This window comes from Papaver somniferum, chromosome 2, assembly GCF_003573695.1.
Source record: "Papaver somniferum cultivar HN1 chromosome 2, ASM357369v1, whole genome shotgun sequence".
NCBI lineage: Eukaryota > Viridiplantae > Streptophyta > Magnoliopsida > Ranunculales > Papaveraceae > Papaver > Papaver somniferum.
In genome coordinates, this window is record NC_039359.1 from 202615448 (window position 1) to 202687536 (window position 72089).

Below are 72089 nucleotides of genomic sequence, written 5' to 3' on the forward strand. Positions count from 1 at the left end.
CTTTGAGATCATGTGTGATGCTTCAGATTATGCTATTGGTGTTGTGCTAGGTCAGCGAGAAAACAAATTACTTCATGTGAATTACTATGCTAGCAAAACTCTGAATGATGCCCAGTTGAACTATACCACTACCGAGAAGGAACTGTTAGCCATTGTGTTTGCCTTAGACAAGTTTAGACCCTATCTCTTAGGTTCTAAGATCATCATATATACTGATCATGCTGCTTTGAAATATCTTTTGTCTAAGAAGGATACAAAACCTAGATTGATTAGGTGGATCCTTTTGTTGCAAGAGTTTTCTCCAGACATTAGAGACAAAAAAGGTGCCGAAAATGTTGTAGCAGACCACTTGTCTAGGCTAGTTGCTAGTTCTCCTGATGATTCCCTTCCTATAAGGGATAGCTTTCCTGATGAACAATTGCTCTCTGTTACCCAATTACCTTGGTATGCGAATATAGTGAACTATTTTGTTACTGGTCGAATTCCCCAACATTGGGGTAAACAAGATCGTTCTAGGTTTTTAGCTGAGGTTAAGCACTTCTTTTGGGATGATCCTTATTTGTTTAAGTATTGTCCAGACCAGATTATTAGGAGATGTATACCTGAGGGCGACCAGTCCAGTATTATTTCCTTTTGTCATGATCATGCTTGTGGGGGTCACTTTAGTGCTAAGAAAACTTCTTCTAAGATATTGCAGTGTGGATTCTATTGGCCTTTGTTGTTTAAAGACTCCCACAATTACTGTGTGACTTGTGAACGTTTCCAGAAATTAGGAACCATTTCCCGTAGGAACATGATGCCCTTGAACCCTATTTTAGTTGCGGAGGAATTGACGTGTGGGGTATTGGCTTTATGGTTCTGTTTCCTAATTCTTTTGGTAACTTATACATCCTTGTCGTTGTAGACTATGCCTCTAAGTGGATTGAGGCGGCTGCGTATAAAACCAATGACCATAGGGTTGTGATTGAGTTCTTGAAAATAATATACTTACACATTTTGGTACACCGCGAGCTATAATTAGTGATGGAGGGTCGCACTTATGTAATGGACCTTTTAGGATTTTGATGAAGAAATACGGTATTACACATAAGGTAGCTACCCCGTATCATCCACAGACTAGTGGTCAGGTAGAAGTTTCCAATAAGGAGATAAAACGTATATTAGACAAAATAATTAATCCTAATCGGAAAGACTGGTCGTCTAGGCTTACTGATGCCTTATAGGCTTACCGTACTGCGTTTAAGACCCCCATTGGAATGTCACCTTATCGACTTGTGTATGGAAAGGCATGTCACTTACCTATTGAGTTAGAACATAGAGCTTATTGGGCTGTTAAGCAGCTAAATTTTTCACTTGACAAGGAAGGAGCCATAGGAAACTCCAGCTCAAATGAGTTGGAAGAGATTCGTAGAGATGCATACGATAGTGCTAAGGAGTATAAGAACAAAATGAAACTTGTGCATGATAGAAATATCTTAAGAAAGTCATTTTCTCCAGGTCAAAAAGTTCTTCTGTATGATACTCGCTTGCATCTTTTCCATGGGAAGTTACGTTCTCGGTGGACGAGTCCTTTTTATTGTTCGCACTGTCTTTCCTCATGGAGCTGTTGAGATCGAGACACCATATGGTAGTAGTTCTTCGGAGGTTAACGGTCAGAGATTGAAACCCTTTTTAGAGCCATTTCCTACAGGTGATATTGAGGAGGTCCCTCTGGAGGACCCTGTTTACCCTTGATTGACCATCGAGGCGATTGTATGCTGTATATTAGTTTTTTGATTTCTCTCTTCACCCAGGTACTATCTTTCCGACTTCTCGCTTTACTAATTCCTCATGTTACTTTACTTTTTGGTATTGCTCTTTCATTAGAAACATTGAGGACAATGTTAGATTTAAGTTTGGGGGTGGGGAAGAAACTTTTTGTTAGATTTTAGTTGCAATAAATAAACTCCAGAGCCTAGAAATTTATGTTTATTAAGGTTGGCACTAACCAATCTAAGTGGATGGGAACATCTTGGTTGTAGGAGTTGAGGAACCAATCTGATTAGATGGAAACATCTAAAGAGTCTATTCATAAAAGCACAGAGCTCAGGTGTTAGAATTAAAAAAAAAACATGGTAGTTTCGCCATATCTCGTTGAATCCTAATCCTTTTATTTTTATTTTTATTTTTTAAGTGATTTGGTGGGGCACACGATTCAAGTTGTTACCTTTTCTAGGGTGGAATAGAGTGATTGAGATGCACAAAAAAAAATAAAAAAAGTAAATAATAATAATAAAAAAAAAATGAGACCAGACCATTAGACCAACCGGAATAAATTCAGTAAAGTCGACCACTGGTGCCCTTGTATATGCCAGTTGTGTTGACCTAGAGTTAGGTTTATCGACCACTGGTCTCCTTGTATATGCCAGTTGTGTTGATATTAGTCAGACCGGTATCTCAGTCCATTAGGATAGGTTCACCTTGGAAGAGGCCTTCAGACAGATATGGGAAACACCGTTCACTTTTAACCATCTCTTTATCCATCTTCTTAATCTTTCCATGTGATTGGTTGACTCCGGTTATGATGTCTAGAAACTATCTGACTAGAGCTCTGTCACTTATATATGAATTATAGTATGCTGAGTGCAAACTCGTGTACAACAATTGGAATTTCGCATCAAGGTACTTCCTCCTATAGTCAACGTTTGTATGCCAACCAAGGAGATTCTTTAGTGCCTTCCAAGGTTCTGCGTAGATAGATAGGGTCTGGAGTAATGGCTTTGTGGGTACACCTCTGGTAAATCCTCTGGAGACAACACTCCGCCGCTAGGGACACCTAGCGGTTTAACGGCTTGCTGCACATGCTAAGTGTAGTCATTTTATTTTCTAGATTAGATTTGCTCGAGGACTAGCAAATAATAAGTTTGGGGGTATTTGATAGACACATTTTTGTGTCTGAATTGTCCTCAGTGTCTCTATTGCTAGTGCTTGATTTTGTACTTATTATGGTGTTTTTATGTTTGTGTAGGTGTTTTTGGAGAAATACACTTGTGTGGAAAAATTTGCTCAAAAAGTGCTATTTGCACCCGGAGGACACGTGTTATTCGGACTCTCAATGTTGGTTAAGGAACACCTCAATTACTAAGGGGCATCTCAACGGATAAGGGACACCTTCCTTACTATTTACACCCTATAAGCCAAGTGCTAAAAGGACACCCTTACAGGATTAGGAGGAGGTCATCTTCTCCGTTTGAGTTTGGATTTTGGCGGGAAGAATTTGCAGTGAAGTATCAGATTTTGGGTTTGATTTTAAGGCATGTTCTGGAAAGATTCAATCACTGGATTCACTTTTATTCGACCTGTTAACACTAAACAGACTTGGTATAATCATTTTATTCGAAAGAATTTGGCTGGATAATCAAAATCAAATTGTTGCAGTCACCAGAAAAGTTAGGGTTCAAGTTTCGGAGTTGTTAGAGGGAGACTCAATCGCTCAGATTAATTGGATTTGTTATTAATGTATAATCAGGGTTGGTGATAGCCTTTGATTCGACCAGAATTGGCTAGAATCGCGAATTTGAAGAAAATGTATTCTCGGGTTTACTCTTCTCCGGGAAATTCTATTCGGACCTATGAAGTATTTGGGTGAGATTCAAGCATGGAATTGGAGTAGTACCAGCCTGTTTCGATGAATCAGGGTTGGTAAGTGACTTGGATTCGAGTGTCGAGGAACGTTACGTGGATTGAAACAAAACAGGGAAGTTCTCAGCAAAACAGAGTTTGGAGTATGCTCGGGAAGGATTGGCTTGTGATCTGAGCATGTTTAGAACACTATAAGACCTGTACACGACCATAAGACGTGTGGAAGAGATAAAATGGGAAGCAAATCCCGCAACATGGTAGGAAAAGAAAAAAATATCCTGGGAAATATTCTCTCTTTACTGTGACGATTATCAGCAGTTAATACGAAAGATTTGAGACCTGTCGAGTATATAAAGGGAGCTGAATTATAGTATGGTGAGTGCAAACTCGTGTACAAAAATTGAAAATTCACATCAGGGTACTTCCTCCTATAGTCAATGTTTGTATGCCAACCAAGGAGATTCTTTAGTGCCTTCCAAGGTTCTGCGTAGATAGCTAGGGTCTGGAGTAAAGGTTTTGTGGGTACAGCTCTGGTAAACCCTCCGGAGACAACACTCCGCCACTAGGGCCACCTAGTGGTTTAACGGCTTGCTGCACGTGCTAAGTGTAGTCATTTTTTAGATTAGATTTGCTCGAGGACTAGCAAATAATAAGTTTGGGGGTATTTGATAGACACATTTTTGTGACTGAATTGTCCTCAGTGCCTCTATTGCTAGTGCTTGATTTTGTACTTATTATGGTGTTTTTATGTTTGTGTAGGTGTTTTTGGAGAAATACACTTGTGTGGAAAAAGTTGCTCAAAAAGTGCTATTTGGACTCCTGGAGGACATTTTCTATACGGACCCCAGATTTGGCTAAGGGACATCCAAGGTTATGCGTAGCCCAAATTCATCCTCAGCACCCAAATTTTTCCTCAGCTCCCATCTGCTATTCGCACCCCAGAAAAGGATAGGGGCACTTCATCTTCAACATTTCAAAAATAAAAATGGCAGGAAAACATTTCCATTCACAGGCAGATTTTTCGATCGGATTTTGGAGGAGTTTTTGTGCGATTCAATCGTTGAAACTTCATGGGTAGTTGTGATATGTCCTAACAGAGCTGGTATGGGTGTTTGTTTCGATCAAATTTGGCTGGATAACTTGATTTAATCCAAACAGGGAGTTGGAGGAAAAACATGAGCTTGCACGAGTTGTGAGGAATTTAAACGTGTACTGCACGTGCTTGGAAGAGTTGATCGATATTCTGGAGCGTGAAGAAGGTATAAAAGGAAATACAGCTGCAAACGCGTAGGAGAACGATTTTTGGAAACAATATATTTTCGAGAATAAAAGAAATAATGGGATTAAATAAAGAGATTTTGGGAGATTCAATGTCACAATGATGTATAAATAGGTTCCTAGGATCACATAGAAGGGGGACGGCGAGTTTGGGGTCGAGAGAAGAGCTCAGGAGGCGTGAATCAAGAGTTTTCAGAACTCTGTTTCTGCTGCTGCACCAAGAACACGAAGAACAAAAGACCACCAGAGGCAGTCGTTTATCAATAGTGACAACGACAGCCACACGAGGGTCGCAGAGATACAACAACAACAGTTCATTTTTAGCGTTCTTTGTAACAGTGTTTTGCAACAATTATAAACGTTGCAAACACCCGATTTTCATTATTTTCTCTCCATTTCATCTTTGTAAACAAATTTTGAGCATGAATCAATATTTTGAGCAAGTTTGCACAATGATGAGCTAAACCCATCCTATGGGGCGACGGAGGAAGCTATTTCGCCAATGAAATGTGGTAATCTCTATTTTATTTAATTTATGCAATTATTATATGATTATTTTCCTTGATAAATAAATAGATAAAATGGTTTTTGTTAAACAATTGTCATTTCAATTGATGGAGCATGCTATCCTAGGGTTTTGATGTCCCATACTTTCGATTTACAATTGTTATTTCTAAAAATCAACTTTTGCAATATTAAGAATCAATTTGAATGAAGGATTTGCATAATTATAATTAGAGAATATAAATCACTTTGATATTGGTAATTAGTGGAATCCATAGCCCCAGTCTTCTCCATATTTTTCATATCACTTTTATTTAAGTTTCCTATATTTTTATTTAAAATTAAGTCTAAAATCTGCTTTCACAAGTCTTGAACGAATCTTATTATTACAACAACTTTGAAAACACATCAACAGACGAAGACCAACCGCCAATGGATACTTTTTCAAAAGTAAAAAATGGTCGTATTTTTACCACTATAAATTACCATCATCTTCAAACACTCCACTTACGTCAAAATTCACTCCTCTTGAATTTTTTCTACTAACCTGTTTCAAATTTTTAGTTTAGTATTTAATATTTGTCAAGTGAAATGTCTGAAAACTTTTTTGCGATGCAAAACTTGAAGTTGTTGTTTCTAACATATGTAAAAATTTTAAAAATATTGAAAATAGTAAAAGGGAAGTGCAAGTTTTAGAAGTTAATCCAAGAAAATGTTTTGCTAAAAGACAAAGAAAAGCCCTGGTTTTGGAACTTAACAACAAAAAATTCAAAAACAAAGGGGAAACAGTTCATGAGCGCGTTGAATGGAAGATACGTCAAATGAAGATAAACATGAGGCCAAAGATTGTACTTGATTTTTATCGAAGTTGTTAATTTAGTTCTTATTATTGTCTAAGTTTATATCTTGTAAAAGAAGTGGCAGTAATATTAATCAATAAAAATATTTAAACCTTAAATTAGACTTCTATTTTATATTAAGTGGTACTTGTTAACATTACATATATAGTAATTCAATTCATAACGACAACAATAACATCAAACTACATCAAATCTAGCGACATGAATCTTATAGAGTTCATAGCATTCAAAATGCTCAAACTCTCTTCCATTTTCTTTGATAAACTTTGTTTAAGTCGTGGTCTTTTAAAAAACAGGTAAACAACAAGTTAAGCCAAATACGATTTTGATTAAACTATGATGCAATAGCTCAATAAGGACAAAGGTATTAGGATATACTCACCAGTTCTTTGTTGGACAATCCAGAATTACTATGATGAACCATCCATAAAATTTCTGTATAATATCTGGTCATATTTCTCGTCATAATACGTATCCAACATCGAATAAGAGTAACATCTTCTTCCATAGTAAAGATAGGGAGAGCCCTTGTGATGTAGTGCATATGTGATTGAGATGAACTATTTTTAAGAAAGCTGAAACAAGATTCGTAAAGAAAAGGTATGCCGTGTGTTTCCTCCCAGTTATCCAGAGCTGTTTGGATCACTTCAGCTTCAGTTGCAGCGAAAACTTTTTCTCGATCAATTTCCCTTACACGATCAAAGAATGGCGTGACATCATGATCAATTGAATGAAAACGAAGATACAAACCATGAGCTCTTCGGTTTCTGGGGTTCCCCATTTGTGAGGCGAACATTGAGAAAACATTATGCCAAAAAAACGCGTCCGACATTCTTAATCGCGCATAACATTTTCTGCCTTATGAAAAACTTAGGCTTTACATATAGCTAAATCCTCCTCTTGAGTAAATTGAGGACCACAAATTCTAGCAGACATTTTTTAATAGATTGAAAGATTAAGAGTTTTACAAATAAAGTAAAAGATGAGATCTGAAGATGGGAAGAGTTGAATATATAGGGTAAGAAATCAGATATGTTGAAAATGTAGCCATTGCGGTCAAAGTAAAACTGCGTGTATTTATCCAAAGCGCCACGTATATTACCAATGGATCTTTTTTCCTTATTACCAACGTTGAAAAACAAGTTTACACTGTGAGCACTGCGGAGATGGAGATCAGGAATACATACGAAGGCATGTACGGAAAGCACTTTTGGATTGATTTATACGTTTATTATGATAAAAACATAGTACATTGGATTAAATCAACTATATAAGATTAAATCAAATACATTAGATTAAATCAACTACTACATAGCCGTCAATTAACATCCTCATTTAATAGCCGTCTTATGGAATTCCTTAAGATGCCGAAGGGGTTGAATCTTTTGAGCTCTCTAAGAATGTTGAAACAAGCTTGGAAGGTGAAAGGTTTGCCGTGAGATACTGCCAACATCGTTAGTGTTTTCGGTTCCACATCATCCACAGGTCCACCGTTCAGTTTATTTTTGTGATTGTGCACTAGTAGACCCTGGAATTCCGATACCTCCCGACTAATTACACTAAAATGATGTGACAATCCTTCAGCCTCACAATTAAACAAGTTCTCTGTTTCTGCGACGAACTTTCTAAAAATGTTCTCCCAAAACATCATCTTCAATGCGGCTTCATCCCCATTGATATTATCGTCTGTTTGAAAAACAAAGGCTTTACAAATAGCTAAATCCCCTTCTAGAGTGAATTTAGAACTACAAACTATGGGAAACACTGTTGGAGGCATTATCGAATATGATTTTTGAATGAGTAAGGTATATAGATGCAGAATGTGTGAATTTGGAGTTGAATTGAGAGTATTTATAGGGTTTAAAATTTTTGACCGCTAGATGATGAGAGATAGTATCCGTTCAGATGTAGCCGTCAGCGTTGGGCGATCGCCCACAAGTAAGTTAACATTAACTACGCGGTTTGTTTCACTCGCCAGCGAGTTTTGTACATATGCGAGGTTGTAAATGAGACGTGCATTTCATGTTGGTCCGTAGTAAACAAACCATCAAATTTTTTGATTTGGCCACTTGTTTTTCATGTTTGTTGAGTTCATAGTGGGAGAAAAATTAATAAAATTGAAATTTGTTGAGTCCATAGGAACTGCCCAAAATGTTTCATGTCTGTACTTAGGTCGGTTCCTATGGTAAGTTGTAAAATTGTGATTTTTCCATGCCAGGTGGACTGGAAAACGGTGCACGCCACTATGGGGAAAAGAATAAGCGGTCGAGTTTCCACCTAGCGGTCGAGACTACACCGCTAGAGGTCGAGTAAAGACCGCCAGGTGTAGATTACACCGTTAGCAGCGTAATCTCGACCGTTCACGGTCGGTGATCTACCTCCTATAAATATCCTTGTTTCCTACCCCTTTTCAATCACAAATAAAAATCCTTTTTTCCCTTCTCTAGAGAGCAGACCAGAGCGATTTTTAAAAAAGAGTTCCAAAAAAGAAAACCAAAGGAAAATAAACCGGAAGGAAAAAGGGAAATCTGTTGCAGATAGTGATATCGTATGGATTCAGGATAAAAAGCACGAGTTCGCTAATGTTAGGCAACTAGTTGGATCTGGTGTAACGTCTATGCATTTATCTAACCATCCCGAGCGAGTTTTGTTACCTAAATTAAGAGGTGGGTGGTCTGAGCTAAGTGAAATTTATGAGTTACTCCCATAACCTGTTCAAGAATTCTTGAGAAGTATCCTTGGTAGCGTTTATATTTCATGAAAGGAAAAAACCACAGGACTCAAATTGTGCGAGTTATTTGTGAACGTTGGTGGAACACTGCAAATACTTTATTTTTCAAGGATTTTGAGTGTGGTAAGTTCTATTTCTTCCATTCAATAGTTTATTTTTAGTTAAGAGACAAATTTTAATTTGATACAAATTTTAGTTCCACATACAAACTTTGATTTTATGACCATGTTGTTTTTAGGGTTCACACTGTTAGATTTGTATATGTTGACTGAAATAAAATGTGAGGGTGATGTAGTACAATTTAACCAAATAAAGTGGATATCAGAAGGAACATGGAAACAATTACTCCCCTTGTACTCAAATAATACTGGAGGAAAGCCAAATTCCAGAGACATACACTCATTTGGATTAAGAGGTTCTGGGTTGAAGGATTTTTTGGGTCGTTACAATGCCAGGGGGATGAACAGAGCTGAAGATTATCCTGAGCTTGAACGGATTATTGTATTATGGATGTTAGGCCAAGTTTTTTTCCCCAATGCAAGCTCAGTGTCATTAGTTGGTTTTCTGGAATCTTTACAAGATTTATGATTGGGGTAATGCAATTTTAGCTGCGCTATACATATGTCTCAGTGATTGCTCGATTAAGAAGACTGATAGCTTAAATGCATTTTAGGTCGTATTGGAGGTAAGAACTATTTATTATATCAATGTTATTTTTTAGTGGTGAAATGTACTAACACATCAATTTTTGTCGATGTTCTTTTTCAGTATTGGCGGTATACTTACTCTACGATCAGCGAACCTGATCTTCATGATAAACGATTAATATTTCCAGTCGTGTATAAGTAAAGAGCTGATAACTGGATTGGCCAGATTAACGATGGTCAAAATGTTGCTGCTATGCAAAGGATGCAACAAGTGTGCAGAACTAGTATCAACATTACGACAACGCCGTATACAGTAATAGATGACTTCAATTCTGATTCGGCGCAAGACATGTTTCGGTTAAGCCTTAAGCGACTTGTATTTTACAGTCCACTTAGTGGTCAGGGTATTTGATACTATGGAGAAAGACATCTTTTTCAGTTACAAGGAAGAAAGGTAAAAGCCATCAACCCGTTTCCAACTTCAATTATTTCAGTTGATGATTGGATGAAGTTGATAAGTAATGGACAACCTTGGGAAGAAGCTGATGATTTGATCCAAGAACCATAAAATGATTATGATTACTACAGTTGGTACCAAAAGGTATGCAAGCTAAGTATTGTTGTTCAACCACAAAACTTAGGTAGTGTTGACTTTCCAGCAATTGGAAATTTGCCACTTACTGGTCTTCCATCCCAACCTCCACCACAGACGGTCGAACCATGTACGTACCCTGACACTCAAATGGGGTCACATATTCCTCAGATATCTTGGGAAGTCCAGACTTTATCACCGACTGGAGATGTTATTACAATTCAACTTACTAGTGAAGGTATGCAGCAGAGCTATCCATACGATGGTGTGGATTCAACAAAAGAAGAGTATAAGACCGAGTTGAACAACTTTTCGCATTTTACCAGACGATTCCAAAATTTTCACTTGAGTCAGATGCATGCTTTGAGGGACAGTATGAGTTATGAATTGCCTGAGACTCCGTTAGGGTCAAGTTCTAAAATGCCCGGTGAAAGTAATACAAGAGTTCGTGCAAGTGGAAGTCGTGTAAGTGGAAGTCGTGCAAGTGGAAGTCGCGCAAGTGGAAGTCGTGGAGGTCGTAGAAGTCGTCATGACCCTACGATGGAAGAGACTATGGTGGAAGAAACTCAGCAAGCAAACTTGGAGATGGAGATGGATTTTCATTCTCCTATTGGTTTTATTCTTGAAGGTCCTGTACTTATTCCTAGTAGTGCAAACGTAAATTTGGATGCAATTACGCAATCCGTAATGTATACCCAAACAAGTTCAGCATTTCATCGATTTCAAGCACCTCCAATGGGTCCGATACCATTTCAAGGTTATGACTCACCTGATGCTACTCAACCACCATCTCAGAGTCAGAATAATGAGTTTTCACAAGATCCAACAGGCTTAGGGGAATATGTATTTGGTGGTAATCGTTAGTTTGAGAGTTTTTCTTAGTTGTTATTTCGTGGTTTGTTTAAATCGTTAATGTAATTGCACTTTTGTTTGATAAATAATAATCTTCATTTAAAGTTTTCTACATAAGTTATAATTAAGAACTTAGAATTGATAAGCTAGATTAAATTGGGGCAACACTTTTAAGATTTCATAACAACTTGCATATCAGAACTTCTCTCCGTTGTCACGCAGCCACTTTGCACGACATCTTTGATCAATCTCCACCAGGGTTTCACCACTTCTCATGTTTAGAGCCTCTTCCCTTATCATACCAATATACTTGTTAACATTCCTGGAAATTATGGAGAACCGAGCACCCAACCCCAACGAATTCCGATTGTAGAGGTTCGTTGTTTCTTCTTCAAATTTCATTAAAACGCGTTCCCAAAATGGAATTAGCCGTAATGCGCCATCAACGATTGGATGATTAGTGTAGAAAACATAATTCATGCAGATGCATTCATCTTCGAACGTGCTAAAATTGAGTTGTTGTGCAACTCTCCAACTATTTTCTCTTCTTAATTCATTTTCCACACTAGCTCGAAATGCAACTCTTTGATTTTCGGCCGCATGTTCTTCTTCTATGAACTGAGCCATAGACACGTCTTGAGCCATTGTAAAAACTACGAAAATAAGAAGAAGATGTGAGTTAAAATGTTAGAGGAATATGGTATTTATAGGGGAGAAAATTATGGCCGTTGGATCAGATTATACTCAACGGTGCAAACTAAACCGACGGTCTTATAAAACCCGGTAGGGGTGCAGTAAATGCCTAATGGTGTAAACTTGACCTGGCCTGGCTAAGTGGCAAATTTACCAGTTAGCCAGACCGATTTGCCTGTTTGCCCCCTCCATGGTGGGTGCTTAAATGGCAAACTCTTTGGTTTGCCACACCCATAGGACCCCTTAACTAACTGAACTAGCTGTCCGTTAAATGGAATATTTAACTACCTCGGTACACGTTAGCAAATTTAACAGATTAATAGTACTAAAAACACAAATACCAGAAAGCACACAGATTAAAACACCCAGCAATGGCCTGGGCGCACTGCTCTCTCCCTTCATTTCCACCCACCAGCACCACCGCCGCCGCCGCCGCCAACACCACCAGTAAAACCCTAATTCCTGCTTCATTCAAACTCACAAAGAGGAAAAACTACTTACGAATCAAATTACTAAAAACCATAACAAAACCTAATCATTCTCTTCCCCTACTACCTCAAGAGCAACCAGAAAGAAAAGAAGAAGAATTTAACAAAACCCTAGAAATCCAACATCAAGAAGAAGAGGATGAAACTGAAATCGAGGTTTCTTCCGATAAAAAAATTGAAAAGGGGGTTCCAGTTAATGAGCAAACGGAGCTCAATTCATATGAAATTCAGGTTTCTGAAGCTGGAGGAGGTATTGTTTCGAACAAATCAGTTGGGGAAATGGTTTTTTATTTTGTTGGCATGTTTGTTTTACAAACTCTATGTGCAGTTTGGATTTTTAGAGATAAAAATGTGAAAAAAGAATCTAATTTGGGAAATTCAAAGCCAGAAATTGTGAATGAGACCCAAAATGGAGCAATTGTACCTAATTTAACGGGTGTAAATGATGATTATAAGTTTCAAATGGAAGAGATTAGGGTTTTAGCAAGGGAGGTTAGGGAAAGTGAAGTGAAGAAGAAGTTGAGTGATAGTAATAAGTTGGGTTCTATTGGGACTGGTGGGGATGAAAATGGTAAGAGATTTGTGAAAGGCATTACCAATATTCGGAAAGAGGTTGATGGGAAATTAAGTAAATTAGAGAAGAGTCTTCGTTCTGTACGAGAGAAATCAACAACGGCGGCATTATCTGTTAATTATTTGAGTGAACAATCAAGCAAGGTTGAGGAGGATAAGAAAGAGTTTGAGAATTTGAATGGTAAAGGGGAAGATGAGAGAGTGGCATCTAAGAGGAAAAAGAAGTTCAGAAGCTATTACCCGAAGCTTGCTGATGGTGAAAATCAACCTAAAGGATTTCAGTATGGAAAAGATGCGTCGGAGAGTAATGGTAGTGAATTTTTTGATTCATCGGCTGAGAAAGTGCAAGATGGGGTTGAATCTTTAGATAGTGATTTAGAGCGGCGTAAGGATAGCCAGAAAGAAGATAGTCAGTCTTTAACTGCTGATGGTGCTCTAAAGAAGTCCATGCTGCAGGGAAATGGAGAAGTGGTAACAGAATTGTCTGGTAAGGAAGCAGGTTCTTTGCAATCTGTCGAGAGGAAGCTTGGACAAGGAGAGAGTCCGAAAAGGGGTACGGGGATGAAAAGTGAAAATGGCAAGCCAAGGTCTGGTGAGGTTCTTATAACTTATATATTTGTTCTAAATGCATAGTTGCATTCATTTAAAATTCTCCATAAAATTCTCTAGTGGTCAATTATTCTCCTAAGACATGATCCATGTACATTGTATGCTTTCTTACATGTTTCTATCCTTAAATATGATCATGAAAACCCGAGTTTGACGTATTTGAGCGGGTAATGCATCTTGTATGAATCAGTATAGCTGAGAGAACCATGTTAAAGGCCGATGTTTCTTCTTTATCTTTCTTTTGAACCGCCTATCTTAAGTTAAGAACTTTCTCCTTTAGGTATTATTATTTGGTACTTGAACTGTCTGATCCCTTAGAATCACTGACTAGAATTAGTAATGTTTTCTATTATATTTTAGCGGAGTTCTTACTTTTCAACTATATATATATATTTTATTTTTAGGTTCCGTCAAAGAAGCTACTCATGAAGTAGAAAAATCAAGAGAATTGAAGAAAAGTACTTCTCGAAGCATGACAAAAGAAGTTGAGCACAACCTGAGGATCAATAATCTTAGAGAAAACCCAGGGCTAAAGAAGAATGATTTCTGGTGGATGAAGCTTCCTTATGTCTTTGTATGTGCATCTATCCAGGGCTCTTTATTTGACTTGAATTTTTGGTCATTATTCACTGCACCAGTTTCATGCCTAAATATATCGGTGTTTGACATCTGCATTTCTTAAAATGATGGATTAGCTCTTCCTTATTAACTATGTAAGCATGTAACAATGACATGGGAACAAGTGTTGGTGTACTATACCAATACGAGTTCTTCAGCACGTCCGCTTATAAACAGTACATAGGGGGACACGGTGCACTATAGGTAGTGTCAGTGCATAGGGGGACATGGGCATAGCTGCTGCGTCCAAAGCCTATTTTGTCTTAAAAAGCTCGATACAGGGAAATTTTGACGAACAAAGTATCTCAGCTACAGCCTTTTAATATCTTTATAAATATATCTCAACTCAATTTGGACGGTCAGCTTTTAATGTTTCAAATGTTTGAATCATAATGCCAAATTATAACCATTTGCTCTGGTATTATTCTGTTTCAGGCTATTCTCTTGCGTAGGGGTCCAGATAAAGGAGCAGCAAAAGGTTTATATTCTTTGAAAATGGATGAGAGCTCTCCGTCTTGTACTGTTGGTTTTGAGGATCGCCGCGATGCCACTAACTTTACTTATATACTGGAGTCGTTTTTTGATGATTTGGGCAGTGTCAGTGCCGACGTTGTACCTCTTTCAATGGAGGTAAGTATACAAACTCACTATTGATCTTGTAACGTTTGGACTGCCTGTAGTAACGTTTTTCCTTCCTGTGTAAGTTATTTGTTGCTGATGCGAGCTTTGATATACGAAAAATACTGTTTCAGGAAGTTAAGGAAGCCGTAAAGTCGAGCATGAAGTTAATTGTAGTGAGGAAGGGGCAACTTCATCTTTATGCTGGTCAACCACTCGGAGATGTTGAGACGGCTTTGCGCTCTGGCATGAATTAAAAACAGTGCACCAAATCGAAAAAACTTCAGTAAATAGATTGACAAGATCAACGAACCAAGTTCCGTTGTACCACCGACCCGTATAATCCTTGAAAGCTTAATATGTAAATTTCCGGAAAATTGGAAGATATTTGAGCTCAGCTTTTTGTAGTAACAACTATACTTCCAAGTTCCAACCATTTTTGACAAGAAACCTGACAGAGAAGAAGAAAACCTACTTAAACATTTGTATTTTAGTGGTGTTGCTTTCAGCAAGATTGTGTTGTACATCAAGCTGGTTTTGGTAGTATTAAATTAGTTGTCGTGGATTTAAGATTTTTGTTGTACATCTGAGAATTGTATCAATAAAATTTGTTTTTTAAGTTGTCTGCTCAAACATTTTATACCTAATTTGTATACAATTGCCATGCTAAAAATTCTCAGTAGTTATATCCGGCATGTTTAGATTTCTGTGAAAAAATCTGACGTGGCCGACAAAAATTTAACACAACAACCTCTATTTAGCCGGTAGGTGAACTCGCAAACTGTAATTCCTGCTCCCTAATCGGTGAGAACCGAACCGGGTAAAACTATTTAAAGTACACTCCGAATACAAAAAGTTGCCTATTAAAACCCCCAAAACCCCTTCTTTCTTTTAATTCTTTTTTTACCTTTTTCTTAAATTCCTCAGTTCTCTGCGAGTAAAATCAGATCAAAACGAGCCATGGTAGAAACTAGAAGCAAATCATCATCAAAACGCTCTTTTCCATCTAGTAATACTAGTACCTCTGGAGATGCTTCTCCTTCACTTTCAAAACGACCGAAGGTACTTCTTTTTTCTCATTCTTGACATGGGTTTTGCTTTTTCAATTCTGGGTTTCGTTTTTTTTCTTTTTTTATGAATTCTTGATATTGTAATTTTGATGATAAATCCTAGATGGACGAAGCACTGGAGGAGGCTTCATCACCAAATAAAGTTGATGATTCCGGGTCCCTACCCGCTGTTGCTAAAACCCTTGGTTCATCTCAAGATGACCAAGAAGAAGTGGGTGCGAATCCTTTACAAGAATCTCATACTACACAGAAATGTAACACTGATGTGGTTGATGATGATAGAGACAAGGTCTTGCCTTTATCTACAGAGAAAACCGCGCCAAATAAAGCTTCATCAAAGCTTCCATGGGGAAGGCTTATCTCTCAATACTGTCAAGTGAGTCTTTCTTTCCGTGGATGGTTCTCTAAAATTTTGTTTAGACCTATTTTTCTGTGTATTGCATGTTTCAATACCTCAGGTGAGACGGTGGTGTGAACTCTGAAGTTTTAAGTCTTGATTAAACATTCAATGTATGGATTCATGTAGAACTAAGGGGATTGGGCAGACATGGGTCGCAAGAGATTCAGTATATGAGCAAGTGATCTTCCTTTTATGGTAGTTGGTAGTTTTGCAAAATGCATCATACAACCAATTAGCCGGCAACCAAATAGATAAACTAAAATTATTACTTCGGTGTGCAGCATCTTCTTTTTATACCAGAATTCAGTGGTCATTTCTTTTTATGTCTCTTGTTTGTTGTTCTATTTCGCTATTGAATATTTGAATCACTTGAAGAAAAGAGCATCTCTCAGTGTAGCTCAATTGGGGCATGATGAATGTTTTTCTTCTCCCAGAATCCCAGCCTTCACATTCAAGAGTCTCCATTTAGTGTTGGTCAAAACCGATATTGCGGCTTATGGTTGAAAGATCCATGTGTTGATCCGGTTCTGTGTACGCTGAAACGCATCACAAACGTAGAGGTATGCCAGATATCTTCTATTCGTTTGCTGCCGATTAACTCTCTGAGCTGGAAATAAATTCCACTAACAATGTATGCACCTTCAAATCACTCCAAGGCATTGCTTAAGTTAATGATCCTTTTTGTTAAGCAGAAAAAAGGTTCAGATACTGTTCTGCTAGAAGTATTGGGGGTCCAAGGTACGGTCCAAGTGAATGGAAAGATTTATCGTAAAGATACCAGTGTAGTGCTGCAGGAAGGGGATGAATTGGTTTTTAGTTCATCTGGTAAACATGCTTATGTATCCTTGTGAATAGATATTCCTCAGTTTAGGAGATACTAATGCAGTTTTATTTAAATATTATTATGAACTTGTAGTGCTATACTAAGCAACTGACTATAGTTCTAGAACAGATATTTTCTTGTCAAGATACCTGCATATTCCTTAACATTCAGGCAGATTTTCCAGCAACTGGCAACTAATAAATATTATTATGGCAGATTTATTATGAACTTGTAGTGCTATACTAAGCAACTGACTATGGTTCTAGAACAGATATTTTCTTGTCAAGATACCTGCATATTCCTTAACATTCAGGCAGATTTTCCAGCAACTGGCAACTAATAATTCTGGAAGTCAAAGTGTTCCAGCTAAAGGAAGAAACTTTGGAGCAAGGTCTGTAGACTCCGGAGCTGCTACACAACAAGGATTAGTATTAACATGGTTATCAAATCTAGCCTCGCCACATCTCCCATCACCTCCACAGAGTGATGCAGATGCACAACGAGGTAACGGAAGGCCTAGTTCGGACTCTGAAGTATCGGGCTCACTGACTCCTGATTTTGGTGACAATTGCCGCATTAAGAAATGTAGTTCTTCAGGTGACAAGCGAGCTGGTGTTTCGGCAGGTAGGAAAGCTACTGTAGCCCCATCTGTTGAATTTCCCATCTTTGACACTATGATTTTGATAAGTTTTGCTTGAATGCTTATTTTGATGTAGGTATTGGAAACATTAGCAAGTCTTCTCATGAACTTAAACCAGACATTAGGGTGCTTGATAGACAATCTATTTCTGCAGGAATGGGCAAAAACTTAGTACGAGCTCTTGGTGAGCAAAAGAACAGCACAGAAAACAAAACAGTTCCATCAGCAGCTCTGCGCCAATCATTAAAGGATAGTTTACGACAAGGGATTCTTTGCTCTGATGATATCGAGGTTTCTTTTGACAGTTTTCCTTACTATCTGAGGTAAACCTTTTTCCAATTGGTTGTCCCTGACTTCTGTTTGCAGTATTTAAGTTGTCTGAGCTTGCTAAGTGTTGTGCTTGTTGTCAGCTTTTCACCATCCTTTATTAGCTTATGCTCAGTGGGAGCTCCATTCATTTTTTAAATTTGGCCCTGTTTATGACAATGCTAGTTTTCAATTTCTATTTTTGCTATCTTAAGATGACTTAAGCAATCAAATTGTTGTTGGTTGTTACTGAGTAACACAAGATGCATGATTGTTGTAACATCTTAAGTCCCATGCTCTCCTTTAGATTCTACTAGTAATGGTTACATTATATAATTGTCTTTACGTACTGATAATTTAGTTACAAGTGTTGCATTCCCTGCCCACTTAAAGGTGCTAGGTTCCATGATTGTTGTGAATTTAGGCATGCCAATGCATATTAGAAACTATTATCTAATTCCAATTCCATCGGTTGGCAAGCTCCTACGGGTCCCTCATATAGGCATATGAGTTCTTTCATCCCTTTTCTTTTCTTTGCTGATTGGACCTTCTGCTAACACCCACTTTGTTCTCTTGCTATATAAAGATCACTGTTGTACTTGTATCTAATTATTTTCCTATTGCAGCGAAAACACGAAGAATGTTTTAATTGCAACAGCACATATGCATTTCAAGTGTAGCAACTTTTTAGAGTACTCCTCGGGTCTACCTACTATTAGCTCACGAATATTATTATCCGGTCCAGCAGGTATCATTGTGCTATTTTCTGTTTGCTTAATGGTCTTTTTCTGGTGGTATGCGTCATATGATTACATTAAGTCCTATTTCACAGGTTCTGAGATCTATCAGGAGAACCTCATAAAGGCTTTAGCTAAACACTTCGGCACCAGATTGCTTATTGTTGATTCTCTCCTGTTACCTGGTGTAAGTATACAGACCCATCGGTGTTCAAAATTGGTCGGTGGCAAAATTTTAGTTATTAAATACTTGTTGTACATCATTATTTCAAGTTATCCTTGATTCCCTAGCGATCATTTAAGACAAGGGAGTTCACCCTGGAAGTAGGAACAATATGAAAACCGTATTTATTTATTTTTGGTCATTCGATTGCAGGATACTTTGCCAGAGGACTCGAAATCAAGCAAAAAAGGGCCGCCTACGTTAGAAACATCAGGAGTTCTTAGAAGAGTTGTAAAATCATATGCTTTATATTTAAAGAAACCAGCTTCACCTGCACTTGGATCTCACAATCTTGGGAAACAGGAGTCATCTAACATATTATCTGAGAATAACAAATTCAAAATAGGTATACTTTTTCTCCCTTCACTCAATTATGAATTATATCCAAGTGTATCTTTTCTATTACGAATACAGTATAGTTGTTCTTGAAGTTCGCTTCTTTCAGTTTCTTAGCTGCATGAATGTTTACGGAACTTGCAGGTGATAGAGTAAAGTATCTGGGTTTACCGGGATCTTGTTCGCCCTATCTTCCGTCAAGGTATATCTAATCTTTGCCTCTTACTCACCTATAATCCTCTATGAGATTACACTTAGTCAGTTAAAGCTGTTTATGCTCTAAGTGTTGCACTTGTGATCCAGCAGAATCTGAAGGCATAACTTTGGAAGTTTGTGATGTACAGGACTGTTATATTTGATCACTGTATTTTATTTTATTTTGGACTGTTATGCCATAGCTTTCTGGTGCGGGCATTTGTTTCCGCCAAATATCATATTAATCACAAATTTTGATGCAATTAACATGTATTATTGACAGAGTATTATTCACGATTGTATAATTATACTGTGAACGAGTAACTGCATGTTTTTTTGATGTTCAATGTGAACCTCATATCAATATACTTAATCTCAGGGGGGCAGCTAATGGTTACCGAGGCAAAGTAATCATTCCTTATGCTCAAGAAAGTGGATCCTATAAAGTTGGCGTTAGGTTTGATAGAATAATTCAAGGAGGTAACGATCTTGCGGGACTTTGTGATGCTGACCATGGTTTCTATTGCTGCGGTAACTCCTTTGCCACCTCACGCTTTTCTTCTCTTTTAAAATAGATATCATGTCTCCTTCATTCTGTTTAAATGCTATTTTCTTTCTGAGCATCACTAATTATTGAGGGTAATCTATTCGATATGTGCAGCTAATTTACTTTGTTTGGACAATTCCAGAAGCGATGATCTTGACAAACTTGTCATTGATGAACTGTTTGAGGTGAATATATGTGTTAGCTGCATTGATTACTGGACTAGGGAAACTTTGGCAGGAAATTCTGTCTGTTTTGTTCTATAACTATTTCAATATCGTAGATTGTTTGTAGTGAAAGTAAAAGTGCTGGATTGATTCTGTTTCTCAAAGATATCGAGAAATCTTTGGGCGTCAATTCTGAGGCATATACAGTTTTGAAACACAAGCTCGAAAATCTGCCTGACAAGGTAATCGTGATTGGGTCCCATACCCAGATGAACAATACTGCGCAGAAGGTGAAAAATAACAACCATCTCATAGTTGTTTTTCTTTTTCTTGTAAAGCTGTAATTTGATTTTAATTGTGTAGAATTCTGTTATGATTTGGAATGTGATTGCAGTCACATTCGGGCAGTTCTATGTTCTCCTCCAAACTAGGACAAACGTCTCTACTCGACCTTGCTTTTCCGGTATTTTCCCTTGTTATACCTGTTTTACTCAGGGGTATTGATAAGTTGATTAAGTAATTCCAGTAATAGGCACTTGGTTGAGTCCTAAGGGCTGTTTTTGACATAAGACATTATGTATGCATTTTGTCACATCATTCAGGATAACTTCGGGGTTGGACTTAATGGGAGAAGCAAAGTGATTACAGAGACCGCGATGCAACTCACCAGACTTTTTTCAAATAAAGTGACGATACAACTACCACAGGTTTGCACTATCTGCCTTATACTGGAATATGTTACTTATTTTGATTTTTCTATGCTCTTCGGAATAAGGCTCTGTTCTATCCGGACTCTGGCAGGATGAAGATCTGCTTTTGGATTTGAAACAACAGTTAGACCATGATGTTGAAACTCTCACGGCAAACTCAAATATTGCCACCATACGCTCAGTAAGTTATTTTGATAAATTATTATTGCTGATCTCAAGCTATCCGTGGCACTGAAACTCTCACTATGAACTCTATTATTACCAGCGAACAATCAGTGAGAGAGGTTAATGATTTAAATGTTCAGTGAGAGAGTTTGATGATTTAACTGTTTATTTCCATAGTTCCTGTTGGGCCAAGTTGGACATTCTCTGTTATGCTTTGAAAACAAAATCACCTTTTGCTCTACTAAACTAAACGCTAAGGTCAATCTAAAAAATTGTTTTCAGGTTCTTGGGCGGAGTGGACTGGAATGCCCAGACCTTGAAAAAATATGCATAAAAAATATAACTCATACAACTGAAAGTAAGTATATTGATCCACCTAATAATTCACTGTTCTTCGTAGTCCACTTGGCTGTTTTTGTTTTAATGTGCCAGCTGGTGGATTTGGACAGGTGTTAAGAAGATAGTTGGTTGGACGCTAACTCATAGCCTAATGAATAATTCAAAAGCTTCTGCCAGCGGAGATAAGTTTTTGGTTTCCACTGAAAGGTTGTTCTATATTTTATTATCTCTATAGTACCATGTGGGAAGAAAATTGATGAACCTCTTTTAAAATTCTTGTTGTTGCAAATTGTGCAGTATCAATTACGGGATGAGCCTTCTTGAGAGCACTCAAAATAAATCCAGTAGTACGAAGAAATCACTCAAGGTGAAATTGCTGTCACCTAGAATTTTAGTCTGGTCCTCTTTTTTTTTTTTGTATCTCCTCAGCATTATATTTTTGGTGTAAAATGGTTCTTTGTTCACATTGGAGTTTTCAGGATGTGGTCACCAAAAACGAGTTTGAGAAGAAACTTCTGGCTGATGTGATCCCCCCGGCTGATACCGGAATATCTTTTGACGACATTGGAGCGTTAGAAACTGTAAAGGGCACACTGAAGGAATTAGTAATGCTTCCTTTGCAGAGACCAGAACTATTCAGCAAGGGCCAACTTACAAAGGTGAATCCCTTCCCATAGTGAACAGTCTGATGTGTTGTAGTCTCTATACAGTTCATTTGTCGGGATGTTATATTTTCAAAAAGATGATATGTCAATATATGGTTACTTAATAGAGTCCATTTGTGTTTGCAGCCGTGCAAGGGAATTCTGCTTTTTGGTCCTCCGGGCACTGGGAAAACAATGCTTGCAAAAGCTGTTGCTACTGAGGCAGGTGCAAACTTTATAAACATATCAATGTCGAGCATTGCATCAAAGGTAAATTCTTCATTTCTAGGCTGTGACTTTTCTCCATTCCTTTGTTGTGGGTTTTTTTAATCTTCAACTCAATCTGCTTTGCAGTGGTTTGGTGAGGGAGAAAAGTATGTAAAAGCAGCATTTTCACTTGCAAGTAAAATTGCACCCAGCGTTTTATTTGTGGATGAGGTTAGTTACATCTTTAACATTTGGATCATCTGTGAGGAGCTTTACATTCAGCGTTCCTAATAAATCGATAAACTCTTAGGTTTACAGGGGTGAGAAGTTTATGGCTTTCCAGCTTATCAATATTTGGTAGTTTTTTTTTCTCACAGCTCTCTTATTGCAGGTTGATAGTATGTTAGGAAGACGTGAAAATCCAGGAGAACATCAAGCTATGCGGAAAATGAAGAACGAATTTATGCTAAATTGGGATGGTCTACGTACAAAGGACAAAGAGCGGGTGTTGGTACTTGCTGCCACCAATAGACCATTTGATCTCGATGAAGCTGTCATAAGGAGGCTTCCTCGAAGGTAAGCCTTTGAAGCATTACTTGTATTCTTACCAACTAGTTCATCATTGTAGATGTTTTCTTTCTCATCAACTTTTGTTATGTTACAATATTTCTTGCAGATTAATGGTGAATTTACCAGATTCTCCAAACAGAGAAAAGATTCTCAAAGTTATTTTGGCGAAAGAAGAGATGGCACCTGATGTAAATTTGAAAGTTGTTGCAAATATGACAGATGGATATTCAGGAAGCGACTTAAAGGTTTGCTTTGTAAACAACAGTTGTCTAGCTCCTTTTTTTTGGTATTCGGATTTTTCTAATCAATCTTTTGGTCTCAGAATCTATGTGTAACAGCTGCATATTGTCCTATAAGAGAAATTTTGGAGAAGGAAAAAGAGGTAAAATGTCATATTTCAGAATCTGAATCGAGTATATCAATAGCCTGCCTGAGGATTTAAAGTTTTTATGTATTTTTACTTAAATAATTCCAGGAGAAAGGTTCCGTGCTGCTAGAGAATACATCATTACCTGATATTCGTCCTCTAAACATGGCGGATCTGAAATTTGCTCACGATCAGGTATTCTGTTGAAAGCATTCTAATCCTATCTGAGTCGATTAAAGACTTGTTTGTTTTAAGACAATAGTCTGACCGAGAATTCTTTTTTTTTTTTTTTTTGCTTTCTGCAGGTGGGTGCGAGTGTTTCATCAGAATCGCGGAATATGAATGAACTTCTCCAGTGGAATGATCTTTATGGAGAAGGCGGATCAAGGAAAAAGAGATCGCTGAGCTACTTCGTGTAATTCTGATGAAGATAGGATGGATGATTCTTTTATTTCTTAAAAAAAGAAATGTACAGCTATAGTTACTCTTGGCATCTGCCAGTCATTTTACTTCTCAGTAACCGCACAAGATAGCAAAAAAGGAGTGATGACCGCGGAACCGTATAGTGATTTTGATGGGGTATACTACAGTTGCAGGTTTTTGCCACCCTTGTATAGTCATGTCGGGGTGTGCTTTTGGCATTCTTTTTTGCAATCCAAATATAATAAAGTAAATAGCCAATTCTCCTTCTCCTTTCTTGTCTGTATAAACAATCCCTTGTAATAAGCATAATTATAGTAAAATTTACATCACTGTTTTTTCTTTCTGTTTGCTCTCTCGCCTTCTTCTCTATTTGCACTTACTTTTCAGATTGCCAGAAAATGCACATCAGTGAAAACATTGCCTAAACTGGAAACTAGTGGTCCAAGATACTAGGCAAAATAGTGAATGGCATCCTATCCAGGATAAAGGCCATCCAAATCAAATACCTGGCATCTTACGCAACGCTTACAAAAGATGCATCAAAATAAATGACAAATCCCATTCACAAAGATGAAGAAGCAATTTCATGAAGGTTGTAAGTGCAACCGTCTATCCAGGTTTGATACTGGTACCAAATACTAGTCTAGATAGCATTTGTGTGTCTGCTTTATGGCTAGTAATGTTGACTTCTGGGTTCTGAAGCCTCTTTTGTTTTTCTGAATCAACCATTCATGGAACATGAGCAAGAAATGATAATCTCAATGAAAGAAAGATACCAATACTATCACAAGAAGTCATAACAAAAAAGTGGCATAGTTTGTTGAACTACATTTACATCTCTGTAAAGTGCATTACTGCTTATGTATATACATTATCCCAAATGGAAAAAAAAGTTGACACCGTTACAAAGTCTACGGTATGTACACGTGTCAGTTTTACTAATCTAAGAAGCTCCTTCTCATAAGAAGGAAGCACAATTAGATATCTTCCAACTCTACTCGTCATGAGCTGCACATCGATGCATTCGTGGCAAGTGTCAGAGCAACAGATATGGATGGTGGAACTTGCTCCATCCAATTTATGTATTGATTAATCAACTAGAAAAGGCTCCACACCATAAAGAAAAGAAAAAAAGATGAAGAAAGAACAATAAATTTGACCTTGGAACCTTCAGTTTGAGGAAAGCAAGCAACGTGGCGCGGAATCAGAATCAAGTACCCAAGATCCTCGCAAGCTACCATACTTGTCATCGTTCAATCGAAAAGCAGGAACTTGATGAGAAAATCGAAGCAATTCGCATCGTGGTATAGCCATATGAAAGAGATGTCCTGCTTTTAATTTAGGCATGAAAACTGACTCCATGCAAGAGGAGAACTTTTGTAGAACCAACACGATCATCCAGTGAACTTGCTCTTCTACAACTACAACCATGTCATACTCACATTTCTGCAAATCCAAAGATGACATACTGGGACTAAAGTTTCTGTATAATGCCCACACCTCGTCTTTCCTTGGGAAGATCTCAAACTTGTTTTCCGTAGCATTAGAAACTCCTGTTAAGTGATGAGAGAAATAAGTCGTATCATCAAAAGTGTGAGTTTCACCAGTTTCAAACATGCCACAGCTTAAAGGCATATTCTCATCATTACATCGGATCAAACCTTCTGGTGGAGCACAAGATTGAAGCCAATTTACTTCCACCTTGAAATCAGGGAATACTTCAACAGTTTTCACCCGAACATAATACTTGGGTAAACCATCCAAGTCGCAATACACTGCCCATACCTGACCAGGATGAAACTTTTCATGGGTTTTATCATCCCTAAAGTCATACAGTTGTCCTTCAGGAATTCCTTCAGGGTTCAGTTGAAAAGATGATGGTAATCCAAGCTTCAAGTTAGAATTTTCTGCTTCAGTTACAATGTCTGTATTAGTGACCACACCATCACTACCAATCTCATTCATAACAGTCCGACATAAATTAAGTGGATTGCCGTTGCCAAAAGTGGAACCACTACTTCCAACCCGTTTCAGAACACTTCGCTTCTTCTTATTACACCATCTTTTTGGTGTGATTGGAAGCAAACTCCCATATCTTGAGTTTCCTGCGTCCCGGCTATTCCTGTTAAGAGGATTCGTTTTTCTTTTCTTTCGTGCACAAGGACTATCCTCTTTTGGAGACGCAAAACTATCATTAGTTACAGCCTCAACATTTTTAGTGTTCACTTGCACATCTTCAGACTCAAAAATCACTTCCAGGTTACTAGGCAGAGAAGCAGGGTCGAGTTCGAAATAACCTTCAGGAACGTCTTCTCTTTCTTTACCAGTCGTTCTAAATGAAGGAACTTTATGTGAAAATTTCATCCGTTCATCTGGAGTAATTTGAATGAAATTCATACTGTTGCATAAGGTTCTCATGAACAAGCTTACAAAACCTTTGATCTTAACCAAGTAAGCAACTTTAACGCCTAATTCCTCACTATAATCTGAAAGGATTTCTACATATTCATACCTGATATTTCTAGTATTTATAGGATCAGAACTCCGTTTAATATCATCCACGTTCTTGAAGAGAGCCCAAGTTTCACCTTTTCTCGGATATATCCTGTAAGAATCTGTACCCATGCCTAGTTCCCATTCAACCCTATGAGAAAATGCAGCACGATCATCGACTATTAATGTTATATCGTGTTCGAACTTGCCACAAGTGATAGGCAAATCTTCATGGATCCAATCAACCTCATCTGCTTCTTCTAGATCAGCTTTTAAGGTAGTGATCTCCACCATGAAACCAGGTGAATAAACTTTCTCGATACGAGCGTACCCTCTAGGCATGCCGTCTATACGATCATAAGAGGCCCATACCTGACCTACTGCAAAGCAATCTTCTTTCCTATCCAAATCAAAGTCATTAAAATCCGAATCCACAAATTCAAGGAATTCTTGATCCAAAATGTCTTTTGGGCCAACAATTGATTCAGATTCATTAGCAGCTTCACGCCCCTTACTCTCATCAGCTATGGAGTCTTCAACAGGGAAATTTTCTCGCATATCCAGCTCCCAACACTCCTGCAATCCTGTCATTGTCCGCCGTCGAACAGGAATTTTATGTGAAAATTTATGCAATTCAACCCTTGGTATCTCCGCAAGTATGTCATTTCCTGATCTTTTCTTGGGTTTGTAAACAGTTTTCGTACTCGCAATGACTGTTTTCAAAACTAAGACTTTAATCATTTCCATGTTGTCTTCTAGAACTTCAACAATGTCAACATCACTTATAGTAGACGAGTTAGACCACGGCCATTTGGATGTATCACTTCTACACAATGCCCATACCTCCCCTTTCCTAGGATAGATCTCCAACTTGTTCTCCACCTGCTGTGAAACACTGGAAATCTTCTCCCCATAAGCAGAAGTTTCTTTACAATGCTTCTTCTTAGAGCACCCGTTTGATAACCTTGGAGACCCTTTCACATCATGGTTTTTCCTCTTCTTTCGCTTAAGTAGCCTTCCTCCAGCTGCAGGAGATTTGGAAGAATTATTGATTTCACCAAGTGCTTTCTCATCTGCATGAACACAACTCTCTTCAACATTACTAGAAGGAATAGTATGATCTGGACCCATGGCTTCAGCATCTGACACATCACAGCTTTTGGCGTGACCTGAACCACAAGGAGTTATCCCAAAAGGATGATCTGCATATTCTTCAAGGCATCCGTTTAATAACCTTGGAGACCCATATCTAATTTCTGAATTCCCTTCGTCTAGGAAACTCTTTTCATCAGGGTTGGCTCTCTTCTTGAAGAAAAAGGGATTTTCCTCTTCCAAAGATCCAAGAGAAACAGGACTATCAGGATCAACAATATCAGAATTCAAGTTCAAATTTACAGGATTGGAAGTCTCTTCAAAGTAAGTAGGCAGTGAAGCAGGATCCAGACCGATCTCCTTGATGTTTGAGCTATCTGAACCACTTGAAGTCAGCTCCAAAAGATGGCTAGCATTTTCTTCACTCATCTTCTCCTCATAGCACCCATTTGATAAGCTTGGAGACCCACTTCCACATTTAAAATTCTCTCCTTGCATAGTACAACTTACACCAGAGGTTTTCCTGATGTTCGCCATATGTGATTCGTCCTCAATTAAAGGTATACCATCTTTGGCATCAATACATTCAATGGGCACATTCAGATCAAGATCGCGAATCTCTTCTATGCAAGTAGGCACAGAAGCAGGATCGAGTTCAAAATAACCAGCAGGAACGTCTTCTCTTTCTCTACCAGTTGTTCTATGAGAAGGAGCGCGGTGTGAAAACCTGAGAATCTCATTTGGTGGTATCTGCAAGGATACATTTCCACCATTACATGTTGCTGGCTTGAACAAGCTTACAAATCCTTCGATCTTAACCAAATATGAAACCAAAACACCTGATTCCTCCGAATAATCTGACAACACTTCCACAAATTTATACTGAAAGTCCTTATGCTTCTCCGGTTCGAGGCTCCATTTTATATTCCAGTTGTCGAAGACAGCCCAAGTTTCGCCCTTTCTAGGATATATCCTATAGGGAGCATAATTATAGCCTTTTTCCCACTCAAGTCTATGAGAAAAAATTTCAAGGTCTTCGGATTTGTCACTCCTGTCTCGAATGAACTTACCACAAGCAACAGGCAATTCCGCTTCAGTCCAATCTTTTACGCCTTCGTCAGGATCCGGCTCTAACCAAGTCATCCGAACTTTAAAACCAGGTGAAAAAACTTCCCTGATCCTGGCATATCTTCTAGGCATTCCATCTATCTCATCATAAATAGCCCACATTTGATCAATTTCAAAGCATTCTTTTTTCTTATCCTTGAAGAAATCATAAAATTCTGGGTCCGGAACGTCATACTCGTATATTTGTTCATCCTCCTCCTTAACTTCTTCATTACCCACCATTCTGCTTTCGCTGAGGCGCTATCTCCACACTACTGAATCCCAGAATTCTGTCCCGCAATCCGATAAAGACCACTCTTTTAGACAGCAAAACAACAACCAAAAAAAACTAATCAAAACAAAAACCCTAAATCTTCAAAGAAATTGGAATATGCCAAAACGAAATCAATCACATAAACCCCTAAAACCCTCTTTGCAAAACTCACTAAAATGCAAGAGTATCTTTTTTCAGAAATCTTTTCCTTTTTCGCCCCATTAATCCAATTTCCAAAAAAAGAAAGATTTTAAAAAAAATTTCTTTCGATCAAATTAATGCATTTCCAATAAAAAGTAAAAACAAGGAAAATCTTTCTTTCATAAAAAAAGGGACAGAATCTAAGTCTATTAATGGAAATATAAACTGAGAAATTTCAAAAGCAAATCCTAGAATGATCTACAAGTGAAAAAAAGAATGCAAACAAAAAAAAGGTAAAAACTTACTAAAGATGAATTAGTGGTTTTGGCTACTGTTTATATATAATGAGAAGAAAAGAAAACCTTCTAAACAATAATTCACAAGAAACAAAAAGTACCAACAAAGATTCAGAAATCTTAGAGAGACAGAGATAAACTTACTCGTTTAGATTTGGAAGTGCACTCTAGAGACAGAGAGAGATGAAGAACTGTTTCTGTTTCTGTTTTGCTTTTTCCATTGGGGATGGAAAAAACTGACACCTATTAAAGGTATACCCCACCATAAATCCCGAAAATAGCGCGGCGTTACTAACTGCAGCCAACGTCTCTTCCGGGGGAAAACGTATTCATCTTATTAACTCCTCGCGTAAGAGGAGCTTTATGTTTATACGTAGTACTGGTCCTCGGGTTGCGAGGGTATCGGGTTAGAGATTGTGCGTTCAAGGTAGCTCCGGTTAGGATTGAACCTTCGATTTACATCCAATTTTTTCGGAAACTGTCGATGATAGCTGTGATTGATGAAAATGTAGGGTAGCTGCAAAGATATTCTGATGCTAAAATAAGAGAGAGCTTTAAGCATGTGAATTGTGGAGAAAGGAATTTAAATTGTGTATCTTTTGAGTTTGGTTTCATTTTATAAGCAAAAACCAAATCTAGCTATAGTTATCCAAAATAACAATCTAAATTTGTGGTTATCCCTTAATATTTGCATCTATCCTACAAGATTCATGTTAATTTTCTCCATATGTATGCTTATCTTGAAAGATCTCTGTTTATAATCTCAAGATTTGAATCTATCTTAAAAAATCCATATATATCCCTACATATTTGTGTCTATTTTTGAAGATCCTTATCTATCTTTCTAATATTTATATCTATAGCTACTGGGGAAGGTATTCGCTCGTTCGTCCCAGGTAAAGCTATAGCTACTGCTGTCTCACGAAAACACACTAAATACATGGACAAGTGTGTTTCACATGGATATGGTTTCGGGGTCCTAGCTTTCTCTAATTTAGAGGAACTTGGTGAGGACACTTTATGTTTTTTCAAGCGTCTGAAGAACTGTTTGGTTAGTAATGACGCAAGTAGTGGTTTTGGTAGTTTTATTTTTCATAGATTAGGCATAGCTATTCAAAAAGGTGTTGGAGCCCAGCTTGTTGCTAGGATGCCAACAAAAAGCTTTGTGTAATCTTTATTGCAATACTCTTTATCCAATAATAAAATATTTATATTTATATCTATCTTGGAATTTTTTTTGTTTATCTTTCCAAGATATGTATGTTCTTGGGAGATCTTTGTCTATCTCTCAAGATTTATGTCTATCTTGGCTTCTAAAATAAACCCGATTGCGCTTCTATCAGTGGGATTTTTTTATAAACTGAATGGAATTCCAAAATAAGCCAAATGGGGTTCTATGTTAAGACAGATTGAGCTTTCATATTAAGCCGGGTGAAACAGGATTCCATATTAAGTCACGAGGGTTTCTATAATAAACCAGATTGGGCTTCCATATTAACCCAAGTGGATTTCCATTATAAACCAAACGGGATTTTATATTAAGCCAAATGGGTTTCCATAATAAATCGGATTGGACTTCCATATTAAGCCAAGTGGATTTTCATTATAAACCAAATAAGCTTCCATATTAAGCCATGCGGGTTTCCATACTAAACAGAATGGGCTTCCATATTAATTCGGATGGGCTTCTATATTAAGCCAAGTGAGTTCTTATAATAAACTGAATGAGCTTCCATATTATACCAAGTGGGTTTCCATAATAAACCAGATTTGGATTTCACAATAAGCGAGAGTTGGTTTCCATAAAAAACCATATGAGTTTTTCTTATTTTTGTTTTGATCGTCAATAATATGACTTCCTTAATATATATAAGACATATTGTTGTTGATGGGCTCGAGCGTACGGGCTGAGACTCCTCGAACGAGCAAATTTCCTAAACCTTTTTCAAACAGATGCACTGCACGGGAGTGCTTTGAGTTTGACAAATCAATCTGTAGGATTCGGGCTTAAACCAAGACAATGGTCGTTCCAGAGTCAATTCGGTCACAAAGAGGGATGAGGGTCGATCTGTAGGAGGGAAGTTGAGAAGTGTGTGTGAGATCAATGTTGATCGAGGATTGTGTATGTGTTGAAGGTTTTTGCAAGTTTGTGAACTATTGAGTTCTGATGAGATAAGTTCTGATCGATTGAGTGATAATTTCTTGTGGATCAAAATTGTTGTTCGAAAAGTTGTTCACCCCAATAGTGGATTCGAAAACTTATTTATATTGCAAGAACAGTAGACACATTGATCCCAGTAAGTGTCACAGTAGCTGGAGTGAAAGAGTTGGAAAGTGGGAAATCGTGGTTAAACCAGTTACATGTCGTGCGGAGACCTGGTTGATTTTCCATCCACTACTTTGATAACTCCCTCAACTGCTTGCACGACTACTCACATTTCTCATCGTGGGTGTACACACGTGCCATAGGCCTCCAGACCAAAACCCTAGTTAATATCCCTCCATGTGACGTGATTGATGTCTCATGAATGTGGAGTCCGCAAGGCAGACATGTATTTAATTAGTCAGTTGTTGACTTGACTAGACGATGAATCTTATCCTTGATGATTCGAGCATAATGAATGAATATGGTATGCTCTGAGACTCATGGATTGATCGTAAGGTGTTTGCTGAGACAAAATAATGGAAAGGCGTTGAGTTTTGATGAATTGTAATATATCATTTTACCAGTTGAGGTAATAATTATATTTCGATAATTTGGATCGAGCGTCCATGCGATTTCTAAATTAAGGATTTATTTTGATATATATGTTTGAGTATTCGACGGGAAATCAAAGATATTATTGAATTATGCAGAATGCTCATTTTTGATCTAATATATCATGAATGATCGAATGACAAAGTGGAAATCAGAAATATCGGATGGTCGTCCGTTCGAACCATGTTTCTCAGTCGAGCAAAAATGTTGGTGGCAAGACCAAACATTGAATTAGAATATTGATTATTAGATCAATAGAATTCTCGGATATTGATAGTTGAATCAACATGAGGAATATTGCTCGGTCGAGTAAGTTGGAAGTCAATGAGTTTTGAACCCAGTTGATCGTGTATTTTGCTAGCTTAAGCAATTGAGTGTTGATAGATGAGCAAAATGAATATTGCTCGATTCATGGATTATTAGTAGCGAGACTGAATAAAATAGTAATTAAAAATACTGATAGTTGAACCGAATATTGTGTAATTAATTAGGATGTCTATTGATGGATCAACATAAAATTATTAGTGTTTAAACTTTCTCAGAATTATAATCTGCGGAGCTTTGAAACCCTAATTTTGATCGATTGTTGATCAATTGATGATTATTGAAAATCAACCAATGAGTGAGAGAGGGACCGAATACATGGGATGACGGGCCGACCATGTAGCGCCCAGGTGCTCGAATGAGCGTGCACCAAAGTCGTTTGTAGACCAGCTGATGAAAGGATGATCAAATGCTCGTTTAATCATTATTAGAATAGTGGTCGTATGAGTATTAGGTGGTAAAACCTAATTATTAAGAGTGGAGGGAGCGACCAAGGGGTATGAAGCTGGCCCTTGGTGGTGGTGGGACCAACTGATGGTCGATTGATGGGTGAAATCACCTATGTATTTTGGTATTATTTGCACTAAAAGAACTAGGGTTTGAAGGTTCTATTGAGAGATACTCGCCCAATATTTGAAGAGAGAGAAACAGTATGGTAAAATGCAGTACTTTCCTCATTTATATGGGCCATTGAACGACGACATACGTGCGACAAATTCTTTGGGACACACTTGGAATTCGTTAATTAGATAATGCCCGGCTCCGGTACATGAAAGCTCGTGGTATTTTATATAAGTATTTTGAAGCCGTGGTATTGAGCATAAATATACCCTCGGATGTGCCTTCCAAACATAATTTAACCAATTTTATAACTTTAGCCCTCGTCGGAAATCCACCATTAACAACTAGAAAACATATTTGGGATATTACTAGGGTATTGACTTGACAAAGGACACGTATCTTGATCCATATCTTCATCTTCATCCTCTACTATGTTTCTAATGTATTTAAGCATCTCATATTCTTAATTGCGACTGTTAGAGCATTGCTCGGTCGAACTCACAAGTGTTGCTATCTCAAGCTTGTTGTCAAATTTAGTTGTCAAAACTATATCTTGATTTCTAGTCTACAATTAGTTAAGTATCGTACTAAGATAGAAGTGTAGTTGAGAAGAAAACCATTCATCATTGCGATATACCGTTTGACGGCGAAGATCAACCGAAGCTTTTGGAGAACTTCTTCAACAAAAGGTAAGTGAAGACCGAATCACCTATTTCTCAAGTTATATTCATTTTTCTATCTTTGAGACGTTGTCGCGTAACTAATTAGACATCATGCACATACAAGAATTTTGAGTCAAGTTTATCTTGGTAATTAATTCTCGAAATATAATGACTAATCTTAATGAACATCTGTTCATATTTGATGAATTTCGGTTAAGAACAATTTATTGTTCGCATTCAAAATCATGATTCAAGTTTTATCATTCAAAAATAGCCTGGAACAGTGATATGTGTCATTGATGTTATTTGGGAATGTTTCAAATCGATTTAGAGAGAAATATGGAACTACTATAGATTCAGATATAAGACAGTGTTATCAGTCTTACAAACTGGGAAAATTGTTATAAGTCTGAAGCCGTATTACATGTACTCGTACACATAACAGAGTAGCAGATTTTTGGTACGCATATCCTATGCACATCATGTAAAAATCTGTCAAATCATGAACTGGATCGGTACGAATACCCGTATGAAAACCAAAAAGGAACTGTGGTCACAAAACCGGTTTAGTATCCATACCGGTACATATACCAGAAAAGTTTTGTGTTTCGGAACTCGGTTTGTGTATCCATACCAGTACGCATACCAAAATAGCTCAGTGGACTCCGAAACCAGTTATAGTCTTAAGGTACACATACCTAAATAGTTCTATAAACTCCAGAACTTGGTTGTGCTCAATAGTATATAAACCGATACACGTACTGTGACTGACCTAACTCACGAACAACTATAGTATTTGTACTTGTACATCTACTAACCATGACGATTATTTTCAAATGCAATAAAATTATTTTTACACGATAATTAGCATTTGATCAAACCTCTAAAAACACTATAGACTTATTTGATCACATGATTATCACTCAAGTTTATAGTCTTAAGTGTTCACGAAAATGAATATTAAACTTATGAGTTCAAATCGGCTAGTTTCGGCTAATCACCTTGAACATGGTCTTTATACACAGTTCGGTTACAGCTTCACCTAACCAGAGTGTATATTTTTCTTATATAAATCAGACTCAATGATTCATCTAACAGTGGATATTGATTGCTTGGTTCCAAAGCTATCTTAGCTTAAACCTAAAGCAACTTATGCTTTGAATGTCTATAAAATGGAAACTTCAAGCAACTGGGATCTTTGAATCCCGACACTACTTTGGTGTGTCCTAGTTGTAACTAGAGTCTCCCTCTTCCTAACCATTCTAGGGTTTAACGACTACAAAGACTTCATTGGGATTCGTGAATCCAGATCCTATTATTTTTCTTGATAACTCGAGTATCCTGATCTTGATCGATTGTTGAGGTGATCACTTGATCAAGAAAGATAAAAATCGTCAAAGTTATTTTCGTCTCAGACTTTGTTGATTCCACAAGTTTTATACTTGTGAGGTGAATAATAATCTAAGCTGCACTTTGGGTTGCATAAGTCCGGATTTTGAGGTTAGCTAGACTCTGTCTATTGCTATCGATTTCCATCACCTTGATCAAACTTTTTGATCGTAAATCACATATAGGCTTAATCTGTGGGAGGAAGATTGGTTTAAAGTTTTCAATTGAATTGAAGCAACTCTTAGTTGGTGTGACGTCAGCTAAGGGAATCAACTACGCGGAGTCTTGTTGGGATTCAAGAGGCGTAAGGATCACGACTGTACCTTAATCATTGGGAGACTTGATTAGGTCTCAACTACATTCCAGTTTTAATTGGTCGTAGGATAGTGTCTGTAGCGGCTTAATACAGTTTGTTTTTCAATTTGTACTACGTCACAGGGTTTTTCTGCATTTGCGGTTTCCTCGTTAACAAAACTTCTGGTATCTGTGTTATTTCTTTTTCCGCATGTTGATGGTGGTTTTCAGTTCAGGGCTAGAATTGTAAAACCCTATGTTCAATGTGTCATCGTTCTGCAGAGAAACTGAGCCATATAAGAGTAATGAGTGCCCAGGCATCTTTACTTACATATGTATTGAGCAACTCATTATATTTATATCTAAAATTTATCCAGAATGGTGCGTGCAGCAACAATCCCAAATATTCTGTAAATTTTATCTTTCACCTGCGTTACTCACTAATGCATGGCATGTCGAGTATTCATTATATGCCATGTTCCCGAGCCGAACTCTTGATGTTGACATGACATGACAATTAATGTTCGCTCGCAGCAGAGTAGCATGAATTTCCCGAAGTGTCAGAATTAAGATATGCATGGAAGTACTCACTCAGAGACACACAAAGTTATGTTGCCCTCTGAAATATAATTAGTGATTTTGTATGAACGCATAAAATTCACCAGAAATTGATTGATTTTGTGTCATCCCACATAATTCAATCTTTCTAACCTAATTTTACTAATTTACAAAAATTAGGTCTTTTTTGCGGCCTACGCAATATCTTGTATCCTATTGGTCGAGACCAAACCTAGGTAAGCTAGGAAATTAATCCGCTATGGACTAGTAGGAGCAAAATCCTACCAAAAGTAGAAAACAAGAAGTAAAAGAGAAACTGCGGCAATAAAAGCAGCAACAAAAGGAAGCGCGGCCACACCACTTGGCCGACCTATTTTCCATAGCAGGCACTGCCCATGGATGGCCGGCAGCTCCCCATGTTAATGCTTGTTGGCCCCTCTTTCCCTATCGACCAACCAAATCACTCCAAAAGCGCCACACACACTTTTAAATAAAGTTGGAAGTTGGTTGGTCGATGCACCTAATTCCTTAAGGAATCTAATATATGATGCCCATGTCAGTCTTAAAACGATCACGACCGTACGTATTGGCCGGTCGATTTATCAAGTTTATCCACCTGCTAACATGGTCAGACAAGCACCATCAGGCACACCGGCTGTCCCACTAATGCTTAGGCCAATCAGAATCCTTCCCACTCGCAAGCGGGGCCACCAAACGATCACCCAAAGTGGGTTGGCCGCGTGAGTTACAAAACCCTGATTTATGGTAGCAGCAGTACATTGCTGCCGCAAAACGATCTTGGCCGCCCAACTTCGCCAGCCGAATTGACCGGCGTAGATTCAATCTCAATCAACGGACAAGGAGCGGATACGCTCACCAGCGGCCCCGCTATTGTGCTGGACAATCGAATATCTCCCAGCACGCAACTAACACCCAAAACCGTTAACCCCAAAGTAGGTTGGCCACACGACTATTAACCCTTAAATTGAATTAATGGCTGTATGTAACTGCCGCAAATCATCTCGGTCGTCCAACTTCGCTAGCCGAATCGATCGGCCTACATCTAATTTTAGGGGACCAATGAGATGTCGTCGTGATCACTTCCTACCCATCTTACATAAGGAACAATCGGCCAAGCCGCGACCTGCCTATATGGCTCCTAAACTATCGCCCAAAATGGCTAGTCCCGCTGCCAATAGGAATTTTAAATAAATTCAACAACAACCGTTAAATGCCGCAAATCATCTTGGTCATCCAACGTCGCTAGCCGAATTGACCGGCCTAGATCAAATCTTAGGCGACCAATAAGATGTCGCCGTGGTCGCCAACCGTCACTCTCCTATAAGGATCGATCGGCCTATCTTTGGCGCGCATGAACGGCTCCCAGCAGCTTCTCGAAAATGTCTGGTCATGCTCCTTTTAATACATTAGGCTCCACGACTAATTTAAAGCATATTTATACAGCGATGCTTTATGAGCATCGATTAGTTTGAGATGCTTGCTTAAAAACGATGCATTATATGCAACGATTACAAACGATGTTTTATAAATATCGATTTCACAAATAATTTAATTATTTGACATAGGAATCGTTACGTGATGTTTCTTGCGCAATCCTCATGGCTTGGCTTGTAATACATGACCCCCGTCGCCTAGCTTGCGCGTGATTGGTCAAAATAACTAGGTATTGCAAACAAGATCCACTCAGCAACCTGCTGCATATTTTTCACGAAAATACTCGAGACATCATACATGTCGCAAACTGGGGATGTTCAATAGGGTATTGGTTTGACGGTTTACAGCGTGCGGCGTGCAACAGGCTCATTATGAGAAAGTGTCAGGAAAGGCGGACAGTTAGTGGCAGCAGAGAAGTAGTGGGTGTAAACCAACCCGTCTTCCCTCATTGAAAGACGTGGTTTTCAACATTTTCACACGATCCCACTCCTCCATCACTCAACTACTCCCATTTCCTATGAGATCAGGGTGCGTTCAACTATGACTTATATAAATAGGTTTTCAACCTATTTCAACCGACAACGGTTATCAACACAAGTATCCAGAAAAAAAATCAAAGAACTCATAGCTTGCATTCTGCATCCGAGTTCCACATTCTGATACAAGCCATAAAACAACCACACCTTCAGAGTTAACCATTCTGATCGCAACACCTTCTTCGTTTCCCTCCCTAAGATCAACCCTTCTCCTTCACTTTGTGACCGAAGCAAGGCTGGAACGGCCATTTCTTGGTTTAGGCCAGAATTGTACAGATTGACCTCTCGAATCTAAAGTACTCCCGCGCAGTGCATTTGTTTAGGGTTTAGATTCGTTTCTTGACGGCACACCCAAATTTATCATTTCCAGCAGAATCATTTTTTACCCCAAAACATTGCATTATATTGTTTATCTTTATAATTGAAATATCACAGGTTGTGTGTTAATCAATCATAGTAGATACATCGGAACTTGTTTGTTGGATACGACTTGGTTGATTCTTAGACATTGGTATTTGGTAATGTCCAAGTTATGGGAAAAAAACGGTTTAGTCCAAAAACGCGTCAAAAAATATGGATTAGTCCATCCCGAGTTAACTAGGTACAATTTAGTCCAAAAATTATTTAAAATATGGAAAATACACGTATAACCTTCCTGATTTACAATTTAGTCCAAAGTGATTCAGGATGATGTCAGTAATTTTAAATAATATAAAAAATATTTAAAAACAATTTATCTTTCGAACTGTTTATCCAAAATCTGCAAACTTTATATATTCTGAAATCTCTTTCCCAGAGCTATAAAAAAAGTACCCATATGACTATATAATTCTCATTTTTTTAAGAATCTTAGTTTATATTGGTATACAAGCATGTATAGATCTACAAAAATCCAAAAAATTCAAAGATAAGACAAGGTGCATCAGTTTGTTCACTACATACAACTTGAATCGTCCATTTAAGCACTAGTAACGCTATCATATTAAATAAACATAACATGGAACTCAATTGGATTTGAACCATTAACCTCCGCAAACCTTGTAATAGGCTTGGATGCTTTATCATTTTGAGCTTACGAGTCCCTAAAAATGAACAATAAAAAGAATCAAAAACATGTATACCCATGTGTACAAGTCCATATCCAAGGACATTATCAACCAACGCGTACAACTATACAATTACCAAAAACAACCACAATGTACAACAATGTTGACATGATTTTGCTAGATATCTTATGAAACAAAAGTAAAATAAAGTTCTAAAGATAATGAAGATGTTTTATCACAAAATAAACTTTTTGCAGACACTGTCCTGCAACCACTATTCTAACAAAGTGCTTACTTGGACATGTATATCTTGTTGCCTTATATCGAGTATTAAAATAAGTATTGTGCATAATTAACAATTTAGAAAGGCATGCATGCCACTATTTATAAATCTGAAAATATGTGGTTTGTCCTTGTGACATGAGGGCTACTTTAGGTGCACTGCTATCAAACAGAGTACACCTGAAATTTCACAAGTTATTCTAGCAATTTCCATGGTGTAAAACTATGTATACACCTACAAAAATCAACTGAAGTTTGGAATGAAATTACCAACCAAATGAAAAAGTTCTTGTGCTTTAAAATCAACTGAACGTTTTCTCATCTACAGTCCTTTAAATAATAATGTACCACTGTACTTCTCAGATACCTTTGATACACGACATATAACTACAGTGTACAATAAAGCGCACACGCCAAAACAAAATACAGTGTACAATAATGTGCATATCCTGTATAAAGGAAGATTATAATTTTCTTTCTCAATTCATCACCAAGAAAAATTACGGTGTACAATAATGTGTACATCCTGTATGAATGAACAAGTCATTTCCTATATAAAGGAAGATTATAATTTGCTTTCTCAATTCATCACCAAGAAAAATTACGGTGTACAATAATGTGTACATCCTATATGAACGAACAAGTCATTTCCTCTCTTAAGTCAACACCATAAACATGTGTACAATCAAGTACACCTTACTGTTTCTAACAAACTATCATTCTTATGCCTCCTAAATTAATAACTGACATTCAAATTTTCAAATGCTAGTATCATGTGCAACTTCTTCCATTTCAAATAGGATTAAATCTAGTCAGGGAGTGTATTAAACAACAAAAACAAATGTGATACCGTGTAATCTACTCCTAACTAGTTATAAATTTATATAAATGCAGATTCCTTTGACTTCGTTAGGATCTAGACTGTGCACATAATGCTGTAACATTCCTTTCCTACTAATAAGTTTTGTAATAAGCTGCTACTTCTGATTTCATTAACTTGATTACACACAGTCACAATTATTTATCACTCTTTTGATAAATAACCAAAATATTTACATACAGTGAAAGATAAAACAACTAACCTTCTTTAACAAGAAGTGTCCCAAATCTGAGTTTTGATGATTTTAACTTCAACTTTCAAACTCCTAGTAGCCAGCCCAACAACAATGGTAGACTTGGTTTCTAGACTGAATTCATTCCTAGTCAAGTAGAAAGAGTAAATTCGACTTGCCAACACCTGAAATACAAATAAACATTCAAAGAAAGTTAAGATTATTTTTATCACTGTACAACTCCCAGAAAAACAGATCATACCAAATTTAATAACCCGAAATAATACCTTTTTAATAATCAATAGGTGTACATTTATATGCACATTAACGATCAACATGTGTAATATTACGTGCACATTGGAAATCAACATGTGCACAATTATGTACACATTAACAAGTCAACATGAACTCCTTACATTCCGTGTCTTTTGATTCTTCTTATCATAATTGATGAGTACATAAAAATCCCATTCATCATGTCCACACTGCAAAGAAATAGTCTTACCAAAATCCAAAGAAAGCTTCAATGCATTTATATTGTTACCGAAACTTAAGGAAATTCTTTCATACAATAACTTGAAAAATAAAGAAGAAACGACGAATAATTGTTGTTTTGAATCCGAGTTATTGGATGCAAGAAAAACAAGGTTTCAAAGACTAATAGAAACTCATCCACTTATATAAAATTAGATGCATGCAACGAGCAAGTGAAACAGAATATATTGAAAAAAAGCGAAGGAATGAGTCTCACCTGGTCAAAAATAGGCCAGTTTATCTCAAGAGAGAGCACCACTTCTTTTGTTAGGTGTGTCATCGAAAATTTCGACCCCTAATGGATTCTTTCCATCAACTGTCTCTGAAACATACTAAAGTTCCTGATGATTTCTGCAATCACTAATCTTCTCCTTCATCATATTTCCAGCACAACTTCTATTCTCTATACCAAAATCCTGATCTTGTTGACCTGGTGGCTCACCAACTTGTGCATCTGTTTCTTGTTCCAGTTCAGATAGTTGTTCAACAGAAGCAACACCAGGGACATGTGTAGCATCTGCAGAGGAACAAAATCAAAGACCAAAAGTATGTGCACATTAAAAATTAATAGGTGTACAACTATGTACACATTAGCAATCACATGTGTAGAACTACGTACACATTAGCAATCACATGTGTAGAACTATGTACACATTAACAATCAACATGTGTACATAGTTGTACACATGTTTCCGCACGTGTATCCAAAACATATATACCCAAATGAGGGATGAATATGTGAACTTAAGTCTAAGTTAAGTCTAAGATAAAATTCAAAAAAACAAAGTCAAGATAAAATTCATTAAACTAGATATCAATTTAATATCTACTGAAGGCTATTATAGTTGGTAACATGGGCTATAATGATAATGCTATAAATCAAACATCTGATCTTATCATTTTCATGTCGAAGAGCACCATTAAATCTGGATTATGAGCATTTCAAACAAAAAGAGACTGTGCAAGCGATGTCAAGTTCTGAATTTATGTATTCATGATGTATGCATCTTACTAAAAACATAAATCTCCCAAGACATCCTCTTCCATTTCTACGTGCATCTTACTAAAAACTTCAGCAAACACATATAACAGATTTGTGCCCATATCTACGTAAACCATACAAAGTGTCTGAAATTCCATTGCAAGTGTGCTCAAAAATGGAGATATCATGAGTGACACATGTTTAACAAAATACTTCCATTAAGAACTGACATTCAATAAGTAACTAAATCAATACTCATTTCCACAAACTATAGTTACTATCTGATTGATAACAAAACCCAAAAATACTCAAATACTATGGTAATTCATTGTAACTTAAACTATAACTGGTGTACAAGCATATACACCTCGTGTAACAAGCACAAAAAATACAGTGCATTTTTATGTGCATCGCTTATAACTGGTGTACAAGAAAATACACCTATCTTGTAGAAACTGCAAGCTCATGTTGCCTAACAGTTTAGAAGTTTTTGCAGCAAAGTGGTGTTTTTCCAACATCTGACCCTAAAAAAAAAGTGTATAACTATTTGCACATTAGCAAAAAAAAAACAAAAAAATAATAATTATTAACTTAAGACATAAGTTCGACGTAAAAATGGGTATTTTAAAGTTTTGACTAACTGTGCATCTGACCCACTCACACATTTGCAGTAACCATTTGCAAAGGAAAAGCCTCGTACTAGCTCCGCATGCACTTCAGGGATCCCATCATTAGTGAACCCATGTGTACTTCTTTCAACACTCTTTGTATCAGTCACCTGAATGTGAACAAAAATAAGTACAATTTCAATGTACCTACCAAGAACAATAACAATAAGATCATCTTCAAAAAATTTTACTAAAAGATAGTTAGGGGATTTAGTTCTTATAAATTATAATAGTTACAGTCACTAGATTAGTAGATTGTTCTCATTACAAAATTAAGGCATGAAATAACCAATATGAGTTTTGATACAATAAGTAGTCAGTAATATCCAAAATGACAAACGTGTCACTGAAAAATAAACGACCCCTTCAACTGTTGTTTCCAAAACAGAAACAAGACGCTCACTAAATGAGTTATCTAGAGCCCATATCATTTTTTTTAAACCTTCAAAAATTTCTAGTCATTCTCAAATTTATAGAAGTGTTTCCTAATGGTTCTTCCCATCAGGAGCATCTAAAGAAGGATTCTAACAAATAATCTCATCCTAATTTAAGACTATATACCCGGAGAAGATTCTAGAAAACTGATTTTTTACAAGTTTAGGTGTTGGTCACATAATGGCAATGAACTTGGACGAAGAAAAATCATTTTCTAGCAAATTAAATTAAGACATATTCATATACTCAACTTCTTCACAAACATTTTTGCTTTTTATACTTCATAGCCACTGTGAAGCCCTATGTAAGACAAGTTATAAAGGACTGCTCACTGTGTGGTTCCATGCTAAGACTCTTTTTGCGGGTTGACATCCTATACGTATCTAATCTTTCAAACAAGCTTCTTATAATATTGTGATTTAGTATGCATTAAGTAACTATAAATTGTGCATAAGAAATCAGCTAAACCTCAACATGCAACATAAGTAGACTGAATACCTAAATGAAATCCATTAGATTATATTAAGTGCATATGTCAGTTTCCCCAAAAGGCCTCAATGCAAAACATGTTGGAGCAGGAAAAAAAATGATTACCAAAAATACAGCCGACAAACCACAAATCTACTGGAATAGAGTAGAATAGTGAGTGGCTCTAAGGAGAACTCATGCTGCCCTGTAACAAAAATTGAATATGAAATCAAAACTTAATATGAATATATGATAATATTGTGTTTGAAACTGAATAAAAATCATATTAGAAACATCATCTAATTTAAAATTTCAAAAACCTAAAATCACCTTAAATCTGAAAACTTCGGCATAACCTCAATGTCAAATCCTAATGCATGGCTAGGTGATTGTTAACCTCTGGCTTCTTGTCTCACAATCACTCTTTTTCAAATCTGTATATAAAAAAACTAAATCGCAATGCATGAGTTGTAAACAATTAACAATCAAAATCAGCGATTTCTCCACAAAAATTAGGAAATGTTAAAAACAAGCTACTGATTTAGAATCTATGAGTCTAAATAAGATTTAGATGGAATTTTACCAGATCTGTTTGTTTTGAGATCTTCTTTCATAGGTTGATCTAGAGCGTTCATTGTAACAGCAACGAACAAAACTGAAATGATAAATGAAGAGAAATTTGATTTTATTTGGTGAAATAAATGACAATGGAAGAAAGAATGAAAAAGTAGACCTAAGACTACAAAAGAAAATTAAACAAGAGAAGGAAGAAATCACTGAAATAACATTAATCAAAAATCAAAATCCTAACCTGGGACGAGAGATCTCTGCTAAAACCCAAAATATCACTTCTCTCTCGTCAAAAGTCTCAGAATTTAGGCTCTCTCTTCATTGGGGGACATTTAGGGAAATATGAAAAGGTCGAAGTTTCTGGATCGGTGAGATTTTGGATTAACTCGTTTGAAATTTGGACCAAACTGTAAACACGAGGATTATTTGGACTAACCAGTACTAAGCCTGAGATGGGTGGACTAAAACGTCCAAAGCCCAGAAAAAATGAGATTAAACGTCAATTTCTAACCAAGTAATCTCTTTGTAATTAGGTTCACAAATTTGATTCTGTAAACGTACTAATTGCAAGAGAGAGATATAACTCTAGATGTTATTCCTTGATTGAGTTGAACCCTCGGAATTTTGTGTAGTTTGTCCATACAAATTGCTTAAGAAAAAGTTGGTGGTGTATTTTGGTACCCCTGCGTTTTCAGTAACCAAAAGTTTTCTTGTATATATTATAAAATTCGGATCTACATCAATGTAAACGAACCATAAGATATACGGAAATAAAAATATATAAAAAATAAAATAAAATGTAACAAGTGTCATGGACATGTTTAGATAACATACCCGGTTACTAGAATCCAAGTTCGGATTACTTGCATCGATTATTGCAAGACATTCATAATATTTATCCATTTATGTCTTGATAATGCTAAACCTACTACGAATTCCTTTTGCAGTATAATTATATGGATTTCCACCACAAGCTTGTACAAATCATTCAAAAAGTTCTTCATAAAACTTACTCTTATCCCCACAATTCCCTTCCTTCTCTAGAGCACAATTGAAAATGCGGGGGGTCTAACAACCATACCCAACAATTCGTTTGACAATCTGAGAGGACTTACTCCAATACACTTTCTAGAGAATCAACTAGACAGACAGACTCAATATAGAGTAAAGTATATCAAAGAGTATTATATCTATAACTCTTAATTCAATCCGCAATCAGCAAATAGAAATCTGCGAGCCCGATTGAATATAAGAGGAGTAAACTTGAACGATACCAAAGACTAATGTTCAATTATCAATCAATGTAAATCAACAACCGAAGGTTGGATATTCTAATTGATTGATCTTAATGCACAACTATGATATTTCAATTATATAACAAAATATAATGCAGAAAAAATAACACATACACCAGAATTTTGTTAACGAGGAAACCGCAAATGCACAAAAAACCCGGGACCTAGTCCAGTTTGAACACCACAATGTATTAAGCCGCTACAGACACTAGACTACTACTAGTGAACTTCGGACTGGACTGTAGTTGAACCCTAATCAATCTCACACTGATTCAAGGTACAGTTGCGCTCCTTACGTCTCTGATCCCAGCAGGATACTACTCACTTGATTCCCTTAGGTGATTTCACCCACAACTAAGAGTTGCTACGACCCGAAGTCGAAGACTTGATAAACAAATCTGACTAACACAGAAAAGTCTATAGGATTGAATAAATATGTCTCCCACAGAAATTCCCAAGAGTTTTTGTTCCGTCTTTTGATAAATCAAGGTGAACACGAACCAATTGATAAACCAGACTTATGTTCCCGAAGAAAAACTCAGTATTATCAATCACCTCACAATAATCTAAATCGTATGATGGCAAAACTAGATATTGTGGAATCACAAACGATGAGATGAAGATGTTTGTGATCACGTTTTATCTTTCACATCAGAGAAATTAATCTCGAGAAAATATTAGAGAAGATAGTACTCAAATGGTAGAATCGGGCAAGATCAGAACACACAACTACAAGAGAAATAGTTGGGTCTGGCTTCACAATCCCAATAAAATCTTTCAAGTCGTTAACCTACAGGGTTTAGGAAAACCTAAGGTTAAAGGAGAATCGATTCTATCTTGTGCAACTAGTGACGCACAAAAGGTGTGGGGATTAGGTTTCCCAGTTGCTAGAGTTCTTCTTTATATAGTTTTCAAATCAGGGTTTGCAATCCAAGTTACCTTGGTAACAAAGCATTCAATATTCACCGTTAGATAAAAAATCTGATTCAACTAAGCTAATATTTTAATACCGTTAGATCGAACTTAGATTGTTACACACAAATGAAATGTACCCTCATTTAGGTTTATGAACCGTACCCAAACATGTACACCATGTTGGCTCAACAATAGTTAACCGAAGTTAGTCATATGATAATTCTCATATCAACCATATTCATCTTAACCATAACTAGTTCAAATGACTCAAATGAAACTAGTTAAAGAGTTGTTCAATTGATATATTCTCATAGAAGTATACAAGAACATAATCGAAACAAAACCGGTTTGATTCACCCGAATCAATTCATGAACATTACAGCCACGGTTTGCAAAGATTACATTCCTTTTTATATAAATGTTCAAGTTCATGTACACAACCAATTTTAGAAAGTAACCCACTCAAGTACGCAAATGGGTACGCATACTTGAGCAGCCGGACTTGAGCTTGGTTACGCCAGTACGTGTAAGGGTGCGCATACTACAACACCTTCCAAACTCCAGCAGATTTTCACGGACGTGAACTTTCCGCCTGTATGCGTACAGGTACGCGTACTTTCCCAGACATCAACAACCACCAGTACGCGTACGGATACGCATACTTCAGGCTCTCGGTTTTGGACTTGCACAATAATGTGATTAACACACTATGTTTATATCCAAACATGGTTACATGATTCTAAACTCTTTATTTAAATCATTGAAACTTTCTTAGAGGATGTTATATAGTTGTTATTCACGAACTATTTTTCATCAAAGCAATTTTCAAGTTATTGAAATTATCATAATGAAACATTCCAAGACTTCACCAAATGATTGTATCACACAAACCATGTGGGATGTTACTCGGCAATTTTCATATGATCTTATTCGGACTTCCGTCACGAATGCAAGATAAACTTGGCCGAAGCGAAAGCTTGCCAACACATATTCCGAGAAATATATAAGCGAGTTAAACTCAGCTGGAAATCCAAAATGTGTATAATATAAGACTATATGGTAACACGACTTATGTATCAATATAGGAGATATACTAGAAATAGACTTTCCAAGTGATATATAAGTTTCAGTCTCCACATACCTTTTATCGATGAAGTTACACAAGCTCCCCTCAGTAGTTCTTCGTCTTCATATGATGAACGCCGTGAAGTCTAATGCTCAACTACACAATCTATGTCCTAGTCCGAGACATCAAAATAGGCTAAAAATCAAGACTTATAGTTTTGATCATTAACATTGACAAACGTGCTTGAGATAGCAACGTATGCGAGTTCGACCGAGCAATGCTCTAACAATCTCCCTGTTTGTCCATTTTAATGACAAAACTATCAATACATATGGATTACAAAATAAATAAAAACTTTGTAGATTCTCATCCAAATGCTTGATCTCCTTGGCATTGTAGATGGGGAAAAGCGATTTACTGGTTTTTATGGAATTGAGGAGACGACCATACGGAGGAGACTCCTTGAACCGAGCAAAATGTTTAACCTCACACAGATGCACTGCAAGAACAGAGTTCTTTAAGATCGAGATATCAATATGTAGGACTCCGGCCTAAACCAAGACAATGGCCGTTCCAGAGTCAATTCGGTCACAAGAGAGGATAGGTCGATCTGTAGGAGGGAAGCTGAGACATGTGTGATATCAATGGTGATCGAAGATTGTAAATGTGTTGTGTATTTTGCGTGAAAATAGTTTCAGAATTATTGAGTTTACTCGGTTGAGAGTAATTGCTAAGACGATGAGTTCGTGTAGACGAAAGACTGTCTATCGAGAATTGTCTATTGTTTCAATCATGGGCTCAGAGAACTATTTATATTGCAAGAGAAGTAGACGCCTTGATCCCAGTAAGTGTGACAGTTGATGAAGTCGAAGAATGGGAAAGTTTGAAATCGTGTAAAAACAAGTTTCTCATTGTGCGGAGATTTGGTTGATTGTCCACCCACTACTTCGTCAACTCCTTCAACTGCTTGCACGACTTAGTCACATTCTCATCGTGGATGAACACACGTGTCGTAGGCCGCCAGACCAAAACCCTAGTTAATATCCCCCCATGTGACACGGTTGATGTCTCGTGATTGTGGAGTCTGCAAGGCAGACGTGTATTTAGTTAGTCAGTTGCGGACTTTATGGGACGATGAGTCCTTGTACTGCTTAGTCGAACGCGATTTGCAGATGTTCTAAGACTCATAAATTGAACGTGTATGTTGAGACAGAGGTATAATTCTCGAGTAAATGTTGATAGTTAAGGTGAGCAAATATTTCTCATTCAATGGATTGTTGAATATTGATAGTTGAACCAATATTCCTTAATTTGAGCAAATATTGCTCGTTTGATGAATTGTTGGTAACAAAACCAAATAAAATATTAATTTAGAATACTGGCAATTGAACCCAGTATAATTAATAAAAATGTTGATCATGGGATCAAAGTAAAATTATTAGTGTTTGAATCTGCTAAGAATTATGTTTTGCGGAGCTTTGGATTCGAAACCCTAATTTTGATCGATTGCTGATTAATTGATGATTTATTGAAAAGCAACCACGGAGTGAAGGAGGGACCGGCTTTATGGGAGGGTGAGTCGACCATGTAATGCCTAGATGCTCGAATGATCAAATACCAAAGTCTCTTGAAGACCAGTTGGTGAAAAGATGATTAAATGTTGGTTTAATCATTTATTCAAATAATGTTCGTCTGAACCTTAGGTGATAAAACCTAATAAACTATGATGAAGGACCGACCAAGGGGTCATGAAACCGGCCCTGGTTGGTCACGGGATCGACTGGCGATCACTTTATGAAATTCCAAGTCGGTTGGAAGAGTTCTGGACCTAATGTGTGCAATTGTGCAAATTAGGTCAAACTGTGAAAATGCGTGGGACCGGCTCCTTGAAAGCCAAAGAGACAACCTTGGTCGGTCAAGGTAACATTCTCACGTCGCCAAAGTGTCCATGTCTCAGCCCTGAGAAATTTAATTTCTGATGTGCGTTTGAGCAACATTTTGAGAAAATATGAAGAAATCAAGGATTTTGCTGAAACTGAGGAAACTTCATAAGATGAAGGAAATAATAATAATAAAATGAATGAATCATGAAATATGGGACCGGATATGGCCAAGGCATGGCCGGCCGGCCAATAAGCTCTGTCCCATGGCACTTTTTCTAATTTTATATTATTTTTATTTATTTTTGTAAAGAGGTATGTTATTTATATAGGCGATGGTTAGTCCAGGTTTACATATTTTAGGAATGCAGCATTCCTAATCTTTACAATTGGGTAAAAAACCAGTAGAGGAACCAATTCCCAATTATAAGCATTAACTTCTGATGGAGTTGTTCGCCGCGACCTTATCCCCTTGATAGCGTAGATATTCCTACAAGTCTTGATCCCTGTTACCTGCACAGTTTCATCACAAAGTTTGTCGTTTCTTGACCTTGATGACTTAGTCCAAAGTTGGTGTAGAACACAACATATATAGCTAACCCAATATATGTTGGTGGTGTGATGATGATAGATCCGAAGTTTGAAGGTTGTTAATCCTTCTTGAATGACAAGAATAACCTCAAATTTGACGGATACTTCAGTTTTTGAACATTGAAGTGATCAATTGGTGTTGATGATGGTTGTGTAGCCGAGTGGTTGGTGTATTGGTAGATGTTGCTGCTGTAGTGTGGTAGATGGATACCGCCCCCACCTTCTGTGATCACCTCCTGTTGTTGTTGTTGTTGATGTAAACCTTGCATGGCGGGCTCCTGTTGCTGGTGACTCGCAAGATCTAAAGTACCTTTAGTACTTCTAGCATACTCTTTTAGAAACCTAGAAAGGAAATACATGAAAAGAAATACTGGACCTAAAACTAGACCTAGACCTAAACAATACATAACATACTTAACCAGATTATTCATACACAAAAAGGGAAATACTAGTCTAATCTCCAAGCCTGACGAGAAGGAAATAACTGCCCTAGAATTGTGCGTGGGACTATGCAGATTTTGGACTGCCAATGGTTGCAACTTTTGACAGTCCGGCTCCTTGGTATTCATTGATTTTTCGAGAGTCGGGTCTTGCCAAACTCTCTCATTTCTTCCCCAACGATATGTGTTGCTGGGCCTCCCATAACTGAATTTGCTCTTTTCCCATTCTCCCTGCCTTCCGTTGTAGATATAACATTATCTGGGCCTGGACAATGGGTTCTTATCAAATTACCTTTAGTTGCAATCATTATTTTTATGGGATAATAATAATCCACGCGGTCACCCCATTTTTGTCCCATCTTCTTCTGTCCAAAAGTTTCCACATGTCGTCCAAAAGGACCCTTATCCTTTTCTTTATCAGAAACAAAAACAGAGACAGAAACAGGCTCTTTCCCCAACGCAAAATATGTCCCCTCTAGAGATATTGTGAGTCATATTCACTTCATACCGGGTCGAATCGCATGGGTCTTGCCGATTGAGATTGCTGCCAATTTCATATCCCAGGTTGCCATTAACTCCGCCAAACTGCTCTTCGAAGAAAGTGAATAAAAAGAAGAAGAAAGTAATTTCATCTTCACTGTAAAACACTTAATTAGGATTGATATTTCCATGATATATCCAGTGTGTACCAAGCTTTGAGGTGCTTTGGTTTGGTGTAGACGTAGATCGATTCCCACGGTTTTCTGACCACCACCGTTTTGCAGATTAAATATTACTGGAGAAACTATTTTCTCTTCCAGTTCTTCTTTCAAACTAACTTCTCTGTGTGGATTGAAGATATTCTTTGGTTGATGATTTACAAGGACCTGTGTAGCCATAACTTTAATCATCTTGAAGGGAAATGGAGTTATGAGAAACCCATCAAGTATAAACCGATAGATGTAAGGGTTAGTATGACTGAAGTAAGAAAATAGATTGTGAGGTGTTGTAGGTGATGTTTGTTGGGGTTTGATCAGATAAGGTGTGACTGTGATAAACTCTTGGACTGATTTTGGCATAGAAAGGTTAAAGTTTCTGAAGGACTGTGAGTGAATAATGACTCGGATGTAATCCTGATTTGTTAATATCTTTTCCCTAATCTGAGACCACAACCAGAGAGAATACGAACTAAACTGAAACAAAGGTGCTATGCTTAATAAATTGTGGGTACTTACAGGAAGGAAAACAGAAGAAGATTCCAAGAAATCAACCCAGTTTCCGACTTTTGGGACACTACTTGGCCAAAAACAATCTAGAAACTCAGGAGGTATGAAGAATACATGTCTTCCAAATCCATCAACTGAAGAGCTACCCCAATTCAATCGATATCAAATTGAAAAGCCATTTTGATTCAGGTTCGAATTAGTTGATTTGTTGATGGAAGATCAGATTGCGAAGAAAATAGAGGTTGTTAATGTTGGATCGGTTACAAACTCTCAAACAGACCGAGTTGCAGAGCGAAACTTGGATGAGAGAGAAAAAAATTTATACATTTTTTATATATATTATTTTCATGAATTTAAGGAAATATCATGAAATCGAGGAATTTGTTGAAATCAAGGAGTTTCCTTGAAGTGAAGGAGTTTCCATGAGATGAGGATTAATAATAATAAAAGGGCGTGTTGGACCGGCTTGGGCATGGTCGGCCGGCTAGGGCCCGGTCCCGTGAGTCTCCCCTAATTTTATATTATTTTCATGATTTGAAGGAAATATCATGAAATTAAGGGATTTCCATGAGATGATGGAAATAATTAATAAAATAAAGAATTACAAGGTGTGGGACTGGTCACGGCTAGGGCATAGCCGGCCGGCTAGTGACCACGGTCCCGTGACACCTTTCTAATTTTATGTAATTTTTGTATAATTTCCTTAATGTGAAGGAAATACCATGAAACGAAGGATTTTCATAGGATTAAGGAATTTCCATGAGATGATGGAAATAATTCATAAAATAAAGAATTACAAGGTGTGAGATCGGTCACGACTAGGGAATGGCCGGCCGACTAGTGCCCACGGTCCCGTGACACCTTTCCTAATTTTATGTAATTTTTGTACGATTTCCTTAATGTGAAGGAAATACCATGAAACAAAGGAGTTTCATAAATTGAAGGGATTTTCATGGGATCAAGGAAAAATAATAAAATATGATAAAATAAAATGAGAAGCGTGGGACCGACCACGACGGCGTGACCGGCCGGCCGGTGGGCTGGGTCCCCTTAGACGCCACCTTTAAGTATTTTATTATTATTATTATTATTTTCTCCACGGTTTGATCGTTCCTTCGTGTTATTGAATGTTCGTTCGTGCATTCAGGTGCTCGTTAGTGCATTTATTGCTGAATACATTTGCACTATTTTCTCGGGGGCTTACTCGATGGTGGCTCAGATGCCCGTACATTGAATATTTATTACTAACCCATGGAATTCTGCTGGGAAGAGCCATGAATTGAAGTAATGAAATATTATGAAGAACATCGAATATTTTATAGAGATTCAGTTAATGAATCTAATGACTAGAAATAATTAATTGATGGATTTATACTAGCACGTCGTCTAAGAGCATTAATTATTCGAGAATTGAGCGATATGAGCTAGTTGAAGCATCATATTTATTACGTATAGTCAGGAAAAACGTTGTTGCATCCTGAATACGTTATCGCTCTATACTAGCAGGCAAGCTGTCTAGGAGTCGTACAATCATTAATATTCTATACACATGTCTTTTATATAGTCAGGGAAAACATTGTTACATCCTGAAGACGTTATCGCTTTATACTAGCAGGCAAGCTGTCTAGGAGCCGTCCAATCGTTCGATTCTATATAAAAGTTATTACTGAAATTGCTCAGTATTCATGAAATATGCCGTTGCCTCAGTTGAGAGACTGCATATTCATGTATGCTCTGAGAGAAGTATACTCAGTCAGAGACTCTTGTGGCATGAGATTTCATGCTTCGATAAGAGACATGAGCCTCAATACTCATCTGATTGCTGGATCAGGAATATGTAAGATTATGGTTTTACGATATTAGCCTTTGTCGAAAATCCACCATCTACATTAAGTCGCTTGCTTAGTGAAGGATAGTCATGTTCCTCAGTCAGCACTGGATGGCGATTTTATAGTTACGGACGAAATAAGTAATTGAACTTAGTCGTAAGATAGAATGTTACCGTATTTTCGATTGCATGAACCATGGCTTGAACGAAGATCCCAGTAGCATGATAGAGCATCGAGCGCAAATTGGTGTAGCACTGCTGAATTGGTGATCGAACCTTGGTTGATTTAGGATTCATGGGTCCGGGCCCAAGAAAAGAAATCCTTGTTTTAGGGACAGACGCTCGTTCGTTTGTTAGTTTAAAGAACAAACAAAATAGACCTTGGGATGATGATATAAAATTTTATCTATGAGCTTTCACGAAAACAAATTATTATTTTTTTTTAAAATATGTGAGTTTTCACAAAGTGGAATAAACTCTCGTTTCAAAGGTGGATGCTCGTACGAGAGAAAAGTTTTTTTTTTAAATAGATGTGCGTCTGTTAGTAATAAAATTTTGTTTATGAGCTTTCATGATTTTTTTTTATCTTCGAGCTTTCAGAAATCTTTGAAAATATAGTATCGCTTCAAAGACAGATGCTCGTGCGAGGGAGCAAAAAAAATATAGATATATTTTTCAAATTTACGTGAGTTTCACGTTAAATATTTATATATTTTGCAAAATCATGTTTTGATTTTGAACAACTGTTGAAAGGTATGTGAGTTTTCACAATTGTAGAATGGACGTCTGTCTAGTTTTTGAAAAACCAGTGGATGTTAAAATTCACGTGGGTTGTTCGCGGTTTTATGAAAACCAAGTCATGATTTTGAATAATGAATTTGCTCGTCTTTGCAGGTTTGAGGGAACGAGCAAGTTTTCGAAATTATGATGTTATAATCACTACAGCTAGTGAAATTGTAAATAGGTAAGAGTTGGATTGTTACCATTTTTGTTACGCGTTTGTTATTGGTATATCCATGACTCCATGTCTTTCGTCTCAGATAGGGGTGACTTCTGGTTACAACCACTCTTCTGGCTCTTCTGGGGAATGCTCCAAAAATATCAAGTCAAATATGAAGACTTCTGCAGATGCTCATGCCGAGGTGAATCAACCACTCAGAGATGTTGGAAAACTGATGCATGGTATGTCTCTTGATCGTCTGGAGTGATTCATGTTAAGATATATGCTCATATATCAGCAGCAGCAGAAGCACCGCCGACTTCAGCAAGTGAGACTAACGACTGAAGATGAAGTTCGACCTTGCGTTGATGGTGCAGCTCCTGATTGAGATGTGGGTGAATGAGGAATTTCGTCATCATAAAATTTAGAAATTAGGTCTTTGTTGAAATGCGGTTGAATCTTTATACGATGTCCGTTTTTGATGATCTACCCATGTTTCTTCATCCTCGGAAAATTTTGAGGCTTTAGCATAGAAGATTTTCGGCTTTTGAGCATGTTTAAGCCCCGGAATTGACGAAACAGTAAACTTTCAGGAAATTTTCAGCTGTCATGTAGTCCAATGTTTCAGCCACATCTCTTTGCTCGTTTATCCAATTATTATGAATTTTTGATATGTTGTAGAGTACATCCATACGAAGAGAATGGTATATGACTCATCCCTAGATTATTCCCCAGTTTCTCCCAGATCGCTGCTTTGTGCGGGACAGTGTAAAATCATCTCAGACGAGCTTGTTGTAAAACACTCCTGTTGTGTCTTTAAACCATTCGCTTATGTCTTGAACAGTTGGTGAAGAATTTTAATGACATTGACGCATTTGAGATCAGGACCCGTGATTGATACATGAGCATGGTGCTTGCAGTGCCATCTTGTTTCTGTCATTCGTAGAAACATCACTTCTGAAACCTTGGTCACAGGACCTTAACTGAGGTTGCTCTCAAGAGGGGATGATGTAATGACCATGGTTGTATGTCTTGGTTGTAGCATTCGTTTCATGATGAATGATTAGCGTAGGTGAACTTGGTCCCAGTCACGAGTCTTGGACTGTGAACTGATCGTCATGATCAGTGGACCGTCAGTCCCCAATATTTTGTTAAATCTCTTCCTTTCTTTTTCCCTTCTTCTGGCAAGACCTAGATAGAGGACCCGGGTACAAAAAACTTGATGTAAACTCCTAGGTGTTCGAAGTAGGAGGTACCTTGATGAAGGACTTAGAGAAAATACCTGGTGGACATCGATCGACTGTAGAGGTTATGAATCCCGTCCACGAATTTATGCTTGCATGTTGTATGCTCTGGAGACTGTAGGAACCTCATACGTCGTCAGAATCCGGTGCTTGACCCTAACTTTTGAATCTAAGAGACCGTGTTATCATATGAGAAAAGAATCACCCAATTTGGAGTTGTCTAAGTCAGGCAACGAAGCGTGCACATTTGTAACTTGTAATCCCGTGCAAGTTTTCAGATTCCATGAACTTGAGTGTGTAGGCCATATATTTCATCTCGTATGTCCGATTGATGCGCCCTTTTGGTGTGTTGTAGAAGAGACATAGACGAACATCTTTCATTGAGGAAGTATTGTCCCATTCCTCACTCATTGGTACGTTTTTGTAAACCCATGGGATGAAGTATGTTGTCTCTCATTTGTAAAGGTGATGAGAACATCTTGTAGAAGACTTGGGATTGTGCCCGCATGTTGTGAAAGCTTCGGAAAGACTTTCATGTGAACATATTTCATGTCTACATGCCTTGATATGAATTATTAGTGCTTGGAGAAGTCCGATCCATCGAGTAACACTTCAGAGAACGTATAGTTGATGAAGATGGTCATGAGGATGTTGCCCCTGAGACCGTCGTTGATGCTGGATCACGATAGAATTTTCTCCAGAAATGCTTGTTGATGCCAATACTATGGTCGGAGTTGCTCCGGAGACCAAAAAGGCTAGATCCATGATTATCGACATAGTTTTTACTCCTTTATCCAGTGAGCCTTTACATTCACGAACTAATTGATGAGTTGAGCGTCCCTAAGATGAGGGTGTAGGGTTAACCCAAATTCTCCCGAACCTTTAATGTGAAGTGCCTTGTCAGGGAGTCGATGTTGTTTCGGCAGATAGCAGCAACAATCTTCATTCTTTGCAATAGGATCAAGTCCCCAGTGTATGTTGAAGGAGTTTGTACCATCCATGGATGAATGATGTTGCATCTGCTTCAGAAGTCTTAACATGGGATAATGAAGACTTATCGATTGTAGTTCAGTTACACATTGATCGTGTTATTGTTGAAAGTGTGTCATCGTCGAGATATTTCTGCTGAATCCAGATGCGCTATTATCGAAGGTGTACTCTTTGATTGGGAGTACAATTTGAATGCTTCTTAGATGCTTGAGCGTTTAAGCGTACATTCCTTAAGCATCGAATGTCTTAGGGGTTTGATCATCTCGGCCCTGGAGTATATTCTGTTGATTCAACATCCCTTTCGTTGCGGTAGTGGGATTCGACACTTGTGCAGACATCAGAGCTTTCTGATTTTGTGGAACACATAGACTTGCAGGAGAAACGCCCAAAGTTTTCTTTGCCATGTTTGGACATCATATCAGTAATGAATGTTTTAATGCTTGATTCGGAGAAACGTCAGATTCAACCACTTGGTAAAATACTAATGCGGTGAAGCTACCGTTCATAACGTCTTGCAGAGTTGCTAGCAGAATTGAGTCCCCATGCTAGGATAGCATGTGAGGAAATAAATGACATAGACATGGAATGAGACTTTCCTGAGTGCGGAACTTCTTGATGAATGTATATGCATCTTTTGCAGGTTCTTGCTTCAACCTCGTCAAAGTTTGAAATTCCTCCAAGTACTTTGATGATGGAATGTCCGTCAAATCTTCTGGATCAGAACTTTCTTCGTTGGAGAGATGTGCAACCAAAGGCGCTTTGTCAGTAGCCATCTTCTCAGCATGGATCCACGCTCGTCTGAAGAACATGTCATATCCTGGATCTTCCTGATTATGTGAAACTTGGTTTCTGTCCAGGTTGAACTTATGTTCACTTTGAGAGTGATGTAGCCATAAGTGTATACGAGCGTTCCTTCAAGGTCTCTGATAGAGATGGGATCACGAGTAACTTCTTGTCGAGTGATGCCTGTGGATCTGAGGGTTTTCAGTAGAATGATGTTGATATTGGCGTCAACATTGATCAACATTCTTCTGAATTCATTTCCTTTGAGATGGACTGTGGTAAGAAGTCCCCAGTCGTGAATCTCCTTGTATGTGGATGAAGGTTCAAGGAGTATTTCCGGGATGGACAGGTATCTGACACAATGTAATTCAGTGTTGAACATGTCTTTCCTTTGTACCTTAGACAGATAAAACAATTCACAGATATGCTCGATCAACGATTGAACTGCTTCTTTGACTGGTTGTTCGGAGAGTGTAAAGGTTCTGATTTGGAGAGGATTCTTGTGTACTCCTTCAGTCCCTAATTAAATATATTATGGATCAACCTTCTCTTTGAAGATGTGCTTCAATATTGCAGTTACTTATTAGATGATTGATGAATCTATGAAGGTGACAATACATAGGATTCTCCATTTTTCTTCAGTTGGTTCTTTCCTGACATATGGAAACTTGATTGCACCATCCTGGATCCAGACTTATAACAATTTGATCACCTCTTCAATGGGAAAAGGGAAGTCAGCTTCTGCTTAATCATCTTCCGTGCTGGGTTAGAGCTTGTGCATTACGAGTTTGATTATCCTTCCTTTGTGATTTTGAAGGAGCTGAGGAAGTATGCTTGCGTTGTGGATCGACTTTTTGTTTGCTCCCTTCTACAACAACGTTTGTGGAAGGTTGGAGGTTGTACTGTTTGTTGATCAAACGTCTACTACCTCGAGTTTCTCGTGGTTCTTAAGCTTTTGTAGCTTTAGCTCCAGAAAAGCAGGTGCGGTAGTTGCTGATCTCTTAGCTGCTTCATGAAGTTCTGAAAAGGTCTGGAACCGGAGATTTTCCAGTAAAGCTCTGTAGACCGGGATCATTCCATTGATGCACAAGTCTACAAGTTGCTGCTCTGTGGCATTTGGATTATGACAGTCTAGGGATTAAACTCTGAACCTTTTCACATAATCATTAGGATGTTCTTTGCTCCTTTGAAACATCCTTCCAAGATCAGAGAGGGTGATTTGCTCTAAAACGAAGAATTTATGTAGAAAACATTAATCATTTCTCCCTAACTGGTGATACTTCCCGGTGCGATGTTGTTGTACCAGATGTATGATCTTCCTGAGACTATGAGAATTCCTTCAGACGGACGACATGATTGTGTTCATGCCTAATGATTCTAAGAATCGAGAGACATGTTCTAGAGCATTTCCTGTTCCGTTGTAAAGCGTGAACGTGGGAGAAGTGTAGCCTTTCGGGAGAGGAATTCTCTGTGTGGCAGCAGGATATATGGAGGTTGGTGACGTTGGAAAGATGATGTATTGTCTTTTCCTCGATCCTCCAAAAAGCTCTCCAGGTCTTCACGAGTGATGAAACTTGCAGGTTCCTTTGCTGGCGAGTCATCTGCAGCCCTGCGGATTTCTTCATCATCTACAACATGGATTGGAGTGACTTCATGATCAGCAGCGAAGATGTTTCTTTTGATTTTCCTTTCTCTTGAGTTTTCTCTGACATCTTGTCTGTAAGAGTCTTGAGATAATTGCATAATTCGTTCTGAGTGGTAGCCATGTCAACCTGATTCTTGGCAAGAGTTTCTTGTACCTTCATGAGATCACCATGGTAGGAAGATTTTTTCTGACTTCTTCAAGGTACCGGCCGAAGAGAGGATTGTTGATGGCACCAGTACCGTCGTTTGCAGGGATGATCACTGGAGCACCAGTATTCAGAGGAGTAGTATTGGAAGGTTGCGCTGGAGGAGTGAAATTAGCGGTACCACTAGAGCTTGTAATGTTAGGGTTGGGTGTTGAACCCGAGTTTGTAACTGAACCAGACCTAAGATCGACCATCTTTAAGAGAACTGAGATTGCAACCGAGAGAATAATATCCCACTGTGGTCGCCAATCTGTAGATGGGGAAAAACGATTTGCTGGTTTTTATGGAATTGAGGAGACGACCATACGGAGGAGACTCCTTGAACCGAGCGAAATGTTTAACCTCATACAGATGCACTGCAAGAAGGGAGTGCTTTAAGTTCGAGAGATCAATCTGTAGGACTCTGGCCTAAACTAAGACAATGGCCGTTCCGGAGTCAATTCAGTCACAAGAGAGGATGGGTCAATCTGTATGAGGGAAGCTGAGAAATGTGTGAGATCAATGGTGATCGGAGATTGTAGGTCTGTTGTGTATTTTGAGTGAAAATATTTTCTGAATGATTGAGTTTACTCAGTTGAGAGTAATTTCTAAGACGATGAGTTCGTGTAGACGAAAGACTGTCTATCGAGAATTGTCTATTGTTTCAATCATGGGCTCAAAGAACTATTTATATTGCAAGAGAAGTAGACACCTTGATCCCAGTAAGTGTGACAATTGCTGAAGTCGAAGAGTGCGAAAGTGGGAAATCGTGCGGAGATTTGGTTGATTGTCCACCCACTACTTCGTCAACTCCTTCAACTGCTTGCACGACTTAGTCACATTCTCATCGTGGATGAACACACGTGTCGTAGGCCTCCAGACCAAAACCCTAGTTAATATCCCCCCATGTGACACGGTTGATGTCTCGTGATTGTGGAGTCTGCAAGGCAGACGTGTATTTAGTTAGTCAGTTGCTGACTTTATGGGACGATGAGTCCTTGTACTGCTGAGTCGAACGCGATTTGCAAATGTTCTAAGACTCATGAATTGAACGTGTAGGTTGAGACAGAGATATAATTCTCGAGTAAATGTTGATAGTTAAGGTGAGCAAATATTGCTCATTCGATGGATTGTTGAATATTGATAGTTGAACCAATATTCCTTAATTTGAGCAAATATTGCTCTTTTGATGAATTGTTGGTAACAAAACCAAATAAAATATTAATTTAGAATACTAGAAATTCAACAGAGTATAATTAATAAAAATGTTAATCATGGGATCAACGTAAAATTATTAGTGTTTGAATCTGCTCAGAATTATGTTTTGCATAGCTTTGGATTCGAAGCCCTAATTTTGATCAATTGCTGATTAATTAATGATTTATTGAAAATCAACCACGGAGTGAAGGAGGGACCAGCTTCATGGGATGATGAGTCGACCATGTAACATCTAGATGCTCGAATGAGCAAATACCAAAGTCTCTTGAAGACCAGTTGGTGAAAAGATAATTAAATGTTGGTTTAATCATTTATTCAAATAATGTTCGTATGAACCTTAGGTGATAAAACCTAATAAATTATGAAGATATGAAGGACCTACCAAGGGGTCATGAAACCGGCCCTGGTTGGTCACGGGATCGACTGACGATCACTTTATGAAATTCCAAGTCGTTTGGAAGAGTTCCGGACCTAATGTGTGCAATTGTGCAAATTAGGTCAAACTGTGAAAATGCGTGGGACCGGCTCCTTGCAAGCTAAAGAGACAACCTTGGTCGGTCAAGGTAACATGCTCACATCGCCAAAGTGTTGTGTCTCAGCCCTGAGAATTTTGATATTTTCTGATGTGCGTTTGAGCAACATTTTGAGAAAATATGAAGAAATCAAGGATTTTGCTGAAACTGAGGAAACTTCATAAGATGAAGGAAATAATAATAATAAAATGAAGGAATCATGAAGTGTGGGACCGGCTATGGCCAACGCATGGTCGGCCGACCAATGAGCCCGGTCCCATGGCACTTTTCCTAATTTTATATTATTTTCATTTTTTTTTGAAAAGAGGTATTTTATTTATATAGGCGATGGTTAGTCCAGGTTTACATATTTTATGAATGTAGCATTCCTAATCTTTACAATTGAGTAAAAAACAGTAGAGGAACCAATTCCCAATTATAAGCATTAACTTCTGACAGAGTTGTCCGCCGCGACCTTATCCCCTTGATAGCGTAGATATTCCTGCAAGTCTTGATCCCTGTTACCTGCACAGTTTCATCACAAAGTTTGTCGTTTCTTGACCTTGATGACTTAGTCCACAGTTGGTGTAGAACACAATAGATATAGATAACCCAATATATGTTGATGGTGTGGTGGTGATAGATCCGAAGTTTGAAGGTTGTTAATCCTTCTTCAATGACTATCCACAAGAATAGCCTAAAATTTGACGGATACTTCAGTGTTTGAACATTGAAGTGATCCATTGGCGTTGATGATGGTTGTGTAGACGAGTGGTTGGTGTATTGGTAGATGTTGCTGCTGTAGTGTGGTAGATGGATACCGCCCCCACCTTCTTTGATCACCTCTTGTTGTTGTTGTTGATGTAAACCTTGCATGGCGGGCTCCTGTTGCTGGTGACTCGCAAGATCTAAAGTACCTTTGGTACTTCTAGCATACTCGTTTAGAAACCTAGAAAGGAAATACATGAAAGGAAAAATTGTACCTAAAACTAGACCTAGACGTAAACAACACATAACATAATTAACCAGATTATTCATACACAAAAAGGGAAATACTAGTCTAATCTCTAAGCCTGACGAGAAGGAAATAACTGCCCTAGAATTATGCGTAGGACTACGCAGATTTTGGACTGCAAATGGTTGCAACTTTTGGCAGTCTGGCCCTTGGTATTCATTGATCTTGCGAGAGACGGGTCTTGCCAAACTCTCGCATTTCTTCCCAAACGATATATGTTGTTGTGCCTCCCATAACTGAATTTGCTCTTTTCCCATTCTCCTGCCTTCCATTGTAGATATAACATTATTGATGTGATTTCAAATTGAGTTGTAGTAAAAAGTTTGTTGAGACTTGTGAAAGCAACAGATTTTAGATTTAATTTTTAAGACTAAAAATATAGCAAACTTAAATAAAAGTGATATGAAAAATATGGAGAAGATTGGGGCTATGGAATCCACTATTTACCAAAATCAAAGTGATTTATATCCCCTAATTATAATCATGCAAATCATGCATTCAAATTGATTCTTAATATTGCAATAGTTGATTTTTTAGAAATAACAATTGTAGATCGAAAGTATGGGATATCAAAACCCTAGGATAGCATGCTCCATCAATTGAAATGACAATTGTTTAACAAAAACCATTTTATCAATTTATTTATCTAGGAAAATAATCATATAATAATTGCATAAATTAGAGATTACCACTTTTCATTGGTGAATTAGCTTCCTCCTTCGCCCCAGAGGATGGGGTTTAACTCATCATTAGGAAAACACACTCAAAATTCATTTCTTATTGCTCAAAGGTGGTGTACAAATGATGAAATGGGAGAAACAATGATAACCTGGTTACAAACGGGAAAGAACGATACAGAGGACGTGTCACTGAAACTGTGGCTCTAAGACTGTCGCTGCGCAGTTGCAAATATTGTAGGAGAAACGACTGCTTCTGTGGGTCAATGTTCTTCGTGTTCTTCAATGGCAGCATCAGCAACAGTTTTCTCTGGTGATCGTGTTTCACCTCTATGATGTTCCAAAGCCTTCCCCAACTCTCTGTCCCTCTCTATGCTACCCCAGAGTCGTATTTATACTCAACAGGGCCAAGAATAACCCCTCATTACTCCAAGAAATCTCCCATTATACGAAAGTGAAGAAAAATGTTCTCAAGAATATTTTCTTCTCTGATTTGCCTTCTCATGCGTCTGCAGATATGTAACACACTCCAAAAAGATTCTACACGTACCAGATAACATCAAACACGCCTCTACCACAAGATAACTTCCCAAAATAACGAGAAGTCCCGAGAATATTTCAAAAAGGATATATGGACCATGTTTTCTTCAAATGAGAGAATCGACCTTCCTTTTCTGAATCAAATGCAGTGATCACCCCTGTTTTAGCGTAACAAATCAATACCAATCCAATTCAAGCCAAGAATCTCGCCAAATATCTTCATCAATCTTCACAGATTAAATGCAGGAAAACACGAATTTTTCCTCACTCCCTGTTTTGCTTCCAAATGATTATCCAGCCCAACTGGATCGATTCCAGCGACCATATCATTCCTTTTTGGTCCAAAAGTCCCGAATCAACCAAAACCAGTGCTCGAGTCTCACTGAAACTTGTCAAAATTCCTAACAGAGTTTCCGGAGGAAGAAAACTCGAGAACCTGTTCAAGCATTAAATCCACCATTCTGGCCAATTCTGGTCCGAAATACGACCATTACCAGCTCTGTTAATCCAAAAGAAACAAACCCAATGAGTTTAGGCCCTTGAATCTCCCTAGAACATGATTAAAATCCGAACCCTAATTCTGCCAGTTCAAGAACCAGTTTCCCGCCACTTTCCCCTTCAATCTGTTTGCTTCAAATCACCATTCTAGACAATCTTGATCCAATCTATCGATCATACCAGGCCTGTTTAGGCTTAACGAAGATGCCTATTCAATTTCATCGCTTTAGTCTCGATGAAGCCACTTCAATTATCAAACCCTAAATCTGCAACCATTTTCCCGCCAAAATTCAAAATTCAAACGAAGAAGATGACTGCCCCTTATCCAATCCGGAAGTGCGAATAACAGATGGGTGTTGAGGACAAATTTGGGTACTGAGTATGAATTTGGGCTACGCATAACCTTGGGTGCCCCTTAGCCAAATCTGGGGTCTGTATAGCAAATGTCCTTCAGGGGTCCAAATAGCACTTTTTGAGCAACTTTTTCCACACAAGTGTATTTCTCCGAAAACACCTACACAAACATAAAAACACCATAATAAATACAGAATCAAGCACTAGCAATAGAGACACTTAGGACAATTCAGACACAAAAATGTGTCTATCAATTATCTGGGCCTGGACAATGGGTTCTTATCAAATTACCTTTAGTTGCAATCATTCTTTTTATGGGATAATAATAATCCATGCGGTCACCCCATTTTTGTCCCATCTTCTTCTGTCCAAAAGTTTCCACATGTCGTCTAAAAGGACCCTTATCCTTTTCTTTGTCAGAAACAACAACAGAGACAGAAACAGGCTCTTTCCCCAATGTAGGATATGTCCCCCTAGAGATATTTTGACTCAGATCCACTTCATACCGGGTCGAATCGCATGGGTCTTCCTGATTGAGATCGCTGCCAATTCCATATCCCAGGTTGCCATTAACTCCGCCATACTGCTCTTCGAAGAAAGTGAAAAAGAAGAAGAATAAAGTAATCTCATCTTCATTGTAAAACACTTAATTAGGATTGATATTTCCGTGATACATCCAGTGTGTACCGATCTTTGAGGGTGAATTTCTTTGGTTTGGTGTAGACGCCATTTCGATTCCCACAGTTTTCTGACCACCACCGTTTTGCAGATTAAATATTACCGGAGAAACTATTTTCTCTTCCAGTTCTTTTTTCAAACTAACTACTCTGTGTGGATTGAAGATCTTCTTTGGTTGATGATTTACAAGGACCTGTGTAGCCATAACTTTAATCCTCTTGAAGGGAAATGGAGTTATGAGAAACCCATCAAGTGTAAACCGATATATGTAAGGGTTAGTATGATTGAAGCAAGAAAATAGATTGTGAGGTGTTGTAGGTGATGTTTGTTGGGGTTTGATCATATAAGGTGTGACTGTGAAAAACTCTTGGACTGATTTTGGCATAGAAAGGTTAAAGTTTCTGAAAGACTGTGAGTGAATAATGACTCGGATGTAATCCTGTATTGTTAATATCTTTTCCCTAATCTGAGACCACAACCATAGAGAATACGAACTAAACTGAAACAAAGGTACGATGCTTAAGAAATTGTGGATACTTACAGGAAGGAAAACGGAAGAAGATTCCAAGAACTCAACCCAGTTTCTGACTTCTGGGACACTACTTGGCCAAAAACAATCTAGAAACTCACGAGGTATGAAGAATACATGTCTTCCAAATCCATCAACTGAAGAGCTATCCCAATTCAATCGATATCAAATTGAAAAGCCATTTTGATTCAGGTTCAAATTAGTTGATTTGTTGATGGAAGATCAGATTGCGAAGAAGATAGAGGTTGTTAATGTTGGATCGGTTACAAACTCTCAAACAGACCGAGTTGCAGAGTGAAATTCGGATGAGAGAGATTTTTTTTTATATATATTATTTTCATGATTTTAGGGAAATATCATGAAATCGAGGAGCTTGTTGAAATCAAGGAGTTTCCTTGAAGTGAAGGAGTTTCTATGAGATGAGGGAAACAAATAATATTAATAATAAAATAAGGCATGTGGGACCGGCTTGGGTATGGTCGGCTGGCTAGGTCCCGGTCCCGTGAGTCTCCCTTAATTTTATATTATTTTTCATGATTTGAAGGAAATATCATGAAATTAAGGGATTTCCATGAGATGATGGAAATAATTAATAAAATAAGGAATTACAAGGTGTGGGACCGGTCACGGCTAGGGCATGGCCGGCCGGCTAGTGACCACGGTCACGTGACATCTTTCCTAATTTTATGTAATTTTTGTATAATTTCCTTAATGTGAAGGAAATACCATGAAACGAATGAGTTTCATAGGATTAAGGAATTTCCATGAGATGATGGAAATATTTAATAAAATAAGGAATTACAAGGTGTGAGACCGGTCACGGCTAGGGCATGACCGGCCGGCTAGTGCCCACGGTCTCGTGACACCTTTCCTAATTTTATGTAATTTTTGTACGATTTCCTTAATGTGAAGGAAATACCATGAAACGGAGGAGTTTCATAAATTGAAGGGATTTTCATGGGATCAAGGAAAAATAACAAAATATGATAAAATAAAAGGAGAAGCGCGGGACCGACCACGACGACGAGACCGGCCGGCTGGTGGGTCGGGTCCCCTTAGATGCCTCCTTTAAGTATTTTTTATTATTATTATTATTTTCTCCACGGTTTGATCGTTCCTTCGTGTTATTGAATGTTCGTTCATGCATTCAGGTGCTCGTTAGTACATTTATTGCTGAATACATTTGCACCATTTTCTTGGGGCTTACTCGATGGTGGCTCAGATGCCCGTACGTTGAATATTTATTACTAACCCATGGAATTCTGCTGGGAAGAGCCATGAATTGAAGTAATGAAATATTATGAAGAACGTAGAATATTTTCTAGAGATTCAGTTAATGAATCTAATGACTAGAAATAATTAATTGATGGCTCTATACTAGCACGTTGTCTAGGAGCATTAATTATTCGAGAATTGAGCGATATGATCTAGTTGAAGCATCATATTTATTACGTATAGTAAGGGAAAACGTTGTTGCATCATGAAGACGTTATCGCTCTATACTAGCAGGCAAGCTGTCTAGAAGTCGTCCAATCATTAGGATTCTATACACATGTCTTTTATATAGTCAGGGAAAACATTGTTACATCCTGAAGACGTTATCGCTCTATACTATCAGGCAAGTTGTCTAGGAGCCGTCCAATCGTTCGATTCTATATAAAAGTGATTACTGAAATTGCTCAGTATTCATGAAATATGTCGTTGCCTCAGTTGAGAGACTGTATATTCATGTATGCTCTGAGAGAAGTATACTCAGTCAGAGACTCTTGTGGCATGAGCTTTCATGCTTCGATAAGAGACATGAGCCTCAATACTCATCTGATTGCTGGATCAGGAATATGTAAGATTATGGTTTTACGATTTTAGCCTTTGTCGAAAATCCACCATCTACAGGCATCTTCAACACGATTCGAAATCTTCGTCACTTCCAAGTACTCCATGATTCTAAACGTGTTCAACTCAGCATCATAGTTATTGAAGATCCGTAGCGATAAAAATGAGAAAACAAGAACTCTCAATCATTGTTATACAGTGTCATAGTATTATTACACATCATCAAAGTTCAATTGCATCACAACCTTGACAACAATACTATGGTGATATGTATCACTCCCCCTTAGTCAATACATCATCCCAATATGAAAACCACTCCCCCTTACATAATGATCCGTGAACCATATGTATTTGTAGTATGAAACTACACATTAATTCTCCCTCTTTTTGTCAATAAAAATTTGCAAAGGTACGAAAACTAGTGGGATCCTCATGAAATTTCCATAGAGATTCTTCATGACCAAAAGAGAAAAACATACCAACAAATTTAGATGCAATCATAAAGCCGAAGTTAAATGCATTCATCAAGGAGTTTATAAAGATACAAGATACCCCTATAATATTCCACAGCCGCACTCCCCACAAAGATATAGCGATTAAGCACAAGTTCAAAAACGAACTCTCCTCCATAAAATGTCATTCCCGAGAGAAAAACAAAGGCGACCTTGCTTTTACAAGAAAAGAAGGATTTCTTTGGATATAATCAAATCACATGAAAACATGAATTTGTATCAAAAAACCTCAATTGAATCAACCACAAAAATGATCAAATTCAATTGGTCATGCTCGACATAAGAATACTTACGGAGCAACACAGTAAATACACAAAGATGTGGATCTTGGGAAGATCAATACTGCAGAATAAACAAGAATTCACTCTATTTTCCATCACTATTTGCACAATGACATATAATAGACAATTCTTGTAAACAAAAGTTCATCCTTTCTTCCATCAATATTTGCATAATGACATAAAAGGCCTAACTTTTGTTTGTCAAAAGTTCATTATATCTTTTATCAATACTTTCATACCGACATATAATAGAGATAACTTTTGAAAAAGTATGGGACAGACAAGGTTCACAGACGTAAACAACATAACCCATAACAATTTGCAATATATAAAACTATAAAGATTAAAATTGCAAGAATCATCTTCCAAATAACTTAGAATTTAAATAATTAAATATAAAAACATTGAAGATGAAAACATATGGAACTAGCTATGTGTAATCACAATAATGGCTATTCCAAACCCTAGTAATCCTTCTAAACAAAAAAAAGAATAAAAATTCTATTAAGAAGTTTCCTAGACAAAACCAAAACAACTCCTATACAGCATTTCACTTACTTTGAATACTCTTCTCATATTCCCTATATTCATCAAGTTCATCTTCCATCAGATCAATCCTAGATTCAAGATTATCCATCTTTTTTTCAAGTCTCTTGGAAGAAGTTTCGAGATCACTTTTCAGGGCACGAACTTGTTCCAAGATGATATTCATGGTTAAAGAGAGATTATCAACATGAGATACCGAGGAGTTCCCATCAGGAGAGGAACTACGTTTGTCAGAGCACATCTCATTATCAGAAGAATCAAAACGAATCTTCTTAGAGAGAAAAAGAACAGTCAAAACATCACTTTCTTTGCTTGAAAGACTTTAAGAGGACATGATAGAGGAGATAAATGAAATGTTTACGCTAAGGAGAAAATCTTCATCTTTAAAGGAATGAAGATAGGGGATAAATTTCCAAAAAGACCTTTGACCAAAACCCTAACAGAATTTGGTAATCCATAAAAAAGGTCTTAACGGATGAAGCCGTTTGTGAGAAAAATGGTTCTAGGCTGAAACAAACAGAAACAGAACAGTTCCTAGAGAAATAACAGAAATAATTCATCACAACCCTCTTGAAGATTATGATTTTTGTCTAAGAGAGAAAGACAAAAATCATCAAGAACAAAAATTACAGAATGAAATTGTTCCAATCCAATGCAGGATTAGGAGATTTCTTACGAGGGGATGAAGTATTTGTTATTCCTTGTTTATGTTTTCTCTTTAAGAAAGAAGAGTTACACACATCATTCTTTTCATTTTTAAACACAGTTCTGAACACCTTGATTGCTGATTTTCATAAACTATGCAGCGTATTGGAAATGTCTTTTGAAAGGAAAAAGGGTTTCATACTAGATTTCTTTTTCGTTTTCTGCAAACATCGTTTAGCAGAGAAGAACTGTTATTGATCTTTAGTGCTAATAGCTTTACAATGATCCTGATGATCACACAAGTCGACCAAAATACTTGGTAAGAACTTGTGGTTCTCCATATCATCCTTTTTGTCAAGCTGACTAGAGAATGATATAGAGTCAGGAGGAGTTTGCTGATAATGTTTAAAATATTTAATCGAAGAGTTTCGACATATCTTATCACAATCACAATTGTTATTGATAACCTCCAGTCTTAAATTAAGCAGTTGACATTCCAGATCTTCAATCTTTTTAATCAAGCCTTCATTTTTCCAGTTGAAACTCTTCTGGAGAAGTAAGATTATTCATCACAGAATAGTCAGGACTATTAGGAGGACAATAGAGATTATCAACAAAGAGGTTATGCGAACATTCATAGGTTTCATCCTCAGGACAATAGTCAAGAGTACCCATCAATGCCTTAGTTAACACACTCAACTCTTTAAAAGGATCAATAGAAGTATCATGGATACTTTTATAGCACTTGAAACTAGTTTCTCTAACATAGTTTTTATGAACTTTCTTATCCTTCTTATTGATTGACTGAACCTTCTTTTGAGACTTTCTTTTACTCTGTTTAAGAGCTTTCTTAAGCTGTTGTATAAACATTGAAAGAGTAGAATTAAAGCAATTCTCATCACTTTTATCAATCAATTTAGGACGTCGAAACTTTCTATCAAATGTAGCAACATGGTTGCTTAACAAATGGCGTTTATCTCTTTGTTTAGGTTCAAGATCGAAAATTTTAATCTTTCCAACAATAGTATTTCTGGAAAGAGTATCAAGGTTATTTCCCTCAACGATGGCATGCTTCTTAGAATCGTATCTAGATGGCAGCGATCTGAGAATTTTTAGCACAATGTCCTTTTCAGGAATAGTCTTACCCAATGCAAATGAAGCATTAACAATTTTAGACACTTTGTGATTAAACTCATCAAATGAATCTTCATCTGCCATATGAAGGTTTTCCCAATCATAATAAATGTTTTGAATCCTAGCTTCCTTCTCATTAGTGTTACCTTCAAATACGGTTTCTAAGATATCCCAAGCATCTTTAGACCGAGTGCACGTAGTCACATGGTGCTGAAGATCCGGGGTAATGGCGTGTATGATGGCATTCAAAACGTCGGAGTTTTGCTTTGAGAAAGTATCTCAACAGCGTCATATGCACCAATATTCTTAGGAACGGTCGCATATCCTACTGCAAAAACGGGAGCATCATAGCCATTAACTACATAAACCCATGATTGAAAATCACGCGCTTGAAGAAAGGCACGCATAGCAATTTTGCACCACAACTAATTAGATCCATAGAATACTGGTGGTACGTTTATAGAGATAGCACCTCTGTCCATATCAGATCGCTACAAACACAGACTTATAAGGTCTTTAACGTATTTGCCTGCTCTAATACCAATTGAAAATGCGGGGGTCTAACAACCTCACCCAACAATTCGTTTGGCAATCTGAGAGGACTTACTCCAATACACTTTCTGGAGAATCAACTAGACAGTCAGAATCAACCTAGAGTAAAGTATATCAAAGAGTATTATATCTCCAACTCTTAATTCAATCCGTAATCAGCAAATAGAAATCTGCGAGCCCGATTGAATATTAGAGGAGTAAACTTGAACGGTACCAAAGACCAATGTTCAAGTGTCAATCAATGTAAATCAACAACCAAAGGTTGGATATTCTAATTGATTGATCTTAACGCACAACCTGTGATATTTCAATTATATAACAAAATATAATGCGGAAAAGAAATAACACAGACACCAGAATTTTGTTAACGAGGAAACGGCAAATGCAGAAAAACCCCGGGACCTAGTTCAGTTTGGATACCATATTGTATTAAGCCGCTACAGACACTAGCCTACTACCAATGAACTTCGGACTGGACTGTAGTTGAACCCTAATCAATCTCACACTGATTCAAGGTACAGTTGCGCTCCTTACGTCTCTGATCCCAGCAGGATACTACGCACTTGATTCCCTTAGCTGATCTCACCAATAACTAAGAGTTGCCACGACCCAAAGTCGAAGACTTTATAAACAAATCGGTCTCACATAGAAAAGTCTATAGGATTGAATAAATATGTCTTCCGCAGAAATTTCCAAGAGTTTTTGTTCCGTATTTTGATAAATAAAGGTGAACAGGAACCAATTGATAAACCAGACTTATGTTCCCGAAGAACAACTCAATATTATCAATCACCTCACAATGATATAAATCGTATGATGGAGAAACTAGATATTGTGGAATCACAAACGATGAGACAAAGATGTTTTTGATCACGTTTTATATTTCCTATCGGAGAAATTAATCTTGAGCAAATATTAGAGAAGATAGTACTCAAACGATAAAATCAGGCAAGATCAGAAGAGATAAAATCAGGCAAGATCAAGCTCATCTTCCATCAGATCAACCCTAGATTCAAGATTATCCATCTTTTTTTCAAGTCTCTTGGAAGAAGCTTCGAGATCACTTTTCAGGGGACGAACTTGTTCCAAGATGATATTCATGGTTAAAGAGAGATTATCAACATGAGATACAGAGGAGTTCCCATCAGGAGAGGAACTACGTTTGTCAGAGCACATCTCATTATCGGAAGAATCAAAACGAATCTTCTTAGAGAGAAAACGAACAGTCAAAACATCACTTTCTTTGCTTGAAAGACTTGAAGAGGGCATGATAGAAGAGATAAATGAAATGTTTATGCTAAGGATAAAATCTTCCTCTTTAAAGGAATGAAGATAGGGGATAAATTTCCAAAAATACCTTTGACCAAAACCCTAACAAAATTTGGTTATCCATAAAAAAGGTCTTAACGGATGAAGCCGTTTGTGAGAAAAATGGTTCTAGGTTGAAACAAACAGAAACAGAACGATTCCTAGAGAAATAACAGAAATAATTCACCACAACCCTCTTGAAGATTATGATTTTTGTCTATGAAAGAAAGACAAAAATCATCAAGAACAAAAATTACAGAATGAAATTGTTCCAATCCAATGCAGGATTAGGAGATTTCTTACGAGGGGATGAAGTATTTGTTATTCCTTGTTTATGTTTTCTCTTTAAGGAAGAAGAGTTACACACATCATTCTTTTCATTTTTAAACACAGTTCTGAACACCTTGATTGATGATTTTCATAAACTATGTAGCGTATTGGAAATGTCTTTTTAAAGGAAATAGGGTTTCATACTAGATTTCTTTTTCTTTTTCTGCAAACATCGTTTAGCAGAGAAGAACTGTTATTGATCTTTAGTGCTAATAGCTTTACAATGATCCTGATGATCACACAAGTCGACCAAAATACTTGGTAAGAACTTGTGGTTCTCCATATCATCCTTTTTGTCAAGCTGACTAGAGAATGATATAGAGTCAGGAGGAGTTTGCTGATAACGTTTAAAAGATTTAATCGAAGAGTTTCGACATATCTTATCACAATCACA

At 37.5% G+C, this 72089-nt stretch overlaps 3 protein-coding genes across 4 annotated transcripts; 2 read left to right on the forward strand and 1 right to left on the reverse strand.

Annotated features, from left to right (window-relative positions):
- The first annotated feature begins 12139 nt into the window (after positions 1–12139).
- LOC113350255 lies at positions 12140–15309 on the forward strand. The gene is made up of 4 exons (XM_026594370.1): positions 12140–13431; positions 13853–14022; positions 14502–14696; positions 14819–15309. Exons 1-4 carry the CDS (start codon positions 12150–12152, stop codon positions 14939–14941), a joined length of 1770 nt encoding a protein of 589 aa, XP_026450155.1. The 5' UTR covers positions 12140–12149; the 3' UTR covers positions 14942–15309.
- A 189-nt stretch (positions 15310–15498) lies between these two features.
- On the forward strand, positions 15499–23902 carry LOC113350254. Its single transcript, XM_026594369.1, has 27 exons — positions 15499–15746; positions 15858–16130; positions 16589–16714; positions 16847–16993; positions 17295–17601; positions 17694–17940; positions 18550–18671; positions 18756–18847; positions 19037–19229; positions 19364–19421; positions 19794–19945; positions 20076–20146; positions 20242–20415; positions 20520–20588; positions 20728–20832; positions 20927–21016; positions 21283–21358; positions 21450–21546; positions 21637–21706; positions 21819–21998; positions 22131–22253; positions 22338–22421; positions 22582–22766; positions 22867–23005; positions 23083–23142; positions 23236–23322; positions 23433–23902. Exons 1-27 carry the CDS (start codon positions 15645–15647, stop codon positions 23544–23546), a joined length of 3543 nt encoding a protein of 1180 aa, XP_026450154.1. The 5' UTR covers positions 15499–15644; the 3' UTR covers positions 23547–23902.
- Positions 23903–24300: 398 nt separating this feature from the next.
- LOC113350256 lies at positions 24301–29324 on the reverse strand. 2 transcript variants are annotated; one of them, XM_026594372.1, is made up of 2 exons: positions 29098–29324; positions 24301–28532 (listed from the first exon to the last, which is right to left on the reverse strand). In XM_026594372.1, the coding sequence occupies exon 2, from the start codon at positions 28483–28485 to the stop codon at positions 24721–24723; it is 3765 nt and encodes a 1254-aa protein (XP_026450157.1). In that variant the 5' UTR covers positions 28486–28532; positions 29098–29324; the 3' UTR covers positions 24301–24720. The 2 variants fall into 2 exon arrangements, with proteins under 2 accessions (XP_026450157.1, XP_026450156.1); XM_026594371.1 differs by having other exon boundaries at positions 24301–28559; positions 29098–29322.
- Between the last annotated feature and the right edge of the window lie 42765 nt (positions 29325–72089).

Excerpts from the sequence above, each read along its gene's own strand:
- LOC113350255 (XM_026594370.1), top strand. The coding sequence starts at position 12,150 with ATGGCCTGGGCGCACTGCTCTCTCCCTTCATTTCCACCCACCAGCACC. Across the intron at positions 13,432-13,852 it reads AAATGGCAAGCCAAGGTCTG|GTTCCGTCAAAGAAGCTACT; the intron begins GTGAGGTTCTTA and ends TTTTATTTTTAG. Across the intron at positions 14,697-14,818 it reads TTGTACCTCTTTCAATGGAG|GAAGTTAAGGAAGCCGTAAA; the intron begins GTAAGTATACAA and ends ATACTGTTTCAG.
- LOC113350254 (XM_026594369.1), top strand. The coding sequence starts at position 15,645 with ATGGTAGAAACTAGAAGCAAATCATCATCAAAACGCTCTTTTCCATCT. Across the intron at positions 21,999-22,130 it reads GCAAGGGCCAACTTACAAAG|CCGTGCAAGGGAATTCTGCT; the intron begins GTGAATCCCTTC and ends TTGTGTTTGCAG. Across the intron at positions 23,323-23,432 it reads TGAAATTTGCTCACGATCAG|GTGGGTGCGAGTGTTTCATC; the intron begins GTATTCTGTTGA and ends TGCTTTCTGCAG.
- LOC113350256 (XM_026594372.1), bottom strand. The coding sequence starts at position 28,485 with ATGGTGGGTAATGAAGAAGTTAAGGAGGAGGATGAACAAATATACGAG.